Consider the following 60948-nt stretch of genomic DNA (forward strand, 5'->3'; position numbering starts at 1 on the left):
GGGGGAAGGGTAAGCTGGGACGAAGTGAGAGAGTGGCATGGACATATATACACTACCAAATGTAAAATAGATAGCTAGTGGGAAGCAGCTGCATAGCACAGGGAGATCAGCTCGGTGCTTTGTGTCCATCTAGAGGGGTGGGATAGGGAGGGTGGGAGGGAGGAGATATGGGTATATGTGAATATGTATAGCTGATTCACTTTGTTATAAAGCAGAAACTAACACACTATTGTAAAGCAATTATACTCCAATAAAGATGTTAAAAAAAAAGAATTTCAGAATTGAGCCCTTCCTTTCATATAAAGACCAAATGGTCTTGCATAGGTAATTGTAAGTTCAGTCATCGTCTTGATTTCCTGAATTATTTGACAATTATGGTTGAATCTTATTCTGTATATTGTGGGGAGCTAGGACTGAAGTTTGGGAGCAGATCAGAACAGCTGTGAGAAGAAATGTGAGAAAAATGAGATCCTTGTAAGAAATGACTCAAATCCAATGTGTTTTTCTCCCAGTGGGCCTTTCATGGAACTGTTAAGAGGTAGACAGAGGGCCCAGACTCTTGTTCTGTTATGGGAAAATTGACTGTTCAACCTGTATTCATATAGTACTTTTTTGGACTCCAAAAGTTATCTCCTCTACATCAGTAGAATGGTATAGGATGGTGTGAACAACAGAGGCCCAAAACAAAAAGCAGTGTTTACGTTTTCTACAGGTGGAAAGAACTTCTGTGTGACAAAAAAGAATTCTCAAGAACAGCCGTGGCTGTTTCTTGTAAGTTAAGCTGTCAACAGAACTGCACTAAGGGTAAATACCAGCCCATTATTGCCACAATGACCCCAGAAGACGTAGACTTTAAAATATGGCCCTAGGGCTTCCCTGGTGGTGCAGTGGTTGGGAGTCCGCCTGCTGATGCAGGGGACGCAGGTTCGTGCCCCGGTCCGGGAAGATCCCACATGCCGTGGAGCGGCTAGGCCCGTGAGCCATGGCCGCTGAACCTGCGCGTCTGGATCCTGTGCTCCACAACAGGAGAGGCCACAACAGTGGGAGGCCCGTGAACCGCAAAAATATATATATATATATATATATATATATATATATATGGTCCTAAATTTATAAATTTGATGAAACCATCATATTTACTTCCTCATATGACGCAATACATCATTTCAGTTGCAAAGGTTAAGTCTTCAAGCAACTTGGTAGAACATATCATAAAACAATATACATTTTTTTTGTCTCCTCTACTAAAATGGTAGCTGCATGAAAAGAGGGTCTTCAACTGCATGTATCCCCAGCACAGAGTAGGTGCTGGATCAAACTTGCTCAGCAAAAAAGAAGACAACACTCCTTTGGGGTTCGTGAAGAAGAGAGAGTGTATGTGTGTATTATACGTAGTTGATTATCCTGATCATATCTTTGCAGAACACTCTTATCAGTGAGTATTTTTAGGAGGTAAAAATGTTACTTTATGGTCACTCTTCCTGTCCACTTCCAGGTAAATGAGTGCTAACCGGCAAGTCATACCTCATTTAGGTCTTGCTTATTCTGCACATCAATTCTCCCTTTAGGAATTCCTGTTTTCCACATTGAACAGAGAGGTTATTTATACACAAAAGAACTTGACTTGGGCATTCTTGGATTTTTTTTTCCATAAAAGTCATTAGAGGTATGTTCTGTTTTATGATGTGATAGGATGTAAAGAAATGTTTTAACTTCAAAAATGATTCAAGTAAAGTGTAAGGCTTTAGAAACCACTATGAATCTCTGAGATTTTCCCTGTAATTGAAGCAAGCAGTACTTCAAAGATACCTCTTGGAGTTTTCAGAGTGAATAGCTTCCATATAAATTGGCAATTTATTTGCAAGTCTGTGATCCTTCACCTATTTTGCATAATTAATATTGCACAATATTAATAATGTTCTTTGATTTTAGAGTTGGAGATGAAAATTTCATTGTTAATGTATCCCACAAATAATCTGATAGTTGATTCTGTAAATGTCATTTTTAAAATAAACTTATTTACGATTTTATATTTATTTTTGGTTGTGTTGGGTCTTCGTTGCTGTGCGCAGGCTTTCTCTAGTTGCAGCGAGTGGGGGCAACTCTTTGTTGCAGTGCACGGGCTTCTCTTTGCAGTGGCTTCTCTTGTTGCGGAGCACGGGCTCTAGGCACGCGGGCTTCAGTAGTTGTGGCACACAGGCTCAGTAGTTGTGGTGCACGGGCTTACCAGCTCCGCGGCATGTGGGATCTTCTCGGACCAGGGTTCGAACCCATGTCTCCTGCATTGGCAGCCAGAGTCTTAAATACTGCGCCAACAGGGAAGTCCCTGTAAATGTCACTTTTAATGTATTTATAACTCTTTCCCAACAACTGCTCTGGCAATAAGCCACACTATGCAACAAATGCTTTATTTTCCCTTTTTTTTTTTTTTTTTTTTGCGGTACGCGGACCTCTCACTGTTGTGGCCTCTCCTGTTGCGGAGCACAGGCTCCAGACGCGCAGGCTCAGTGGCCATGGCTCACGGGCCCAGCTGCTCCATGGCATGTGGGATCTTCCCGGACCGGGGCACGAACCCGTGTCCCCTGCATCGGCAGGCGGACTCTCAACCACTGCGCCACCAGGGAAGCCCGCTTTATTTTCTTGAATTAAATAACACAGTATCATTACCTTCATCTTTGTTTGGTTTTTACTTCTTGTGACTCATTTTTTGCCAGCTCTGAATTTTAAAAATAAACAGTAGATTTCTGTTCACCATTTGTTTTCTCACCATATTTGAAAACAAAAACAAAAAAAAGATACATACAAACAAAATAAGAATATAAAGTGCCTCTAGGGCTTCCTTGGTGGCGCAGTGGTTGAGAATCCGCCTGCCAATGCAGGGGACATGGGTTTGATCCCTGGTCCGGGAAGATCCCACATACCACGGAGCAACTAAGCCCGTGCACCACAACTACTGAGCCTGTGCTCTGGAGCCTGCGAGCCACAGCTACTGAGCCTGTGTGCCACAACTACTGAAGCCCGCGAACCTAGAGCCCGTGCTCTGCAACAAGAGAAGCCACTGCAATGAGCAGCCCGTGCACCACAACGAAGAGTAGCCCCCACTCGCCACAACTAGAGAAAGCCCGTGCGCAGCAACGAAGACCCAACTCAGCCAAATATAAATAAATTAAATAAATGAATTTATTAAAAATAAATAAAGTGCCTCTAAATAGCCTATTACAACCCAATTCCAGAGGATAGACAACTGTATTTGTTTTTTAGGGCTGCCGTAACAAAGTATTACAAACTAAGTGGCTTAAAACAATGGAAATTTATTGTCTCATAGCTCTGGAAGCTAACAGTCTGATACCAAAGCAGGGCCGTGCTCCCTTTGGAAGCTGTAGGAGAATCCTTCTTCGCCTCTTCCTAGCTTCTGGTGGTTTGTCAGATCATTGGTGCTCCTTGGCTTCTAGATGCAGTCTTCTGTCTTCACATGGCATTCTCCCTGTGTTTCTGTCTTCACATGGCCATCTGCTTACAGGACACCAGTCATATTGGATTAGTATGACCTTACTTAACTGAAGTATGACCTCACTTAACTAATTACACATGCAGCAACCCTATTTCCACTCTGATATACTGGGGTTGGGACTTTAACATATCTTTTTTTTTTGGGGGGGGGACACAATTCAACCTATAACAACTATATTGCTCTTAAAAATTAACTAATATTTGTATAGTGCAGTTAACTCCAATTATATTATTAAAAACATTCCTTAGAAGAAAATTTTGGTCTAGAAGTTTGAGGCAAAAGCTTGAATGTGGTTCAACAACATCCCGTGAAGAGGCAGTATCACGTCAGTCAAGACATAGCAAGAAGAGCTGAGGTTTAGGCAGCAGGTGGGTCATTTTTCTCCTGTCTGTTCATGACCAAGTCATCATCTACAAATATTTGGAAGAAAGCAAAATATGGTACATGTGGGTTTCCTGATTGCTGTGGACTGAATTGTGTCCCACCCAAAATCCACAAGTTGAAGCCCTAACCCCACCATGTGGTAGTATTTGGAGATGGGACCTTTGGAAGGTAATTAGGTTTAGATGAGGTCCTGAGACCTCCTAATCTCCTAGCTATGCTGGCCTGTAGTAAAGTTCTATATCCAAGAATCAAAGCACTAACCTCTAAGCAATAATGCTTTCCTCAGTAATGTGGTTCTTTCTGGTAATGATACAAATACATGCAATGTTTTAGCTAATTCATACCAGAATATTTATACTACTACCAAAAAGAACCACATTACTGAGGAACAGCATTATTGCCTCCAAAGGGCAAAAAATCCTACTTATAACCAGAAATCATCATCATTCAAATAATACTCTGAAGCAGATCCGATTCATGTTTAATTAATTTCCTTATAGCTTCCTTACATTATTGTTTAGACTTGCATGTGTTGTGTAGGGTAAGAACACACCCACTTCACTTTTTTTGAAAAACGGGGGTGGTTAGAAGGGTAATTAAGTTAGAGCTATGTCACAAACACTTGACAAAAGGTGACTGCTGTAAAAGTTGATGCTTTTACGAACAGTTTTGGGCTATTCACAGTAAGCACACATCTCAGGGTGGTTCACATTTTGTTGGTGTAATTGAACAAAGGCTTATTACTGGATGGTATAAAGTCTAAGAATTGGGACTTCCCTGGTGGTGCACTGGATAAGACTCCGAGATCCCAAAGCAGGGGACCCGGGTTCGATCCCTGGTCAGGGAACCAGATCCCATATGCATGCCACAACTGAGGATCCCACGAGCTGCAACTAAGGAGCCCACCTGCCACAACTAAGACTCGGCACAACCAAATAAATAAATATTAAAATAAATAAATAAAGTTTAAGAATTGACAACTGAACCTAACAGAAGCGTGGAATGATAAATTTTTCACAAACACTTTGAAATATAGATACGTAGAAAATTTGCCTTTCTCTTTTCCAATACATTTCACAATGGTTTTATTGTAGTGTACGTGTGTGCTATTAATACTGTTCAACTATTGATGATGTCTCTTTATGTATCAGCTGACGTATTTACATATATGATATATGTGTATATTTATAAATATATATACATGTACATGTGTATGCATGTGTATATACACAGATTTGTAAACACACATACTATGACCATTTGTGTCCCTCTTTGAAGAGCCTGAATTGTGTACACAAGTTCCTGAACTCTTAGGACTATAATATAATTAATAGAGCCCCAAATAACTGGTGAGTGAAGAAGAGCATTTGGTAATACCTTGATATTGCAGTTATGGTTTAAGATGGTATCCTCCTCATGCAGTCAGAGAGCACTCTTGGTTGGCAGGGCTTTCTTTTTTTGTTTTTTTTTTGAGGTAGGTGGACCTCTCACCGCTGCGGCCTCTCCCGCTGCGGAGCACAGGCTCTGGACGCGCAGGTTCAGCGGCCATGGCTCATGGGCCCAGCCGCTCCGCGGCATGTGGGATCTTCCCGGACCGGGGCACGAACCCGTGTCCCCTGTATCGGCAGGCGGGCTCTCAACCACTGCGCCACCAGGGAAGTCCTGGCAGAGCTTTCTTAACAGTGAGCTGTATGATCACTGTCAGGTTACATCATGAGACTGAAGGCTTGACTCACCGTGCTTCTCTTGGCCATAGTTTTCCCATTTGGAAAAGGAGAGGGATTGGGCCAGATGATATTTGAAGACTGTTTTATCTCTAACGTCCTGTGAACTTTATTGTTTTTATAAATTTATTTATTTTATTTATTTATTTTTGGTTGCGTTGGGTCTTCGTTGCTGAACGCAGGCTTTCTCTAGCTGCGGCGAGCGGGGGCTACTCTTCGTTGCGGTGCGTGGGCTTCTCCTTGTGGTGGCTTCTGTTGTTGCAGAGCATGGGTTCTAGGTGCGTGGGCTTCAGTAGTTGTGGCACGTTGGCTCAGCAGTTGTGGCTTGTGGGCTCTAGAGCCCAGGCTCAGTAGTTGTGACACACAGGCTTAGTTGCTCCATAGCATGTGGGATCTTCCTGGACCAGGGCTCGAACCCGTGTCCCCTGCACTGTCAGACGGATTCTTAACAACTGCTCCACCAGGGAAAGCCCTGTCCTGTGAACTTTAAGCATTATTAATTATTGACACTTTTCATGAAAGCAAGTGGTTGAATCCTATTGCATTCTCTTTTCTGTGTTAGTGTGTTTCAACCTTCTGCGATATTTTTATTAGACAAGAAATATATTGGAATATATCGGACTCTCTTTTTCCTAACACAGAGGAATGCAGTGGAGTAAATTACTGGTGGAGTAATTTGTGTCACTCTTGGGGACTTACATAAACTCTTTCACATCGTGGGGCTGCTTCTGAAGACATTAGGCATCTGAAAGAGATAGTAGTAAAACCTAGTTAATGACCAGACCAAGAGAAATTTCCTTTGAATCTACAAAATGAGACACACAGTATTTTAATATTTAAGATTTTTAAACTCACTATAATGGCTATGAATTGTTTTATTATTATCAGGTGTGTCTATATTGAAGTTTAGGGCTCCCAAGAGATCCTTAAAGCCATCTCTTCTGTCGGTGTGAAATGTCTCCAGGATTCCTGCCATTCGGTTAAGAATTCCTCCGCCTTCTCTTTCTGAGACACACACCACAGGCTTCCAGATGGTTAATTTTAGTACAGTGTACCAAGTATTTGTGGACTGCACACTGTATGCCCTGCTCTGTGGTAGGTATTAGGGATATAAACGTATCTGAAATATGGTCCTACCAACATGAATTAACTACAAAGCACTCTTCTTGGTTAAGTGAACACGTTGATCTGCTGCGTAGCTTCTTTTAATACCGAACCCTTAAAAATTAGAGAACCACTAGTTTTGATATTTTTTAAGTCTTTTTTTCACAGTTAATGATGATCCCTTCATCTGGCTGATACTGATTCATGACACCGAAATAACTTCACCAATGTCTACAAGGCCACCCCTATTTACTATTTCAAGAGAGAAAGTAAATGGTTCTTTTCTTTCATCCAAAAGTGATACCAAACTATCAACATATACATTAAAAGAAGTGGTGCTGGGCTTCCCTGGTGGCACAGTGGTTAAGAATCCACCTGCCAATGCAGGGGACACAGGTTCAAGCCCTGGTCAGGGAAGATCCCACATGCCGTGGAGCAAATAATCCCGTGTGCCACACTACTGAGCCTGAGCTCTAGATCTCGGGAGCCACAACTACTGAGCCTGCTAGTCACAACTACTGAAGCCTGCACCTAGAGCCTGTGCTCTGCAACAAGAGAAGCCACCACAATGAGAAGCCCACGTGCCTCAACGAAGAGTAGCCCCCGCTCTCTGCAACTAGAGAAAGCCCACATCCAGCAACGAAGACCCAATGCAGCCTAAAATAAATAAATAAAATAAGTAAATTTATAAAAAAAATAAAAAGAAAAGAAAAGAAGTGGTGCTAAGACACACTGTTTATAACCACAATTGGGTCAGGACAGGAATAAAGACGCAGATGTAGGGAATGGACTTAAGGACATGGGGAGGGGGAAGGGGAAGCTGGGACGAAGTGAGAGAGTGGCATGGACATATATACACTACCAAATGTAAAACAGATAGCTAGTGGGAAGCAACCACATAGCACAGGGAGATTAGCTCAGTGCTTTGTGACCACCTAGAGGTGTGGGATAGGGAGGGTGGGAGGGAGATGCAAGAGGGAGGGGATATGGTGATACATGTATACGTATAGCTGATTCACTTTGTTATACAGCAGAAACTAACATAACAATGTAAAACAATTGTTTTATACTCCAATACTCCAATAAATACATTAAAAAAAATAACGTGGTCGGATACAGAAGGCCAACAGGTACGTGAAAAGATGCTCAACGTCACTAATTATTAGAGAAATTCAAATCAAAGCTATGATGAGATATCACCTCACACTGGTCAGAATGGCCATCATCAAAAAGTCTACAAATAATAAATGCTGGAGCAGGTGTAGAGAAAAGGCAACCTTCCTACACTGTTGGTGGGAATGTAAATTGGTGCAGCCACTATGGAGAACAGTATGGAGGTTCCTTAAAAATCAAAAATAGAGTCACCATATGACCCAGCAATCCCACTACTGGGCATATACCCAGAGAAAACCATAATTTGAAAAGATATATTCACTGTAATGTTCATAGCAGCATTATGTACAATATCCAAGTCATGGAAACCACCTAAATGGCCATCAGCAGAGGAATGGATAAAGAAGATGTGGTGTATATATATAATGGAATATTACTCAGCTATGAAAAAGAATGAAATAATGCCATTCGCAGCATCACGAATGGATCTAGAGATTATCACGCTAAGTGAAGTAAGTCAGACAGAGAAAGACAAATATATGATATCATTTATATGTGGAATCTAAAAGAAGATACAAATGAACTTATTTACAAAGCAGAAATAGACTCACAGACATAGAAAACAAACTTATGGTTACCAAAGAGAAAAAGGGGGGGCAGGGGTAGAAGAATAAATTAGGAATTTGGGATTGACAGATACACACTGCTATATATAAAATAGATAAGCAACAATGACTAACTATAGTACAGGGAATTATATTCAATATCTTGTAATAACTTATAGTGGAAAAGAATATGAAAAAATATATATATATATACGTGTGTCTGTGTGTATATATGCATAACTGAATTAGTTTGCTGACATCTGAAACATTGCAAGTCAACCATACTTCAAAAAAATATATTTTTAGGGCTTCCCTGGTGGCGCAGTGGTTGAGAGTCCGCCTGCTGATGCAGGGGACACGGGTTCGTGCCCCAGTCTGGGAAGATCCCACATGCCGTGGAGTGGCTGAGCCCGTGAGCCATGGCCGCTGAGCCTGCGCGTCCGGAACCTATGCTCTGCAACGGGAGAGGCCACAACAGTGAGAGGCCCGTGTACCACAAAAAATAAAATAAAATAAAATAAAAAATATATATATATTTTAAATAACTTGTTCTGTCAAGAGGCCATTCCTATCCACCCTAGTTCTGTAGATGATATTAAAAGGTAGATTTGACAGGAATATTAATTAAGAAATCCATGTCAAGTTCACACATTCTTGGGCCAGCTGACTCCTGGTCAATGGCTGATGAAAGGTCAATAAAAGTTGGGAGAAAGTTTTAATTTGTTTTGATATATTTCTTCATGAAGTAAAAGAGGATATAGCTAAGTACTAAAGAGTAAAATAATTATATCTAAAATCTGCTTGCTTTTTCTGAAAGGTATTAAACCTGCATTTTAGGGGAATTTCCTGGCGGTCCAGTGGTTAGAACTTGGCACTTTCACTGCCTGGCCAGGTTCAGTCCCTGGTAGGGGAAATAAGATCCTGCAAGCAGCATGGCATGACAAAAACAAAAGCAAAAAAATCCCCTGCATTTTACAAAGAAGGATGTTGACCTCTAGCTCCCAGGGTCTATCTAGTCACTAATCAGTCTCTTTCTATGAGCGCACACAGAGATTGTATTGTCTAGACCTGCGCTATCTCTATGGTAGTCACTAGCACTTGAAATGTGGCTAGTCCAAACTAAGATGTGCTCTACGTGTGCTCTAACACACACCAGATTTTGAAGACTTATGTGAGAAAGAGAATGTGAAATATCTCATTAATATTTTGTTATACTGATTACATGATAAAATGATAACATTTTGGATATAGTGGTTAAATAAAATATATTAAAACTAATTTCACGTGTCACTTTTTACTTCAGCAGATTTTTTTAAAATTTTATCTATTTATTTATTTTTGGCTGTGTTGGGTCTTTGTTGCCGCGCAGGGGCTTTCTCTAGCTGTGGCGAGCAGGGGCTACTCTTCCTTGTGGTGCACAGGCTTCTCATTGCGGTGACTTCTCTTGTCACGGAGCACGGGCTGTAGGCACGTGGGCTTCAGTAGTTGTGGCACGTGGGCTTCAGTAGTTGTGGCACGTGGGCTCAGTAGTTGCGGCTCACGGGCTCTATAGTGCAGGCTCAGTAGTTGTGGTGCCCGGGCTTAGTTGCTCCGCGGCATGTGGGATCTTCCCGGACCAGGGCTCGATCCCATGTACTCTGCATTGGCAGGCAGATTCTTAACCACTGTGCCACCAGGGAGGCCCTAGCAGAATATTTTAAATTATATACATGGCTTGCATTATATTTCTGTTGGACCGTTCTGATCTATAACCTACTTTAAAGTACTTCAGTAAAGACAACAGGATTACACGTGTGTTTATTAGTTTTAATGACACCCTACAAATGGATATTTGAAAGCCAACATTCTAGAGATGTATCTTACAAACATTTCAAATATCTTTATCTCTAATCAACCCCTGAGGGCTTATGAGGTAGACTGTATTATTGTGTCAAATATGTACAACCCTGTTTGGAGTCCTTCACTATTGGAGAACTCTAGCTCCCACCCGATTAGCTTCAGGCTTGGTCATGTGACTTGCCTCAACCAATAAAATGTGAGTGGCAATGACATATACCACTCTGAGCAGGTGCTTTGAAAGCCATCTCATGATCTATCAATTCTCTTTTCCCTGTGCTACAAGATCACACGCTCCTGCAGCCTGAGTGCCAGAATGATGACAACACAGAACAGAGCCACAGCGCTCCCTTGAGGGACATGTAACCTGAATGAGAAGAAAATTTTCCCCCAGAAGGTGGCCAAAAACTAGGGATAGATTTCCCTCCTGCCCCAGAACCGAGTTTAATCTCCTCCAATTTGGCAGGTGAGGGCCAGAAGTTGATGCAGCTCTTCAGGAGAGATGCTGTGAAACTCTAGGTAGAAATTCTATGTGGCAACCTGTGTCTGATTTTCTCACTGCTTGTGTTCTCAGCAACAAACAGCATCTGACACATAGTAGGTATTCTACAAATATTTGTTGCATAAATGAATGAAGACCAGGTTTTGAGGGACCTGAAGCATATACATATTTAGGGACATTCTCTAAGGAAAAAACCCCACATTACTAATATAAAGTTAAGTTACACAGGGACTTCCCTGGTGGTCCAGTGGTTGGGAGTCTGCCTTCCAATGCAGGGGATGCGAGTTCGATCCCTCATTGGGGAACTGGGATCCCACCTGCTGCAGGGCAGCTGGGCCCACGCACCACAATTAGAAAGCCCAAGTGCCGCAACTAGAGAATCCCACACGCCACAACGAAAGATCCCACATCTGCATGTTGCAATGAAGATCCCACTTGCCACAACTGAGACCTGACGCAACCAAATAAATAAATAAATATTAACAAAATAATAAAGTTAGGTTACGCAAATGAAAATTTATTTAGAATGTGAAAAAAAATCTCAAAATATTACAAGACTTTAGGACTAACAAATACCACAAGTATCATAAAAAATCTAGGGAAATAACATAATATGCTTTTTAATTAATTACCTCATACACCTTTCTAATAATTTTTTCCATACATGTTTTGACTGTAAAACCTCTGATCTCCTCTTCACAAGAAAGCAGGGTTTATTTTGTTTTTTTTTGCGGTACGTGGGCCTCTCACTGCTGTGGCCTCTCCCGTTGCGGAGCACAGGCTCCGGATGCGCAGGCCCAGCAGCCATGGCTCACGGGCCCAGCCGCTCCGCGGCATGTGGGATCCTCCCGGACCGGGGCACGAACCCGTGTCCCCTGCATCGGCAGGCGGACTCCCAACCACTGCGCCACCAGGGAAGCCCCAAGAAAGCAGTTTTGCAATCTTATTTTCTGCAGCGAGATCAGAAAGATCTTTCCTTTAGCATGATTGATTGAAAAAAATTGTTACTGATAATTTAGGAGATTTCCTTTCAGATTCATATGACATTCCTGGTAATTAAATTTTTAGAATTATGGTCAAATCTGAGAAAACTGCAATCAAGTTTCTTTCATGTATGAACTATAAGAATATATGAAGGCCTTTGAAATAAGTGTTCTTATGTAGTGAGTCCATGATCCTTGAATCAAGGAAACTCAAGGTAGTTGGACATTATTGAAACCGTGCGACTCAGATTGGGACTTGAACCCTCGGTCTTTTCATTGAGATCACACACCTGGTCTCAGGACTTAATGAAGCTCAGGTTCTTGATGTCTCATCGCAGGAAGAATTCAGTGAGAGACAAAGTGATAGGTAAGAAGTGGAATTATTTAGAGAGAAACACACTCCACAGACAGAGTATAGGCCATCTCAGAAGGCAAGAGGCCCCAACATATAGGGTGGTTAGTTTTTATGGACTGGGTAATTTCATAAGCTAATGAGTGGGAGGATTATTCCAACTATTTTGGGGAAGGGGTGGAGATTTCCAGGAACTGGGCTACTGCCCACTTTTTGATCTTTGATGGCTGGCCTTGGAACTGTCCTGGCGCTGGTGGGTGTGTCGTTTAGCATGCTAATGGATTACAATGAGTGTATAACGAGGCTCAAGGTCTACTGGAAGTTGACTCGTCTGCCATCTTGAACCTAGTTGATTGTAACCAGTTTTTGTCATGTCCTATGGCCATGTCATTCTTTTAAAGGTTGTGCCCTGCCCCCTTCCCTCCTGTTTCATTATGAGTTTTGTGTTATCTTCATTGACAGCAGTATTGCACGTCCAAATAGCAAGAAATTTAAATTTAAATATTTTTCCAAAGTATCCATATGATTTACTCCTCTTCATTAATTAGCTTATTAAGTAATCTGTGGTGGCACATTTTTAATTGCATTAGCTGCATTATCAAGTGTGCTGCTGACAGGAGAGAAATTCCATTTCAACTAAGTCTTGATGAAAACCCAATCATTCACTTACAATTTTGCATGTCAGATGATCGGAAGAATTTTCCATGGAACAACAGAGAATAGTTCTGAAACTATGAGCCTCAGTATATGCTCACTGTAACACATCAGCAAGCTAAATGACACACCCACAGGCTCCGGTGACAGTTCCAAGGCCGACCATAAAGGTCAAAAAGTCGTCGGTGGCCCAATTTCTGGAAACCCCTCCCCCTTCCTGAAATAGCTGGAATACTCCTCCCACTCATTAGCCTATGAAATTACCCACCCCTATAAAAACTGACAACCCCATACCCTGGTGCCTTTCTCCTCTTCTGAGATGGCTCACACTCTGTCTGTGGAGTGTTTTTCTCTCTAAATAAATCCACTTCTTACCTATCACTTTGTCTCTCACTGAATTCTTTCTACAATGAGACATCAAGAACCTGAGCTTCATTAAGTCCTGAAACCAGGTGTGTGATCTCGGAAGACAGTGGGTTTTGGCTGGGTTCAAGACCCAGCCACATGGGTTCAAGTCCCAATCTGAGGTGCACGGTTTCAGTTCCACATATTTTAGCCTTTCTTTTACTGCAAGATGCTGTAAGTCATGTTCAGATCACCTCTACTCTTGCACCTTCATATCACAGCACTAGTAAGTCCACGCAGTGGTACGAATATTCTTGGAAGCCATTCCTAAGCCTGAATGTCTTAACATAACTAAATACCTATACATCAAGGTGACTAGGGACCACCTAACTATATCCCACTAAACCTAAACTAAGTGTGTTTGCAAGTCAACTTTCCTTTTGCTAGATTCTCAAAATTCCTGCAGCCACTAGGGCCCTTTGACACAAGGGAGATAAGAAGCTAGAATAGAAAGAGATAGTACTCTTAACTGTAAACACAACGCAGGGTCTTGGAAAGAGCCCACACAAATAAAGGAAACTGAAGCGTAAGCTTCTTTAACTTCACAGTAAATCCACTTCTGATGAAGACAGAGCTGCTTTGCAAAACTCAATGACCACATGTATTCCAAAGCAGGCCCTTTTCCCCACCGCTGTTCACGACAGAGTACTGGCATGTGAGCACTGGAAGGCTGGGAAGGACTGGAGGCTTAGCTGGACAATGCCCTTTGGCATGGACATTGAAGTTTGCACTAGGTACAGTGCCCAAGGCAGAGCTTTGCCAAAGAGGCTTTCAGGCAGAGGATTAGGATTACGGCAGCTGCTGTAAGGCAGAAATTCAGCCATGTGATGACTGAAGCTGATAGACTGGTTTGATAATAATGCTAATGATAATAGATAGATAGTGTTTGTTTTTACTTTCCCCAACTTGGCAAACAAGGAAACTCAGTTCTAAAAAGGGAATTACTGGGACTTCCCTGGTGGCGCAGTGGTTAAGACTCTGTGCTCCCAACCCAGAGGGCCCGGGTTTGCTCCCTGGTCAGGGAACTAGATCCCACATGCATGCCGCAACTAAGAGTTCACATGCCATAACTAAGGACCCTGCCTGCCACAACCAAGATCTGGTGCAACCAAAGAAATAAGTAAATAAATATTTTTTAAAAAGGGAATTCCCTGGCAGTCCAATGGTTAGGACTCGGCCCTGTCACTGCCAGGGGAACTAAGATCTCACAAGATGTGCACTGTGACCAAAATAAATAAATAAACAAATAAAATGGATAAAAGGTTTTTTCAAGTATAAGTGAGGTGTCCTTGGAGGACTTCCAGGCAGAACTAGTGAACATATTAAAAGCAAGAGTTTTAGTATACATGTGATACCTGTGCACAGAATAAAATTCTGGGACTATCTCTAGATAGGTTATGGTACCTCTTTTTTTTTTTTTTTTGGTCACTCCGTGTGGCTTGCAAGATGTCAGTTCCCCAATCAGGGACTGAACTCGGGCCACGGCATTGAAAGCCTAGAATCCTAACCACTGGGCCACCAGGGAACTCCCTATGGTAGCTTTTAATAATTATTATTGCTTATCTATTATGCTGAAATATTTTGCAAACAAAATGTATCTCTTTTGTAGATTACTTTCAGAAACATGCCAATTGTTGTACATCTAAAAAGAAATGCATGGGTTTTCTCCCAAAATATTAGGTAGTGCCTGTGGAAAGCTGAACTGGGAGATGTACCCAGAAATATCAGTGTGTGGGAAGATCCAGACCAAAGACCTAGAATCTGCCCCTCATTTACAGAAGTGGAAAACCATTTATGCCTTGTTAAGGCAATGCTGTCAGGTTTCAGCCTCCGTGGCAGCTCAACTAGAATACAGGAGCATTATCAGGACGTGCTGCTAAACCAGCTTGGGGCCAGAGTAAGCCAATATGATTGGCCCTTCCCTAGCTTACTGTGGGACAAGGTGAGACTATGGATAACAGGAATTTACCCGTGGCATAACGCCTAATACTTATAGGTTTCCTTATTAGTCTACAAGCTGTGCAGAAAAATAGATTTCCCAGGTTTGGTTAACAGCCCAGAAAGGTAACCTGGAACCCTTGCAGTAGGGATGTCTTGGATTTAATTAACCATTTTCTGGTTTGTTCTCTCTCCCATGCATGCATTTGGCTTGTCTTTGGGCTTTTTGTTTTTTTAATTTATTTTTGACTGCGTTGGGTCTTTGTTGCTGCATGTGAGCTTTCTCTGGTTATGGTGAGCAGGAGTTACTCTTCGTTGCGGTGAGTGGGCTTTTCATTGCAGTGGCTTCTCTTGTTGCGGAGCACACGCTCTAGGCACGTGGGCTTCAGTAGTTGTGGCACGCGGGCTCAGAAGTTGTTGCACACGGGCTCTAGAGCACAGGCTCAGTAGTTGTGCCACATGGCCTTAGTTGCTCCACGGCATGTAGGATCTTCCCAGACCGGGGCTCGACCTGTGTCCCCTAGCATTGGCAGGCGGATTCTTAACCACTGAGCCACCAGGGAAGCCCTGTCTTTTGTGCTTTAATTCTTGCTGTTCTTTTACACATATTCCACACATCAGCCAACCACTAGTTCCCGTGCATGCTCACAATATGCCCTCAGCCTGGAATGCCCACCTACCCAATCTCTGTAAGTTCAAATCTAAATATCTCTCAAGTGCTTGCTCAAATGTCATCCATGAAATCCTCCCTGAGCTGTCATTCCTATGAAACTTCCAAAAGCACTCGATTGGTAATTTTTTATAGCACATGTTCCTTTCTTATTTGCATTAGTTTCTGTAACACACATTGCCTACTAAAAACAAAGTTTAGCATTTTTTGTTAAATACCTAATTCTGTAAATAGATTAGGTGCTCAACAAATAACTTTTAAGGCTCAAAGACCTAAGTGTAAGAGCTAAAATTGTTAGAAGAAAAACTCTTAGAAGAAAACATAGGGGGAAAGCTTCATGACATTGGATTTGGTAATGATTTCTTAGATATGACATCAAAAGCACACAGAACAAAAGAAAAAATAGATAAATTGGACTTCATTAAAATTAAAAACTTTTGTGCATCAAAGGATACTATCAACAGAGTGAAAAGGCAACCCACTGAATGGGAGAAAAATGTTTGCAAATCATGTATCTAATAAGAGATTAATATGTAGGATACATAAAAAAACTCTGACAACTCAAAAACAAATAATCAAACAACCCAATTTTAAAAATGGACAAAGGATTTATATATTAATTTGCCAGAGCTGCCATAACAAATACCACAGGCTAGGAAGCTTAAACAACAGAAATTTATTTTCTCACAGTGCTGGAGGCTGGAAGTCCAGGATCAAGGTGTCTGCAGGGTTGGTTTCTCCCAAGCCCTCTCTCTTTGGTTTGCAGATGGCACCTCCTCCCTGTGTTCTATTCTCTGTGCACAAACGTCCCTGATATCTACCTGGTGTCTTCAAACCTCCGCTTCTTATAACCAGTCAGATTGGATTAGGGCCCACTCTAATGGCTTCGTTTTAACCTAGTTACCTTTTTAAAGGCTCTATTTACAAATACAGTCACATTCTTAGGAGGTGAGGGTTAGGGTTTCGACATGAATTTTTTTTTTTTGGTGGCAGGGACACACTTCAGGCCATAACAGACTTGACTAGACGTTTTTCCAAAGAAGATATATAACTGGCCAATAAGCACATGAAAAGATGCTTGACACCACTAATCATTAAGAAAATGTAAATCAAAGCCAAAATGAGATACCACTTCACATCCGTTAGGATGTTTGCTATTAAAAACAAAACAAAACAGAAAACAACAAGTGTTGTAAAGGATAGGGGGAAATTGGAACCCATATGCACTGCTGGTGGGAATGAAAAATGGTGCAGCCACTATGTAAAATAGTATGACATTTCCTCAAAAAATTAAACATAGAATTACTGTGTAATCCTACAATTTCATTTCCGGGTATATATCTGAAAGAATATAAAGCAGGGACTCAAACAGATATTTGTACACCACTGTTCATGGTGGTGTCATTCACCATAGCCAAAAGATTGACACAGCCCAAATGTCCATCGATGGGTGAATAGATAAAATGGGGTATATATATGCAATGCAATATATAGCCTTAAAAAGGAATGAAATTCTGATACATGCTACAACATGGATGAACCTTGAAGCATTATGCTAAATGAAACATACCAGATACAAAAGGACAAATAGTGTATTATTCCTTTTATTTTTTTATTAAATTTTTGGGGATCCGTATTTTTTTGTTGTCGTTTTACAATGTTGTGTTAGTTTCTGCTGTACAGCAAAGTGAATCAGTTACACATATAAATATATCCACTCTTTTTTAGATTCCTTTCCCATTTAGGTCACCACAGAGCATTGAGTAGAGTTCCCTGTGCTATACAGTAGGTTCTCATTAGTTACCTATTTTATATATAGTAGTGTATATATGTCAGTCCCAATCTCCCAATTCATCCCACCCTCCTCCCCCTTGGTAACTATAAGTTTGTTTTCTACATCTGTGACTCTATTTCTGTTTTGCAAATAAGTTCATCTGTACCATTTTTCAAGATTCCACATATAAGCGATGTTATATGATATTTGTCTTTCTCCTTCTGACTTAATCACTCTGTGTGACAATCTCTAGGTCCATCTGTGTCCCTGCAAATGGTGTTATTTCGTTCCTTTTTATGGCTGAGTAATATTCCACTGTAAATATGTACCACATATTCTTTATCCATTCCTCTATCAATGGACATTTAGGTTGCTTCCATGTCCTGGCTATTGTAAATAGTGCTGCAATGAACATTGGGGTGCATGCATCTTTTCAAATTATGGTTTTCTCTGGATATATGTCCTCGAGCGGGATTGCTGGATTATATGGTAGCTCTACTTTTAGTTTTTTAAGGAACCTCCATACTGTTCTCCATAGTGGCTGTACCAATAGGATTCCTTTTATATAAGGTACATAGAATAGTCAAATTCATAGAGACAGAAAGAAGAATGATGGTTGCCAGTGGCTGAAGAGGAGGAATAGGGAGTTATTGTTTAGTGGGTACAGAGTTTCAATTTGGGAAGGTGAAGAATTTCTGGAGATGGATGGTGGTAATGGTTACACAACAATGTGAATGTATTTAATGCCACTGAAATGTACACTTAAAAATGGTAAATTTGGGACTTCCCTGGTGGTGCAGTGGTTAAGAATCTGCCTGCCAATGCAGGGGACATGGGTTCAAGCCCTGGTCCGGGAAGATCCCACATGCCACGGAGCAACTAAGCCCGTGTGCCACAACTACTGAGCCTGAGCTCTAGAGGCTGTGAGCCACAACTACTGAAGCCCACACGCCTAGAGCCTGTGCTCCTCAGCAAGAGAAGCCACTGCAACGAGAAGCCCGCGCACCGCAACAAAGAGTAGCCACAGCTTGCCGCAACTAGAGAAAGCCCGCACGCAGCAACGAAGACCGAACGCAGCCAAAAAACATAGATAAATAAATTTATTTTTAAAAAAGGTCAATTTTATGTCATGTATATTTTACCACCGTAAAAAATTTTTTTTTGATTAGAGAGAATCATGAAGACAGGGCCTTGGATAGAGCCTCTCTGATTCACAGTCCTCACCTTCAGGGGGAGTAAACTTGAGCAATCCTTAAAAACCAGGATTTATCTGGTTCATGAAAATTTGCCAGATGAGCATTTGTTGCCTTTGTTAACCCAGGATATTCTTCTAGAGAGCTAACTTGAATTCTTCACAAATAGTTTCGTTTATTTCCTCTTTCCTTTTCCTTCCTTTCAAAAGGTATTTACTGAGGACCTCTCCTGTGTATGGCACTATTTGGGAGATATGGAGAAAGAATGGCAGTTTAGATAGTAAATACACAGACTCTGGATTTAAATGCCAGTTTTGCCCCCCCCATTATCTAATGGGCACATTACTGTGGGTACCTCAGTTCCCACATCTGTAAAATGGGCACAATAATACTACCCATTTCATAGGGTTTGTGTTGAATATCTTCTGTTTGTCCCTCCAGATCCACTCTCTACCTTTCTCTGCTCAGTTCTTAGCCCTGGGAAGCTGATTACATGAGCTGCATCAATGGTCACCCTTGCTCTTTAGCTGCAATTTGGATTTGGGCAATGCGGATCCCTGGTAGGAGATCAGAGGGAGGTAGGAACAGAGTTGTTTTGTTTTGTTTTGTTTTTAATCCCTGGCTTTCTCCCTGTGGGGTTGCTGCAGAATGGCTGCCTCTTAGACCAAAGGTTATAGCTTTGACCAAGACAGCCCTCTCCACATGGCTTTCTTTTCCTGAGCTTCCATAAACATTCCCTCCCTTTACAACGTCAAGTCTAGTAGGAGTGGTCATGTTCATATTAACTAGCTACCACAGAGGACATGAGTGCCAAGAGAGGGGCAGTGCCTTTTGAGTAACTCAGCACAGTGTTCTGGTTCTTCATCATTAGCAGCCAAATCCCAGAGGGCATTGAATATGTCATAATAAATAGTTTGAAGACGACCCAGCCAGCCCTAGAATGAAAGCTGTAAGAGGACACGGCCTTCATCTCTTTTATTAACTATCCTCTCTCCAGTGTCTGGTACCTAGTTAGTGATCCTTCAATAGTTAATGAATAAATGAATGTTGAAAAAACAGCTCTGAATAAAATGGAAGGAACTAGCGCTTAAAACTGACTTCCATTTTATGTTTGTATTATATGCTCAGTGCCTACTTTTACAAGCTGCTCTTACTAAGCTTATGGTCAGTGATCAATATATGTCTCTTGTTATACAATATGGGTAACAATGATACTGATGTCAAGGAAAAGGAGAATTTCTTATTGTCTTTAAAACTGTAGTTGAATTCATGGACAAATAGTCTAGTGATTTGCATTGAGTTTTAAAGGTTTTTTTTTTTATTTTTTGGCTGCACTGGGTCTTTGTTGCTGTGCACGGGCTTTCTCTAGTTGTGGCGAGCAGGGGCTACTCTTCATTGCAGTGTGCGGGATTCTCATTGTGGTGGCTTCTCTTGTTGCGGAGCACGGGCTCTAGGTGCTCGGGCTTCAGTAGTTGTGGCACACAGTCTTAGTAGTTGTGGCTTAAAGCCTCTAGAGTGCAAGCTCAGTAGTTGTGGCGCCCAGGTTTAAGTTGCTCCGCGGCATGTGGGATCTTCCCGACCAGGGCTCGAACCCATGTCCCCTGCATTGGCAGGCAGATTCTTAACCACTGCACCACCAGGGAAGTCCCTGTTTGTTTGTTTTGTTTTTAAGGTTCTATTGCAGAATTTTTCAATAAAAAAAATCTGAATTTTATATTTTGAAAATGTTAACTACAGAATTTTGTTCTTCTTATATGAATTATTTAATTATCAAGCAGTAATAAAAAATGAATAAATATCTTTTAAGCCACCATAACAGTCAAATTCCTATTATAGCCATAAAGATAATAAATATAACAATATTACTTAAACTATGGAATACCTAGCTGGTGAAATACTAGGTAGCCAATAAAACTTAAGTAACAATGACATAGGATTGCTTATTGTATTATGTGAAAAGAGTAATATAAAAAAATTTTTATATGGATGAATATTACAATGTAAGAGAAAAGTCCAACAAACACTTAGGCATTAATAAAAGCTAATGGTTGTCTGGATGGCTGTACTGTAAATAACTTTTCCTCTTACTTTAAAATTTTTTTTCCAAATTTTCTAATATAAGCATATATTATTTTCATAGTGAAAAAATATTAAAGCATAGTAAGTCTATCATCTAAAATACAAATTATTTTCGTTACTAATGGAGAGAAGATATACAAATTAAAAAGAAATAAAAATTATTCCTTTCAACTCTGATGAAAAGGATAAATACACTTAAATACCATTTAGAACACAAACTGACTTTTTCAGGTTTCTAACAAGCCTGCAAATTCCATTATGTGATACTCATTTTACTATTATTATTATCATCATAATTTATTACTCATTTTTATTTTACTGAAATTTTGTTATAATTAAAGCACAGATGGGTAGGACAATCTTAATCTATAGAGCTACTGTCCAGTTCCTCTGTGTCAAAGTAGCAAATGAAAAGGATTTGGATTGGTAATGTTAGCCTAAAACAATAAAACAGCCAGTTATTTGACCAGCAAAACAGGTTTATGCAGGAGCAGGAAAAAATTGTTATTTGGGACATGCAAGTATGGTGAACTACATGCGAGCCCTTTAAAATAAAGGAGGGGAAACTCATAGAAGAGAAGGGGAAGTTAGGATAAGCTGTTATAAACAAAAAGTACATTACAGGAATTTGGGAGTTCGAGGTACAGTGGCCTTTCACTGGCTGAGTTGTGACAGTCCGTCACTGGATGAGCTCTTGCCAGGCAAGGAGAATATCTTTCTTCCTCTGGCTGATGGTGGTAAAGTAGTGTCACTTTCTGCTGGAGATGCGAAGTACATCTCTTCCTATTGGGATCAGTATTGATGTTGAGTGGTGTGTGCATGAGAGCTCCCCCTTCTGGCCTCCTGACTCCATTTTAGTGAGCTTTCCCTTTATTAATTTTCACACTAATAAGGTTACGTCGAGTTTATTGCCTCGTATTTTCCTTGCTTCTTCTAGACTACTGGAAATTTTGATCTACTGTGATGTTGTGTTTCAATAGGTAGGGTAAAGTAAGTTACTCTGTCAGGGTGAGTTTAGGTGCCTGAGATGAAAGAAAATAGAGCTAGGGTAATTGCTACTCATCAGAACAGAGAACTCTCCGACATCCTTGTGAAGAGTAACTGGACTTTACCAGTTTAAATTTTTACCCAGAAACGTTTAAAGTTTTTATTTAACCTTGCTGAAACACTATTTGTCAGTCAATGACTAGAGGTAGGGTGAAAGCTAATTGTCAGCTTTAAGATGTAGATTTTAAAACTTCTGGGATCCAGGTAGAGTAACGAACAGATGATTTGAAACAATTCCCTTGAATTGATTGTTATACAAACATGAGTTTCTTTCAGCATTAAATTAAATATGATCTTATTTTGTGCCTCAAAAAAAACAAAAAAACGTTTCACATGTCGGGGGAAGTAACCTGATCTTTGACTTTCAACCAGTAGGCAGTACAGTCCCAGCCAGGTCCATCTCCTGCCCATGTTGAAATTATAGGAAGATAGAAGAGGTGGTGGATATCCTCGTTTTCTGAAGCCCTAGAAAACATCTCTAGTGTGTATATATATGATCAGGCCACCCAAGATGGCTGTTCTCTTGCTCTCTGTCCATCCCCTGCTCGACCAGTGCCTGCTTCACCCTACTCACCTGACCGACCTTCCTACGTACTTGCCCCAGGCCCCAGCTAAAGATTGTTCTAACTTTAGCCACCAAGGTAGCATATCAAAGGGGTGGTGAGGGGCATACCCCTCTGCTAGTTTCCCTGGTAAACGATGAGCCAACCTGATGTCAGCTCCCCCATAACTGGTAACCCCCAATCCCCTCCACGGTCCGCACCTCCAACCCCCCCCACCTAGAACACTACTGCCACGTCCTACCCGTTATCCACGGTAGGGGTGTCACTCCAGGACCTTGCTTCAGACATGTAAATCCCCCTGTCCATTAAACCACTGAAGTCTCTGTTGCTGACTCCATGCTCTTTCTTCTGTCTTAAAGCTGGGCAAGTGCAGGGCTTCCGAGCCTGTGGGGTGTAGCCCAACATATATATATATATATATATATATATATATATATATATATAAAATTTCTATCTCTAGTAGCTAAGTGTCTGATATATTTTCAAAACAAGGTAAAACTATTACATATTATAAATGTATAATATTTATAAAATAAGAAATTATGTCAAAGATTTTATGTCAAACATATGTCAAAGATTTTCTGTAGCTCATTAAGTGATGAGAGAACTGGGAAATTTCTTAAAAGTGGTTCAAAGGAGAAGTCAAATTTATATGGAGTAAAGAAATGTTGAATGAATTTACAAATGGAAGCAAAACTGGATTTTTCTACAGGAGTGGGTGGGTAGGGAAGTCAATCTCACCTCCATCCAGGCAGAATTTTTTACATGTCTGAGGATGTTAAAGGCAGAATAGTCCTTGCCTCCCCCTACCTTCAAGATGTCCACATTCTCATCCTTAGAACCTGTAAATATGTTAGGTTACATGGCGAAGGGGAATTAAGTTTGCAGATAGAATTAAGATGGCTAATCAGCTGACCTTAGTACAGAGAGAGTATCCTGGATTATCCAGGCGAGCCCAACACACACACACACATACACACACACACACACAAATTAAGACCTCACACTATAACCGCAGAGCTTATGGAGCTTACTTTGGGGCAGCAAATAAAAGAAGGAATGTATTCCTAATGAGATGAGTGACTCAGCACTTAGCAATTGCAAAAATGCTCTATCCAACCACAGGATCATTAATCACTGATGGAAGCAGAAATGAGCAAATTGATGACTTGATGGTTCAGTAGAATTCCCCTTGAAAACTGGGAAGAGCCAAATCATCAATAACTCTGGAATCAATTCTTGCTCCATCAGCCAATTTCTAGCCAAATGGAGTAATGGCCTCTTGGTAGCCAACTGCTCCAGCTACAGGGTTTGTGTTACAGCAGAATTTTCTTTCTTTCAATTAAAATAAGCTGGGTAAAACTTAGAACTTGACTCTCATCCTATGGAAACTCTTATCAAGTAGAAACTGACTGACAGGCACTGAAAAAAAAAGCAAAAATATAAAAAGCATGAGCTAAAAAAATGATGATTGAAGTGGAATTATATTGTTTTTGCTTTCCTGGCATTCATACCTCATTCTTTTCATAGCAACACACTCAGAGTTTCAGATGAGGCTGATGCCACACGTATTCCTCTTACTACTCCATTTAAACAAAGGTGGGTGAATGACCCAAGCCTGGCCCTTCTGTCTCACCGATTGGTTTAAGAATTTATAGGACCAGACTTGACCCACTGAGAATCAAGCTTGGACCATTATTTGAAAGCACCAGGCAAGAAGCACTTTCTATGGGCTGGTCTTGCTAACCTGGTGGAATATGAATTGGAGTTAAGGGAGGATCAGCTTGACAATGAAGTCAACTCAGAAGTAAGCAGAAACCAGAACACAGATTCCTTTGATATCATTTGTACTCTTAGGCCCAGTCATGCCTGTTACAAGATCGTTTAACTCTGGTCTCTTCAAAGTAGCCAATTATCAGTATTTTGTACCTTTTCCCACTTAAGTCCATTTGGGCCTAATTTCTGTAACTTGCAATCAAGAAAGTCCTGACTAAGATGACCATGTAGATTTGGGAAGTTATCTCAGTACTGTTAAAAGATAAACTGAGGTATATTAAAAATGTTAAGAGTTTATTTCAGCAAAAATCAACTCTAATCCAGCATCGCCAAACCAGAAGTACTTAGAAGCTCCACTGACAGGAACTAGGGGAAAGACTTTTATAGAAGAAGGGCAGAAGCAAAGCAAGGAAACAGCTTAAATGTTTGCCTTATTTGGAAAAGCTTAGTTGGCTGTTTGCAATTGGTTGTCCTTAGGTTTTGATTTCTTAACCTTGAGGTATGAACAGGCTTAGGTTTTGGTTTGCTTAGTAGGCTGATAAGGTATTAGAACCACCTTGGTCTAATGGTCTCCTTATTTAATTAACACTACCAAACAGATGGATCGAAAAAGAAAGTAAAGAAATACACTAGGGGAAAAAAAGACAAATTCCAAGTGTTGAAAAACAAAGAAGGGGGTTAAATATCATTCATACATTAAACATAACACAAATCACAAAACTATTCACAATACTTCCCACAGAAGAGAAATGATACATGTCATGGCATTCAATAGTCAACATTAACAGCGAAAGCTCTTACAGAACCAAATGTCTTGGCAAAGTGGTTTCAACTTCTCCCACTATGACCTCAGTATATTTTATGCTGTCCCTAAATTTCCTGAAACACTGTCCTGGGATCTATATCAGCATCTATAGTTTTGTTTGAAGTCTGGGGGAATGACGCAGAAATGGAGAAAATACAGTCTGACTTTGAGAGCCTTAAGCTCCAGGGAAAGACAATAGAAAAAGAAAATCTGTCACTAAAAGTGAGCACCATTTGTAAGAATGGTAGTTATCCCCTTATTTTTATCCATTCAAAAGAAATTATTTCTTCTTTGAAATCTTTCTAGAACCCCCATTGTAGGCTGTACATGTAGATGTAGATCTGTGGTCCTTTTTAGTGTATTTTCAGCACATCTGAGAATGCAGAAGAGGCAAAGAGAATGAAATCAAAATAACTCAATTGTTAGAATAATATGATTAAGTTGATTCAGTCAGGAAAACAAAGTCAAACTATTAAAAAGAGTTTTGATGGGGAATATCATCTTTCATAAATCAGCAAGATTTGGAAAGCAACCTTGTTTGTGCCCTCTTTTCATTTATCTTAATTTAGCAGCTTCATGGAGCCAGGCCTGGAGGTTTCTAGTTCAGCTTGGGGTCTAAGGTTGTGGGACAGATTGTTCCTCCATCCATCCCCCATGTATTCACTTAGTATTTTGATTCAGCTTTGAAAGGGAAAGGAAATTTTCCAACTCATAACAAAGGACTAGTATCAAAACATAATTTTAACATTTAAACATAAATTTTTAAAACTCCAACAAATAATAATGGATAATAATAATAAAAGACAAACAACACAATAGAAAAGAAGAAGAGAAAAAAAAAGAGAAAACCTAAATGGCCAATAAAGTTGTGAAAAGATGCTCAACCTCATTGCTACTTAGGAAGATGCAAATTAAAACAATGATATGCCATTTCATACACATAAGATTGGTGAGAACTAAAAATAACAAGTGTTGGCAGGGATTAGGGATATTCTCATACACTAAGTACAACCACTCAGAGGAGTAAATTTGCAATTATTTTTATATGCAAGGTTGAAGATACCCTATGGCTTACCCATTCCACTTCAAATATTTACTCTAGGGCTTCCCTGGTGGCGCAGTGGTTGAGAGTCCGCCTGCCAATGCAGGGGAGACGGGTTCATGCCCCGGTCCGGGAAGATCCCACATGCCATGGAGCGGCTGGGTCCGTGAGCCATGGCCGCTAAGCCTGCGCGTCCGGAGCCTGTGCTCCGCAACGGGAGAGGCCACAACAGTGAGAGGCCTGCGTACCGCCAAAAAAAAAAAAAAAATTGTAGAAGGATACAAAACTGTACTGTATTTTATTCTCCATGTACCTAGGTAATAAATACATATGCAAGACAACTATAAAAACATGAACAGAAAGTTCAGTGAAGAGGTAGCTCTGGATAGTTAGGATAATGGAATGGGGATGGGTTTCAACTGTATATGTATTGTTTTATAAAAAAAGAAACAATATAAAGTAAATATGGCAAATGATTAACTTCTGTGACACATGTACCCCTGAGACTACAAAAAGGTTTTCTAAAAGATATACTGGCACTGATAGTTTTAATGGAATGGACCAAACCATAACTTCCATGTACTTGTTTTCCTAAAAGTTATCTTTCTAAGAACTTGTCACACTGGTTCTTTCTGACCTCCTTTTCACATTTTGAAAGGCATCTTACTCAATCTTCTGAGTCTCAGTAGCTGTCAAATTTTCTAGAGCACTGAACAAAGGGACAATTTAAAATATCAGGTTAGATACTGAGAAAAAAATTGACTCAGTAACCATGTAAACAAATCCTTTTGCAATCTGGGTGACTTTTGCATGGGAGGAAAAAAATCTTTTCCCTCTACCCTTCCTAGTTTCATTGGCTGGGGTCTTATAAATTAGACTGACAAAAGAGTAACAAGAAAAACAAACTGAAGTTTCTTAACATGATTCATACACATGGGAGTAACTCAAAGGAGTGGTTAGAACTTGGGCTTATATAGCATCTCAACAAGAGACTGACAAAATAAAGGAAAAGGACTTTTGAGTTTCTAGGGTGGCAAATTGTGGGAAGGCAAATATATATGGGAACTAATGGAAAATAAGGGTTAGTTAGTAAAGTTTGTTATGTACAAGAGATTGCTTTGGTGCCGTGTCTGGGCTGGTAAGGGTAACTTTTGTCCTTCCTGGTAGAGAGAGGAGGGGGAAGAACTTTACAAATTTATGTTCTGTTTTTAGACAAATGGAGGAGAGGGCAGAGAGCTTGTACCTGCTACTTCTCAATTTCCTTCAGCTTAAAATAACCCTTATAGCAAAGTGGCATATTCTGCTGCTGTTCACTTTCAATTACTTGTTTTCAATACCAGTGGAGGACCAAATTGAGTTGTCAGTTGATTGATCGTTATATACAATACCTGATAATAAATTACTGTATGATTTTTGGCATATTAAAACTCAGAAGTCATTATATTGCTATAACAAAATACCTTCTGTTCTCTTCTAAACTTTTTTTTTTTTTTTTTTTTTTTGGTCCTCGTCGTTGCGCACACCTTCTCCAGTTGCTGCGAGCGGGGCCACTCTTCGTTGCAGTGCACGGGCCTCCCATTGTGGTGGCCCCTTCCGTTGCAGAGCATGGGCTCTAGTCGCACGGGCCTCAGTAGTTGTGGCGTGTAGGCTCAGCAGTCATGGTGCACCGGCTCAGTTGCTCTGCGGCATGTGGGATCTTCAGGGACCAGGACTCAAACCCATGTCCCCTGCATTGGCAGGTGGACTCTTAACCACTGTGCAACAAGGAAAGTCCCTTCTAAACTTTTTAATATGGAAAATCTGAACACAGAGATGAAATCAGAGAATAAGAATGAATACTCATATCTTCCACCTTGATTGAACAATTGTTAACATTTTGCTACATTTGCTTTTGTTCTATCTGTCCATCCATCTACCTAGTTTTTTTTTTCTGAAACTTTTGAATACAAGTTGCAGACATCCAGAAACTTTACCTGTAAATCACACACCCCTCAAAAATAATTAACAATAATCACATAATGTCATCTAATATCCATTCCATAATCAAATGTATATAATTGTCCCCAAATTCCTTTTATTGCTAGTTCCCAATCTAGAATCTAGACAATCAAACCACGCACTTGGCTATTATGACTTTGTACATGCTTTTAATTTGGAATAACTCTCCCACCTTTTATAATGATACTTACTTTTTAAAAAAGTTTTATTGGAGTATAAATGTTGTGTTAGTTTCTGCTGTACAGCAAAGTGAATCAGTTACACATTATACATATATGTACTCTTTTTTAGATTCTTTTCCCATATAGGCCATTACAGAGTATTGAGTAGACTTCCCTGTGCTATACAGTAGGTCCTTACAGTTATCTATTTTATTTATAGTAGTCTGTATATGTCAATCCCAATTTATCCCTCCCACCCTTTCCCCTCTGGTAACCATAACTTTGTTTTCTACATCTGTGACTCTATTTCTGTTTTGTAAATAAGTTCATTTGTACCATTTTTTTAGATTCCACATATAAGCGATATCATATGATATTTGTCTTTCTCTGTCTGACTTACTTCACTCAGTATGACAATCTCTAGGTCTATCCATGTTGCTGCAAATGGCATTATTTTGTTCTTTTTCATGGCTGACTAATATTCCATTGTACATATGTACCACATCTTCTTTATCCATTCCTCTGTTGATGGACGTTTAGGTTGCTTCCTGATACTTACTTTTTGAAGGGTTCAGGCCAGTTATTCTGTAGAAGGTACTTCATTTTGATTTTTATCTCATGGTGTTGTTTAACTTGTTACTCTCTTTACATTTTCTGTAAACTAAAAGTTAGGTCTAGATGGGCTGTATTTGATTTGGAGTAGATAATCTGTCAAGAATTTCTTTAGAAAATGTTGTGAATATTATGTCACATCAGGAGACAGTGTCAAGATAACCCACTACATTCATGGTGCTAAATTTAATCTCTTGATTAAGGTTTAACTGCCATGTTGCTCCATGGAAAAGATTCAATTTTTTTTTTTAACTAAGGAAAATTCTAATACCTAAAGGAAATGGGAGGAAAGGGCTGAGGGAATGTCATAAACAAAGATACATAGTGGTATGTAGGACCCAGCTCATACTGGCTTGCAAAAGCTGACTGTCAAGTTCTTAAGAACTGGTGAGCTGGCTTCTATGCACAGCTGCTATTAAAATTTTTAACTGTATACATTTACAATAAGTTATATTAAAAATAGATACTATTCAAAACTCAGTTCCTAATTATTTTTACTACAGCACTATATTGTACACCATTATCAATGTCAGATATTTTATTTATTTCTATAGTATCTACACAATGGAAATATTATATAATGGGGTGTAATGTTCGTCTCTTCCCAACTACATGTTCAGTGACATTATGTTGACCGTTTGAAATTGATCATGGTGGGAGCATTTACATCATGGAAATATCAGCAAACACCATAAATCAGGGGTTGATTTATTGTTTTGTTGATAGTCTAGACTTAAAAGTGATGAAGATAATGTTAATAATATAGATTAAACTTAAAAATGTGTTATGTCTGTAGCTGTTACACTGTGAATAGCATTAAAAAACTGAGTAAGCAGTCTTCCAATATTCAGAAACTATTATTCAAGTCAGCAAAGAAGCTGATCACATTATTTTTGAAAGAGTAAAGTTTCAATATATGTCACTTTCATCTTACTGCTTAAAAAAATATCAAGCAACGTTCATGGAACTACACTGGTTCATCAATTGCAACCATATGTTGCTATGTCTACAAGAGTTCAGCAAAAATCAACAGTATTCTGTGAGAATCAATTGGCTATATGGAATTTACAATAGAACACACTTATATTTTAGTATTTTTATAATAAGAGGATCCTTTAAATCAGTAAAACATATATATGGACTGAACTGTGTCCCTCCAAAATTCATATGTTGAAGCCCTAACCCATAATGTGACTATATTTGGAGATAGATTTTTAGGAGGTAATTAAGGGTAAGTGAGGTAATAAGGGTGGACCCCTAGTTTGATGGGACAGGGTGGCCTTATTAAAAAAGGAAGAGATCTCCCTCTCTCTCCGTCTCTCTTTCCCTCCCTCCCTCCCTCTCCTTACACATGCACCCACCTGGAAGGTCATGTGAGCACATAGTGAAAGGGCAGCCACTTACCAGTTAAGAGAAGAGGCCTCAGAATGAATCCGACCTGCCAGCACCTTGATCTCGGACTTATCAGCTTCCAGAACTGTGAGAAATAAATTTCTGTTGTTTAACCCACCCAGCCTGATGTTTTGTTAGGGCAGATCAAGCTTAGAGGCACACACATATATACACACACACACACATACACATGCACTCCTGGTAGGTACACAAATAATTATAAGAAATGTTAGAGAGTGATAACAATAGGGATGGAATAGGATAGTTATACAGGTAGTTGTAGAAGTCCCACTAGGGGATTCCAGATAGGGAAACCCAGGGAACTTTGGGAGACCACTGTAAGTTAATAATCGTTCAAGAAACATTGTGGGGACTTCCCTGGTGGCACAGTGGTTAAGAATCCGCCTGCCATGACATAAATCAAGGCAAGATCCTTTTTGACCCACTTCCTAGAGAAATGGAAATAAAAACAAAAATAAACAAGTGGGACCTAATGAAACTTCAAAGCTTTTGCACAGCAAAGGAAATCATAAACAAGACCAAAAGACAACCCTCAGAATGGGAGAAAATATTTGCAAATGAAGCAACTGACAAAGGATTAATCTCCAAAATTTACAAGAAGCTCATGCAGCTCAATAACAAAAAAAACCAGGGGCTTCCCTGGTGGCGCAGTGGTTAAGAATCCACCTGCCAATGCAGGGGACATGGGTTCGAGCCCTGGTCCGGGAAGATCCCACATGCCGTGGGGCAACTAAGCCTGTGTGCCATAACTACTGAACCTGTGCTCTAGAGCCCACGAGCCACAACTACTGAGCCCATGTGCCACAACTACTGAAGCCTGTGTGCCTAAACCTGTCCTCCACAACAAGAGAAGCCACTGCAATGAGAAGCCCGTGCACCACAACAAAGAGTAGCCCCCACTCACCACAACTAGGGAAAGCCCACGTGCAGCAACGAATACCCAATGCAGCCAAAAATAAATTTAAAAAATTAAATTAAAAAAAATAATAAATAACAAAAAAACAAACAACCCAATTCAAAATTGGGCAGAAGACCTAAATAGACATTTCTCTAAAGAAGATATACAGATTGCCAACAAACACATGAAAGGGTACTCAACATCACTAATCATTAGAGAAATGCAAATCAAAACTACAATGAGATTTCATCTCACACCAGTCAGAATGGCCATCATCAAAAAATCTAGAAACAATAAATGCTAGAGAGGGTGCGGAGAAAAGGGAACACTCTTGCACTGCTGGTGGGAATGTGAATTGGTTCAGCCACTATGGAGAACAGTATGGAGGTTCCTTAAAAAACTACAAATAGAACTACCATATGACCCAGCAATCCCACTACTGGGCATATACCCTGAGAAAACCAAAATTCAAAAAGAGTCATGTACCAAAATGTTCATTGCAGCTCTATTTACAATAGCCCGGAGATGGAAACAACCTAAGTGCCCATCATCGGATGAATGGAGAAAGAAGATGTGGCACATATATACAATGGAATATTACTCGGCCATAAAAAGAAATGAAATTGAGCTATTTGTAATGAGGTGGATAGACCTAGAGTCTGTCATACAGAGTGAAGTAAGTCAGAAAGAAAAAGACAAATACCGTATGCTAACACATATATATGGAATTTAAGAAAAAAAATGTCATGAAGAACTTAGGGGTAAAGCAGGAATAAAGACGCAGACCTCCTAGAGAACGGACTTGAGGTTATGGGGAGGGGGAAGGGTGAGCTGTGACAGGGCGAGAGAGAGCCATGGGCATATACACACTAACAAACGTAGTAAGGTAGATAGCTAGTGGGAAGCAGCCGCATGGCACAGGGATATTGGCTCGGTGCTTTGTGACAGCCTGGAGGGGTGGGATAGGGAGGGTGGGAGGGAGGGAGATGCAAGAGGGAAGACATATGGGAACATATGTTTATGTATGACTGATTCACTTTGTTATAAAGCAGAAACTAACACACCATTGTAAAGCAATTATACCCCAATAAAGATGTTAAAAAAAAAAATCTAGAAACAATAAATGCTGGAGAGGGTGTGGAGAAAAGGGAACCCTCTTGCACTGTTGGTGGGAATGTAAATTGATACAGCCACTATGGAGAACAGTATGGAGGTTCCTTAAAAATCTACAAATAGAACTACCATACAACCCAGCAATCCCACTACTGGGCATATACCCTGAGAAAACCATAATTCAAAAAGAGTCATGTACCGGGCTTCCCTGGTGGCGCAGTGGTTGAGAGTCCGCCTGCCGATGCAGGGGACACGGGTTCGCGCCCCAGTCTGGGAAAATCCCACATGCCGCGGAGCGGCTGGGCCCGTGAGCCATGGCCGCTGAGCCTGTGCGTCCGGAGCCTGTGCTCCGCAACGGGAGAGGCCACAGCAGTGAGAGACCCGCATACCACACACACACACACACAAAAGAGTTATGTACCAAAATGTTCATTGCAGCTCTATTTACAATAGCCAGGACATGGAAGCAACCTAAGGGCCCATCAACAGATGAATGGATAAAGAAGATGTGGCACATATATACAATGGAATATTACTCAGCCATAAAAAGAAACGAAATTGAGTTATTTGTAGTGAGGTGAATGGACCTAGAGTCTGTCATACAGAGTGAAGTAAGTCAGAAAGAGAAAAACAAATACCGTATGCTAACACATATATATGGAATCTAAGAAAAAAAAAAGTCATGAAGAACCTAGGGGTAAGATGGGAATAAAGACAGACCTAGTAGAGAATGGACTTGAGGATATGGGGAGGGGGAAGGGTAAGCTGTGACAAAGTGAGAGAGTGGCATGGACATATATACACTACCAAACATAAAATAGATAGCTAGTGGGAAGTAGCTGCATAGCACAGGGAGATCAGCTAGGTGGTTTGTGACCAGCTAGAGGGGTGGGATAGGGAGGGTGGGAGGGAGGGAGATGCAAGAGGGAAGAGATATAGGAACATATGTATATGTATAACTGATTCACTTTGTTATAAAGCAGAAACTAACACACCATTGTAAAGCAATATTACTCGAATAAAGATGTTAAAAAAAAAAAAAAGAATCCACCTGCCAATGCAGGGGACACGGGTTCGAACCCTGGTCCGGGAAGATCCCACATGCTGTGGAGCAACTAAGCCTGTACACCACAACTACTGAGCCTGCGCTCTAGAGCCCGCGAGCCACAACTACTGAGCCCGTGTGCCACAACTACTGAAGCCCGTGGGCCTAGAGCTCGTGCTCCACAACAGGAGAGGCCACTGCAATGAGAAGCCCGCGCACCGCAATGAAGAGTGGCCCCCGCTCGCCACAGCTAGAGAAAGCCCGTGCGCAGCAACAAAGACCCAATGCTGACAAAAATAAATAAATAAAATAAATTTTTAAAAAAAGAAGAGAAAGAAACGTCATGGAATGAAGCAGGCTTGCTTAACTATAAAGCAGGAGATATGCCCCAGGTCATTAAGTAAAATAAAAATGTTACCACCCTTCTGCTGATTTGAATAAACGCTTATGACAGTCCTAGTTTGACCCTGAACTTGGGTTCAAGTCCCAATCAAAGGTGAACGGTTTCAATAAGTGCTATAAAAATATGGAGTAAATGATATGTGAGGAGTGCAGAAGATGTGGCATTTTACCTTAGATGGATAATCCAGGCTGAAGATACTGAGGACTTGAACTTGGGCAGTGGCCTTAGAAAAACAGAAGTTTACTGTAGTTTCTTTTTTAAATATATATATTTATTTATTTATTTATCTTTGGCTGCGTTGGGTCTTTGCTGCTGTGCATGGGCTTTCTCTAGTTGCGGTGAGCAGGGGCTACTCTTCGTTGCGGTGTGTGGGTTTCTCATTGCGGTGGCTTCTCTTGTTGCTGAGCACGGGTTCTAGGCGCACGGGCTTCAGTAGTTGTGGCATGCAGGCTCAGTGGTTGTGGCTCACGGGCTCTAGAGCGTAGGCTCAGTAATTGTGGTGCACGGGCTTGGTAGCTCCGTGGCATGTGGGACCTTCCCGGACCCGGGCTCGAACCCATGTCCCCTGCATTGGCAGGCGGATTCTTAACCACTGCGCCACCTGGAAAGCCCCTACTTTGATTTCAAGATGGCACCATTTGATTTGTCAGCTACAGCAGACTAGCTCCTAAACTACTCATGGCTACTGGTGGAAATCTACACATCTAAGAGAAGTCAGAGTATTACAGAGTCATGGTTTTCAAGTGGGGTACCAGCTGCCTGTATATCTCTAGTCAGCTTCCTGCCCCCAAACCCCTCAGATTTTATTCTCAATGTCCTGCTCTTCTAAGTCTTCCTTCTCTACAGCTCTTCTCTAGGTCTCAAAAGATGACCTTCCGGGCTTCCCTGGTGGCGCAGTCGTTGAGAGTCCGCCTGCCGATGCAGGGGACACAGGTTCGTGCCCCAGTCCGGGTAGATCCCACACGCCACGGAGGGGCTGGGCCCGTGAGCCATGGCCGCTGAGCCTGCGCGTCCAGAGCCTGTGCTCCACAACGGGAGAGGCCACAAGAGTGAGAGGCCCGCGTACCACAAAAAAAAAAAAAAAAGATGACCTTCCTTCTCCAGCACACCCATATCTAGTCAGTCATCAAATCTTGGATGGCCTCTCCAAGTCATCTTTCCTCTTCTCTTCCCCCATAACACTGCCTGGTTCAGAATCCCATCACTTCTCTGCTATATATATGCAATGGCCTCCCTATTAAGCACCAGGCTTTTGATTTGCCTCTGTGATCATCCTCTTATCCTGCTTCCAGAGTGATCTTTTTATGTCTCACAATGTCACACTTCTTAAAATTGTACCATGGTTCTCTGAATTTCGGGTCAAGTTCAGATCCTCTCTTTAGCACACCTGCTGGCCTCTCTAACCCAGATCTTGCACAATGCACATCCTCCCCGGAACACACGCACACACACAAACACACCTCCCGCGCCCATCCCCGCCTCCACTGGCATGTTCATTGTGGTTATACTGAACAAGTTCTCTGTCCTGTTGCTTCACGCGCTTTCTGTTGCCGTCTGCAATACCCTCCCCCATGTAGCTACCTTCTCCTTGAACTACCTCAGAAGCTAGGGCCAGAATTAGATTTTCCAGGAACCCTTCCCAGACCCCTCTGATTAGGGCCTCCTGTGATTAACTCGGCCTCTCTGCATAGGACACAAGCAGTGTGCCGTGATTTCATCTTGCCTATCTCTCCCGCAGTCTGTGTCACAACCATCTTTTTATCCTCCTTGCCAAGTATGGAGCCTGTCACACAGCAAGCCTCAGGAAGTGCTTGCTGAAAGAACTAATGTTAGAAGTAGCACCACAGGGCCATGCGAGCCCCTGGAACAAAACAGCAAAGAAGACATTTCTGAGGCTTCTATATCAGGGAATAGAGAGCCTTCGTGGTTTGCCATGGGCAGGCAGGGCCATCTTTGAGCTGTAACGATGAGACAAAAGCTGCTTGGCCAGCCCCGCTTCTTAGCTTACCGAGCAACTGGCGTGCACGACACGGAAAGCCGAAGCCAGAAAAACGACACTTCCCGTCATGCCTCAGGGCACTGCTGCGGGTTTCCCCTCTGCGTCACCGCCTCTTCCCCACGGAAGTGAAAGGAGCACTTCCGGGTTCGGCAAGAACCTGGAGCCGGCGCCCTTACCTCGGCTCTGTAGGGGCTTGTTCCGAAGCTCCGCCTTCTCTCCGCTCTTTCTAGAAACCCAGCTTTGCTCTTGGCGGTGCCGGACAGGTATTTCCTGGCCGCTGCGGGTACCCGTGGGACAGTCCGTTGCACTGAAGCGGTGAGTCCTTTGCTCTGAGGAGGCTCGGAAGCTCCCGCCGGGAGCAGGAAAGCCAGTTCCCGGAGTCGCGGACCCGGCGCTGACCTTCCTTCGCTCTTTTCCCTTTCCGATTGCAGCGTCCCAGACGCGTGTGTTAGACCCCCATGGCGGATACGGCCCCGAACGGCCCCCGAGGGGCGGGCGCAGTGGTAAGTGACCGGGCAGGGCCGCGTGGCTTGATTTGCAAGTTAGGAATGAGCAGGAAGTGTTGGAAGTCGGGTCCGAGGCGTTGCAGAGGCGCCTTGCTTTCAGGACTGGGATTACTGGTGCGGGTGGGGGTGGGGAGAGGGCCCATCGTGAGCGAAGACGTTAGAGGGAGCTACAGGTTTCTGTTTCTGAAGCGACACCAGGCCGGCCTGGAGCAGGTGGCGCTCACCTGCATGCCCACCTGTATGCCGCGGAGATTGGGTCTTCTTGCTTCTTCCCACCCCTCGGTCCCTGTCCTGTGTCCTAAGGTTGAAGATGCCACCTGAGGTCGAGGCGTGACACACGCCTTGTTCCGCACACGCGTGTTGGCCCAGAACCGTTGTGCCCGTTTTTAAGCAGAAAGAGGGGAGCGGTCGTTCTCTTTTCCTTTCGTCGTTTTACGAAGAGAAATGTTACTATGCTTTTGTAACTTTTTTATTTTTAAAATGCAGGCCTGCTGCTTACTAGTTTCTTGTAACAGAAGCATAATTGTTCTCTGATTTTAAACACTAAGTATGTGAACTGAGCCGAGTGACTTTTTTCTTTTCAGACATTTGCAACGTCTGTTTATATGCACACTTTTTCTTTTTTTCTTCCCTTAATTTTGCTGAACCATTTGAGAGTTGCTTACATCATGATCATTAACCCATAAGTACTTCAGTATTCTTCTACGTGACCACAGTGCAGTTATCACAGCAATTTTTGCAGTTAAATTGGGGAAATTTAACGTTGATACGTGTTATCAACCTAATACACAATTTATATTCAGATTTCCTCAGTTGTCCTTTAAAGCTTCTTCCTCCTTATCTAGACTCAATCAGGAAGTGTGCATTGTGTTTCCTGGCCTTTGGTCCCTTTTAGTCTGGAACAGTTTCCTTGTCCTCCCATTTTTGTCTTTCGAGAGTTGAGACCTGTTGTTTTGCAGAACGCTTCTCAAATTGGAGTTGTCTGATTCCCACCCCCCCTCCCCCTACAGATGACTAGATCCAGGTTAAACATTTTGGTAGGAATATTAAATAAGTGATATTCCGTTCTTCTCAGGGCATTATATATATTAGGAAACATTTTATGTTGATTTATCTCATCATTGGAGATAAGTTTGATCGTTTGGTTAAGGTGGTGTCCACCAGAGTTTCTGTTGTAAAGATAACTTGTTTCCCTTTATAAATAAAAAGTGTTCTATGTCATGATACTTTAAGATTGTGTGAATAATTTTTCACCTCAATAGTTTTTTCACCCAAAGATGCATTATATTTTTTGCCTGAATTATTTGTAACATGGTCAGTCAGTTCACTCTTAAAATGTAAACCAATACGCTTTTTTAAACCTTTTTTAAATTGTGTAGTAAAATGCACATGCATAAAAGTGTACAAGATGAAATGCACAGTTTAGTGATTTATCACCAAATGAACACCGTAAACAAATAGGTTTTAAAGAAAATGTTCTAAAATTAAATTTCAAACTATCACGTAGAATCTGAATATTTGTAGAGAAACTGAGCACTGTAAGCTGGATTCATCCTTCCTTCATCACCACTACTGGTGATCATTTAAATTTAGAAGAGTAACAGTAGTAGGATTGGGTAGAATAAAGTGGAGGCATATATCTGAAATTACCTGCATACTGTTAGAAAGCATGCAATAAAATTAAATAAAAAGCATCCTTGAATTTTAAAAGATACTTGCATTTTTCCCCAAAACTTTTTTTATATCTTCTTTCAAATGATAAATAAGTTAGATTGCTTTGAGCAGTGTTTAAGACTCCAGGTTAAGACCAATTAGTGAGATTTGAAATCCTTTTCATGGAAACACTGTTTATAAAACATTAAATAGAATACAAAATACCAAAATTTATCACACATAGTAAAGATAAATATTGTTTTTGTGAGATTTTTGTTTATTTTATATACTCACATATGTCTGTATTGGGTCTTGATGTATAAATTGTGTAGGTTCTATCAAAAAATGTAAAAGCCACTTTAGAATTTGAATACACAATACAGTTTGAATGAGAAAACTGATTTTAAGTTATTGCATTCGTGATGATGGACACATCTGTTGGCAAAATGAAGCAAAAGAAAAGATAGAATGAGGAAAAAATGGAGAAGAAAGTGATATATGGAAGTTTAATCCAGGGCCGCAGAAACCAGGCTAAGACTTGTCAGGGAGCTTCAAGAGGATGAAGAAAGTCATAAAATCGGAGGTGAGAATAATGACACAATGTCACGTGCCATTAACACCTGACAGCCATATTTTGAGCCCCTACAGTATGCCAGGCTTTTGTGTACGTTGGCAAATCATCCAGAGGCTAAGTGACTATTACCATGGTTTTACATTTCTCCTTTGTAAGGTTGATATAGTCCAAATTGGCTTTGTGTGATGCCTTTTTACTCAGACCTGAGACTTGCCTGTTTGAATTTGAGATTTTTTTCTAAGAATAGGCATTATGGTTCTCTTGAGAGCAATTAATTCTTATTTAATGTTCTTTTAAAGTAGGTGAAGCCAGTATTACAAGTGTTGAAGGAATACAGACAATTGTAGTTAAATTTTTCTTGCCTAATTAGTCTTTTTTTTTTAATGTCAACTGGTATTTTTCTGTTAAGTACTTCCTATGCTTTCCATATCGAAACTATAAGGAGGGGACTTCCCTGGTGGCTCAGTGGTTCAGAATCTGCCTGCCAGCGCAGGGGACACAGGTTCGAGCTCTGGCGCTGGAAGATCCCACATGCCGCGGAGCAACTAAGCCTGTGTGCCACAACTACTGAGCCTGCGCTCTAGAGCCCACGAGCCACAACTACTGAGCCCACGTGCCACAACTACTGAAGCCTGTGCACCTAGAGCCCATGCTTCACAGCAACGAAGCCACCACAAACAAACAAACTTATAAAAAAAAAAAAACTATAGGGAGTTTGGCTTTGTTACTGAGCATATACATGAAACAGTTGCCCTAAGAGTTTACACTTAATGATCTTAAAAAAACAATTGCTACAGGGGCATTGAGACATTTTGAATAGGAATAAAACTACATAATATTCATCCTTAAAAACATAATTTGCAAGCTTAATTTACTACAGTATTTTTCTTTTTACATTCAGCAATTCTTGATGGCCAATAAACTGGACACGGCAATGTGGCTTTCTCGCTTGTTCACAGTTTACTGCTCTGCTTTGTTTGTTCTGCCTCTTCTTGGGTATGTATTATACATGTTTCTGCCTTTGGTATTCACTTGTTCACTTTTTCTGGAATACCTTTTAGGTGTCATACTTGTTAAACTGCAAGGGGTTCAGGGACAACTAAGACACAGGTCTCATCCTTAAGGCACTAATATTCTAGTAATACCAACTGGAGGTATATTTTATATCATGTGCTTTGTGAAAAGTAACATCACATTGAAAATTGAGAGAAAATGGATGTGGGGATGAGATAAGTTCATGGTTTTTTTGCATTTTTGATTGTTAAAAGGAAGAATGACTGCTTTATAAAATTCAGTTGGGTATTGTACATCAACTATGCTTCAATAGAAATAAATAAAAATTCAGTTGGGTATATATATAAAGTGATGCTTCTAAAAAGGTATAGTAGGGTCAAGCAATTTTTTTTTCTATTGAGAAGTAATAAATTTAGGTATTGTGCAATTATGATGCAATTCACAAAGGAGGAAGAGACACAGTAGTTGTTTACATCTCATGATAACCTCTCCCCTGGTAATTTGCAGGTTGCATGAAGCAGCAAGCTTTTACCAACGTGCTTTGCTGGCAAATGCTCTGACTAGTGCTCTGAGACTGCACCAAAGATTACCACACTTCCAGTTAAGCAGAGCATTCCTGGCCCAGGCTTTGTTAGAGGACAGCTGCCACTACCTGTTGTATTCACTCATCTTTGTCAATTCCTACCCTGTTACAAGTATCCTTTTGTACCTTTTTGACAGTGAAATTGCCTACTGAGTGTATAGGAGATCTCTTCTTATTATTTTTTGCTACAGGAAGGATTCAGCAATGAGGGTGTTCCGTGAAGCCTGGGTTGGTTGGTTTGTTGGTGCTTCATTTGAATGAAGATACATTAAGTGTAAGAATTTCTGACTCTGCAATGTGAAGTCCAAATTTTGAAGAGCTGATTGGGAATTTTAAACTTTGTATCTTTGATCTTGCCTCTTGTAAGCTTCTTTATTAGCAATGGGTATTTTAAAATTCAGATTCAAAGCACAAGCCTATGGAGGACTTATTTTAATATATGTTTCTTTCATTTAATTCACACATTCTTTGGGAAAATGCCCAGATGCCTTGCCTTAAGAAAAGAGAAGTCATCAGCTCTTTCTTTCAACTCCCAGTGAGCTAGAAACAAATGGAAATTAATCAAGAAATAACTTACTTAAGCTGAGAATGGGATAATTAATAAAATAAATAGAAATTAGTATTTGCTATGGATAGAGTAGAATATAAGGACACATGGATACTCTCTGGAGCCAATGAGAATTAAATAACTCATTTGGAATTTGTATGTTTATACATTTCAAAAATATGTTGTGGGATAAAAGTAGGTATTCTTAAAAAGGAGGGGAAGGGATTCTGCAGTTTGGTATGTTTGGGAAGCAATAGGTTAAACATTGTTAAATAGACTTCTTTACTGTAGGACCTTTGATATGGTAGTGTGCATTGTGAGACATAAGAGTTATCAGTGTTCCCTAAACTTAATCATTTTAATAGGTTGTCCACCCCCCACCCCTGCCTCCCTATGAATCATCCCTCAGGGGAGTATTCTGTACTTTCAAAAGTACTGTTCTTAAGTGTTCTTGAATAATTATGATACAACTGTACATAATGGAAAGCACAATAAAATATATCTCTAACACTAAATACTGCCTATTTAGATAATATTTTCTATGTTCATGAAGTATCAAATTTTAAATAGATTGTTTATAAGTTTTAAGGAAAAGAGAATAGGAGGAAAGTGACATTTTTTTGAGCACCTATTTTGCCAGTATATACAGACTTGACATACTTAATCCTTGCAACACTCTGAAAAAAATTATGGTGAGCATTATATTATTGATAAGGCTACTGAGGCTCAAAGAGTTTAAAGTAACTTGCCTGGCATCACATTGGCAAGTGAGTAGTAATGTAGGTAAAACTCACTAGGTAATTGTTGTACTACAACTGTAAATGATAAGCACATTTGTTTGGCATATCATCGGGTTGACCTGCTTTTGTCAGCCACATTCATTGAGGTCCTTTATAATCACCAATATTAAAATTCTTGCTTTTCTGAGATATAATGGGAAATTATATAGAGGTTCATATTTCTGCCCTTATTAGCTTAAAATTTCTTTGAAAAGAAAAACAAATGATAGAAGCTGTGTTTTCTAGATAATTAATGTAGAGCAAATTGAATACATCAATACTGACCTCTGGGACAGTTTTATTGAGTGAATCCTGAGACTGTGCCAAATGACTCATGACAGTGAAGACAACCTCTCTGCCTTGTCTATCCAATTAGTTATTTGCTAGGCCATCTCTAGGGAATGTTGGAGATTAAGGATTTAATGTTCTTTAAATTCTTACAGGGAGGGGAGCGGGGAGTATGCAGTGGGAATAACATAAACTATTAATTGGCAAGAAATACTAATCTGATTGCTAAAATAGTTGGGTATTATGTTAATAAAGGTGATCCCAAAGTCATGTTGTGATCTTTGCTCTTAGAAAGGTATTGTATTGTCCTTTTTCTATTGTACACTCTTCACCCCTTGTGTTTTCTAAATAGTTTAAATGTAACAATGAATGCTAAGGTTATGAATCTCTTATCAAGGATTTGTGAACTATAGAATGTTAGAGATGTAAGACTCATTAGAAATCCCTAGGTTTGATCGCTGCAAATTCATATGACAGAAGATGGAACTTGGCCTAGGGAAATGAAGTTAGTGTCAGAGCCAAGAGTGCAACCCAGATATCTTGACTCTGAATTAAGGATTCTGTTAAAAGTGTAAAACTCTGTGTGTGTGTGTGTATGATCTCTACTCAGGAGATTGGCATTTTACTTAAATTTTATGAATGGCACAGAAGAATTATTGAGGATATTAATCGGAGAACATTTATATTAGAGAGTTAGGATTTTTATAATACTTGGCTATAGGTCATTGTTTACTAGCCACCTGGAACTTAGGAACCTTTGGGTCTTAAATGATGAGTTGTGGTTATAATGAATTTGATACTCAGGTTATGCTGTAGTGGTCATTTCCCTCACACCAAGCTTTCAGTTGGTGTAGAAAAATATAATGGTTTATTTCTTAGAAATTGCTACTATTTTAGGACAAGTATTTTTGCCCTTCATAATTAACTGTCTATATCATTTCATGGAAATAACTTGGACAAGTGGGGTTTTTTTGTTATCAACCTAGCAGAAATTGGTGTAAAGTCTTTTGAGCAATTTCCATTTTTCAGAAAGCTGAATGAAAATTGTATATTTTATCTATGACATAAAGCCAAACAGTGAAACTCAAATATAAGGATTCTTTGCTCACATCTGTAATTAAACTGATGAGACTCTCAGTTGACTATATACAAAACCAAATATACACTGTCTTTTTTATTTGTACAAATTGAGAACACATTAACTGTAAAAGCTTGATTGGAACAGTATCTCAAAATAATGGGGTCCTTGTAGGAAAGAAAGAATTGAACATCTTTAGTTGAGGAAAATTTGAGAACTACTCTTTAAACCACCACTCTATACTCTTTCCTAAGCAACTGAGTTGATGAAAGCAGTACAAAAGACTATTTTGGTATCTGAAGGCTAAGTTATTCTGTCCAGGATGACCATTGTAGGGTTAAAAGCTGTATTACTTAACGCTTTGAGATGGCCTAGATTTCAACTTAATTTAGCCAATGTTCGCAATATTTTATCCAATAGGAATAGGTGAAAAAGCTTTTTTCACTATTCATAAAAAGAACTATGAGGTTTAAAAAATGCAAGTTGACTTTCTTCTTTACAGATTAAAAAAACCTTCATTTTATAAAGTGTATCAGTAGACCAAAAGCCATCACTGAACTCATTTTAGCAGATGCCATTTTAGATCTGTATATTTGAACATAATACATAGCCTGTTTTGCAGAGTGCTTGATGAATTTTTAATGTTTTCCTTAATTATTTTCTTCAGTGAGTATTTTCCCAGTCTTGCTATTTTCTTTACTTCATGCTGCCACATACACGAAAAAGGTCCTTGATGTAAGTAAAATTGTGCTGGCTTTGTTTTTTGTTTTTGACTCCTGGATTTACAGATAGTTAACACAAATTTGAGTTTTAAGACATTTGGGCATTTGTCACAAAAAGGTCCTGTATTCCGTACAAACTTGCTCTAAATTCATGATTTGAAAGTTTTGGTATTTTTTACTGTTTAAGTTTCGATAAAATAGTACATTTTGTAGATAAGGGGTTGTATTCAAGTTTACCCCCCAGTTCCTGGAGTAATTTCTGAAGTTTGAAATAGATCTTTTTATTTAAAAAAAAATCATATATTTTTGATTTGATAAGTTGTCAGAGATCTCTTGTTCTGTCAGTAATTTTAACATACCGTGTGTGTAGAGTGTACCAAATTTCTTTTACACTGACGTTCAGAACTGCTACTTTCCTAGAATTTTTTTCTTATTACTGGGTTGGATCATTAAGCCTAATAACTGCAGTGTGCCAGGCAGATTGACTGCATGTGCACTGAAATTTGAATTAAAATATCCAGAATTGTGCCTTGTGTTGGCCGCCTTATTTATCCCTATAGTTCTTGGATCACAGCAGTAATTGGACTCTGTAATTTCTACCTTTAATCAACTAAGGAGTCACAGATACTTTAACTGTATTTCTGGGTAGCCAGGTTTTGTTATGGTTGGAGAGAAATAACCACCACTTTTCTTGAAATAAGGAAGATAAAGTGTCTATGAATGAAAAGGACTTTTATTGAAGTTGTTTCTCTATTTAACTCTACAAATATAGAAAATACAATAAAGCAGGAAAATACGTTAACTGTTGTCCCTAAATAATTTGTACATTTTTATATCATCATTTTCAAATAATTGTCTTTTGGTTGTATTGGATATGCAATTTATCTAAAGAAAGAAAATAATTGAGTGATCGAAAATGCTTTTGTTATTTCTAATGTTTGTTTTCTTATGTTTTAGGCAAAGGGTTCAAATAGTTTACCTCTGCTGAGATCTCTCTTGGATAAATTAAGCACTAATCAACAGAATATTCTGAAATTCATTGCTTGTAATGAAATATTCTTGATGCCTGCTACAGTTTTTATGCTTTTTAGGTAAGAATAAAAATATACTTATTTTAGGAGGCTGGTGTCTAAGTGAACATAATAAATGTATCAACTCAAATTTTATCCTGCTTACATCTGTTGAAGTGCATACTGAGATTCAGAGCTTAAGATGGATTTTAGCAATCATCTTTTCAGATGATAGTAGAGAACCTGAGAGTATAGTAAACTCCTGTAGTTTACTATGATAAACCTAGGCATTTGTCTTCTTTATTATTCCTTGTGATTTATCATTTAACAATTTGAAAATTAATTTCAGAATAACTACTTTTGAAAGAATCTTAGGAAGGCTAGTTTAGTCCATTCTAACATTATTGAGATGATTTTTCCCATACTAGAGAAAAATCTGAAAAATTAAGGTCTGGTATTATTAGTTGCTTACTACCACCTCCATATTTTGTTCGTATGTTAATTATAGAAGGAATGCATGAATAAAGAAAGCCTTCCTTTTATTTTTCTTTTTTTTTTTTTTTGTGGTACGCGGGCCTCTCACCGTTGGGGCCTCTCCCGTTGCGGAGCACAGGCTCCGGACACGCAGGCTCCTTTTAAAAATAGAACTTTAGGATAGTATTGACCTACCTATATTCTTGCATTTAAGTTTTAAAACCACATTTCTGCCCAGATTATTGCTTTTTCAATTTTCAGTTTCTCAAATAATAGGACGTTACAAATAAAAGCTAAAATACCATTTGACTGTGAATCCTAGTTGGGTTCTGTCCTCTCCTTCCCAGAGTTAAAGAGTTTGATATGGGTACATGTATGTAGTTCTTTTAAAGTACTTACACAGATGGATAGAAAATATATATTATTATTTTATGGGTACGGGGCTTTGTTTAGTTTTTTGGGTTTTTTTTTTTTTTGCGGTACGCGGGCCTCTCACTGTTGTGGCCTCTCCCGTTGCGGAGCACAGGCTCCGGACGCGCAGGTCCTGCGGCCATGGCTCACGGGCCCAGCCGCTCCGTGGCATGTGGGATCCTCCCAGACCGGGGCACGAACCCGTGTCCCCTGCATCGGCAGGCGGACTCTCAACCGCTGCACCACCAGGGAAGCCCTTTTGGGTTTTTTTTAATAAATTTATTTTATTTTTGGCTGCATTGGGTCTTCGTTGCTGCGCGCAGGCTTCCTCTAGTTGAGGCGAGCGGGGGCTACTCTTCGTTGCGGTGTGCTGGCTTCTCATTGCAGTGGCTTCTTTTGTTGCAGAGCACGGGCTCTAGGTGTGCAGGCTTCAGTAGTTGCAGCACGTGGGCTCAGTAGTTGTGGCACACAGGCTTAGTTGCTCCGTGGCATGTGGGATCTTCCTGGATCAGGGCTCAAACCCATGTCCCCTGCATTGGCAGGTGGATTCTTAAGCACTGCGCCACCTGGGAAGTCCCTTTGTTTAGTTTTTATTTTATATCAAAGGCATCAGTTGTCTGCATCTTGCTTTTTTTGTTCATACAGTATGTTTTCATGACCTATTTATATGACATTCATATTTCTGGTTTGTTTCACTTAATGGCTGTACAGTGTTCCATCATATTATTATGCTATATTTTATTACCCATTCCCCTGTTGATGGCCATTTGTTTCCAGATTTTTACTTTTCCAAATGTTGATGCAGTAAACATTTTTTTTACCTGTCTGCTTATACTTTTGTGCGAGTCTGTACTTTTGCTGAGTGTAAGCTAGGTGCATTTTATATTTAATAGACCATACCAAATTGTCTTCTAATAGGTCTGTATTACCTGTTTTCCATAATCTCATTAATTTGTAACAAACTTGTTTTTGTCTATGAAATATTTCATTTTAATGTTCATTGCCTTGGTTAACTAGTAAGGTTTTTATATACCTGACAGTTACTCCTTTCTTTAGCATTCTTTCTTTAAGCTGGTAATAGAGTTTTCTAGATTTCCTCATAAATGCATCTGTACCATTCTTATAAATAACATCTTTCTCTGAAAACTCCAGGATCACCACATGTTGCTTAAGTTGTGGGGTTCAAAACTAGATAATATACTCTAAATAGGGTCCTGGAATGATACAATGGGAAGACTTCTTATTGGGTGTTTGGGAGCTGGATTCTAGTTGATTTGACCACTAACTTAGCCTTCTGGGCCTTGATTTTCTACACTTAAAAAATTAGTAGTAGTTGAAATAAGTAATTGCCAAAACTCCTTCTAGTTGTAACGTACCATGAATGTTGGGTATAGAATTTGATGCAACTGTATTTGTCGATTATTCCACTCTGAAATTTTCACCCTAGAAGTTAGTTCATCTCTTTTTTGTGATCCTGATGATACACGTAAACATTTTAATTGGTAAAAGGAACCTTTTGCCCTCTTACTTTCTTGCTCATTTTTCTTTTTCTTGGGTCATCTGGTCTTGAGTCACATGAGGTTCTGTGATTTGTTTCATGTACCTGGGTGAAAGAAAATGTAGCTACCAAAACGAACTCTTTATGTGGAGGTAATTGGTGACTATATCTGAAACCGCCACATTCTGGTTAATAAACAAAATAATTTGTTCTCCTTTTAGGTAAGCTTAAGAGAATTATAATGAAATGCTGAGATGCCAGGCACACTTAAACAAAAACCTCATTTTTGGGACTTCCCTGGTGGTGCAGTGGTTAAGACTCTGCCTGCCAATGCAGGGGACACAGGTTCGATCCCTGGTGTGGGAAGATCCCACGGGCCGTGGAGCAGCTAAGCCCGTGCGCCACAGCTACTGAGCCTGCACTCTAGAGCCCGTGAGCCACAACTTAAAAGCCCACACACCACAACAAAGAGTAGCCCCGCTCGCTGCAACTACAGAAAGCCTGTGCGCAGCAGTGAAGACCCAACACAGCCCTCCCCCACAAAAAAAAAAGCCTCATTTTTGGAACTGCAGTGAATTTTTTGTTGGAGCACCAAGTTTTGACTATACTGGTATATTAAGTCAATTGTGCTACTTAATCTTTTATTTAAACACTTACTATGTACAAGTTGATTTTAATTTTTAAGATTGTAAAGGAAATGAGAATTTACCAAAAATATTTAAATAGGGGAATCACTTTGTTATTCTAAAAAATTAAAATTAAGTAATAAAGTTTTATTCAATCCCTAATAAGAAAAGCTATTCATGTTTCAAGTGTGTCACTTGACTACAACGCAAACTGTAAAATTAAAAACAATTTTAAGTCATTATTCCTTAAATGCTACCTTTCATGGTAGAAACACAGTCTGATATTAGAAGGCTTTATTAAGTTAAACTTGTAGCAGTAATGCATAAAGCTCTGTATTTAAAAGTGAACATTCTATGAGTTTTCTTATACATGTAGTGTATGAGTTTATCTTACATATACACACACACATGTGCAAAGACAAGTAAAAGGATGATCGTTGTAGTTTTATTCATTAGTAGAGAGCTTGTTACATAATAGTACATGCATAAGATGGAATATTTGAAGCTGTGAAAAGAATGAGGTAATTTATGTGTTGTGATAGGGGATGATCTCCAAGATATAATAAGTTTAAAAGTGGTTGAGAACTGTGTAGGGTATTCCCCATTTATATTTTGGGGTGTGTGTGTTTAAAGACATGTATATTTCTTTCTGCCTCAGTTTCTTCATCTTTAAAATCAGAATGATAATACCACTTCCCTCCTAGAGTTAAATGGATTCAGTGCATTACAAAATGAGCACTGTGTGTTAGTCATTATATACACTTGTTTATGTAAATTTCTGGAAGGATGCTATGACTTTGAGGAAGGAACTAACTTGGCTCATGGAAAATTTGTTTTTCATTGAATATTCTTTTCTACTTAACGTTTTCTGTAATATGTGAATTTCTCAATTTAAAGAGTTAAAGTTTTATATGATTTATTGGGGAAGGTGGATATTACATTTAGTTATAAGTTTGTAATCATGTAAACTTTTATTATGACAGTAATATCACATAGTTTAGGGAAAAAAAGGCTGAAAAAGGGAATTCCCTGGCGGTCCAGTGGTTGGGACTCCACGCTTCCACTGCAGGGGCCCAGGTTTGATCCCTGGTTGGGGAACTAAGATCCCGCAAGTCTCATGGTGTGGCCAGAAATAAAAAAGGGGTGGGGGGTGAGGGGTGGGACTAAAAAAATTAACCTGAAAAACAAACCATATTTAGCATCTTAGTGCATTTATTCCCCCAAAAAGTTTTAAAATATAGTTGTAGCAATATGTATAGCTTTATATTCTGCTTTCTTCAGAGTTACTGTGTAGTTTTCATAGTCAAGATTTTAAGTAGTTGCATACCAAGTCCATGAAACATATGATTTACTTAGCCCTGCTACCTAACTATGCATGTTAGTTTGTTGCTGCATTTTATCTGTAGTTATTTTAGTGAATATCTTAAGATAGTTTTTCCTAGGAAAGTATTCCAGACTTAGAATTTCATAAACATATATATGACTGTTGAGGTATTGTCATTGTTTTTTAAACGAAGAAAAATAGTGTAGGCTATGTAAATTTACTAGTGACCCTGTGTGGTTTTATTAGTTTTCTTATTTGCTTATATAAAATAAATTACTTTTCGTTTTAAATATTTTATAAAGTTTTAAAACTTTATTATCAGTTATTAGTGGTAATTGTTGAAGCATTTATTTAATACTTGCTGGTTTATTTAAAAGCTTTTAAAAATTTAAAAAAGTAATACCTACATAAATACATGAATAACTTGGATTTAGATATGATAGATAATACTGTGACCATTTGGTGAATGAAGACACACACATTCTCCAATTAAATTGCCTTTAAATTTTGAGAGTATACATATGAATTGATGATGTGTATTTATTGCCCTTGTATTTGTTTATTTCAGTGGTCAAGGAAGTTTGCTCCAGCCTTTTATATACTATAGATTCCTTACTCTTCGATACTCCTCTCGAAGAAATCCCTATTGTCGGTAAGCTGGTGACTAGTTTAAACCTGTTTTATTTATTAAGAGTATTGTGAAATACAGTATTTGTAACTTTTAAGAGTTGTTTAACTTTTATATTAGAATTTATAAGCAAGCAGTGTTTTTGTGAATTTAAGTTTTGGCCTTAGAACTACCTAGGATTGATGAGGAGGTGGTTGTACTTCTTTTCAGACACTGAGACTAGACTTTTCTTGACCACTTCTAAAACAGTGCTAAAGCTTAAGGAGTTTTAAAATGTGTAGGACATAAGTCCCACTCTCAAGGCACTTTCCTAGTTGAAGAAACAAAAAACACATGTCAAATAATAAGAAAGGAAGCAGTAGTTTAGGATATGGTATTCACGTGTCAATCTATGATGAATTGTCATGTTTATTCTACTATATCAGTACTATAGTCCACAACAGGGGAGAGATCATTGAGCCAGAAGAGAGAAGAGCCCAGGAAAGTTTCACAAAATAGAGATTTTAATTTGTTCTAGAAGGATTAAAGCCTTTGAATAGACAGAATAAGGAAAAGCATTTTAGGTAGGAAAACAGAACAAGTTCAGAGGCAAGAAGACAAAAGCAGAGTTTAAGGGGCATTGAGTAGACCTATTTGACTATAAGGGAAATTCTGAATGGTGAGTGCTTGGAGCAAAGATTTAAAAGGTATATTGGAGCCATATCATAAAACTTCTTGAGTTTCAGGGTAAGAAGTTTAGAACTTACTTTTTGGATGTATAGGAATGATGGTTTTGACAGGATCATAATAGTTTTCTGATAGCCTGTGCAGAATTGTTTTGAGTGGAAAAATGAAGCAGAGAAATATTTTAGTAAATTATCATAATATTGAGGAACGGAGGCTTAAATTAATGTACAATAAATTGTGCCTTCTGATCTCAAAAATTAGAAGAAAACAAAAATGAATAGCTTTTCTTTTTTTAAAAATATATTTATTTATTTATTTTGGTGGGCTTTTCATCATGGTGGCTTCTCTTGCAGAGCACGGGCTCTAGGCGCGTGGGCTCAATAGTTGTGGCTCACAGGCTCTAGAGCGCGTGCTCAGTAGTTGTGGTACACGGGCTTAGTTGCTCTGCCGCATGTGGGATCTTCCCGGACCAGGGCTCAAATCCATGTCCCCTGCATTGGCAGGCAGATTCTTTAAACACTGTGCCACCAGGGAAGTCCCTGAATAGCTGTTTTTAATGGCTTCTTAAATATGTTACTCAGGTACTAATGTTAACATAGTTTTTGTTTTCACGTTTAAAATAAATTCATCATGTAGTAGAATTCAGCCAGAAATCCAGTGAGTGTGTTAGCATGATCTCTATTATATTTTCACAAGCAAAGTAAAAACTGAATTTGAATGCTGGTCCATCATTTGCCAGGTCCATCATTATGACTTCAGGCGAGTTACTTAAATTTTAATTTCTTCACTGACAGAGAGAAAAACCTCCTTCTGGAGGTGAAATGAAGTAGTGTTTTTAAAAGTGCTTAGATTCTATTAGGTTCTTAATAGTTTATTTTCCTTTTTTTATGCTTCTTATTCTCCTTTGAAGGGGTTTTTATGTTCTCACAGACAATGTCTTTTTCACAGTACTTCCTAAAATAGAGCTTATTTTCTTTAGACATAGGTTCTTAATGACTTCTTGGTAAAAAATAAACCTTTAATTTTACTTGCTTCCATGAGTTTTTCCCTTTTGCTTTCTGGTTCTTGTATTCATTTTAGACATCATATTCTGGTTCCCTACCCTGGCATCCAGTTTTCATCAGTAGATTTGTTTTTCTCTGCTTCTTTATATCCTCTTCTTCTCTACTCCTGTTTTCTCCACATATCCTTAAATCATATCATTACCTATAAAAATGTAGAAGTATTCAGTGGAATAGAAAAGAAAGGATAGCAGTGCTATAAGATAACACAAATATGTGCTAATAAACATCTCGCATTAGTACACATTTTAATCAAAACAGTGGAAAGGTAATGAAAAATATTTGGGCTTATAAATATTGATAAGCAGGCTATAAACTACATTTTCTACACTATACTTTTTTTTTGTTAAGGGTTATGAGACAGTCTATATAGCCAGTTTGTACCATGTTCACTTATCATGATATTTATTCTCAAGTTAGTCATATGAGTCCTTTGTTCATGTCTAGTGTAGATTGTGCAGAGCTGTGCTAATAGAACAGCCACCAGCCACATTTGACCATTTAAATTTAAATTAATTAAAATTCATAAAATTTAAAACTCAGTTCCTGAGTCAACACTAACCATATTGTTAAGTGCTCAGAAGCCATGCGTGGCTGATGGCCGCTGCATTGGACAAACAGACATTTTCATCACCACTGAAAGTGCTGTTGTTTATGCCAGGGATAGAACCATGAATACGAGAACGAGGCATGCCTCATCGGTAACCTGAAGGGGTTTAACTAGAGTGTTTTCAGGATGCCCTCTAACTTGATTCATTAGCGTCATTTATTCTGAAGACAGTGATTGTGTGTTGATGATAACAAGTTTAATGTGGGATTGAAATACCTGCTTTCTAGGGACTTAGAGCTGAGTGAATTAGATAGCTACATAAGTCAGTATGATGATGAAGGTGCTGTGAAGGCACACAGTGCAGAGGGAGACAGATGAGAATTCACGGAGGAGGTGGTAATAGAAGGCCAAGCCTTTTGAAGTCTGAGTTCTGGCATGTGGGTGCCTGAATGCGCTTGGCATGCCAGTAGTTGTCACTTGAGTTGAGGAGGTATATAGGGAAGTAGTGAAGATCTGTGCCCAGAAAGGGAGACAGGAACTAGATCATGTGGAAGGGTTTGGACTTTATTCTAAGGTAGGAAGAGCATTTGAAGTTTGTAATGTGGAGGGGTTGAGAACACGATAAGGTCTGATTTAGAAATACGATTCCAGAAGATGGATTTCAGGCTCACCAAAAGGACAAAAAGACCAATTTGGAAACTGTTAGAGAAGTCCAGAGCCTGAACTAATTCAGTGGTAAAAAAGGGATAAATTTGAAAGCTATTTAGGAGGGTTGGAACTTGGGGCTTAGGGAAGAAGAATAATATAAAGAAGACCTCCAGGTTTCTGGCCTGGGAACCTTGGAGAGTCATGAGTAATGCGGCTGTCACAAAGGTAGGAGATACAAGAAGAAGGTCAGGTTTTTAGATAAATGTGCATCTTTCCAAATTTCCTTCCTGTTTTTGTGTGAGAGTGTATTACATCCTTTTAAAAAACAGATTATTGCCTTCTCCTAACCATAAAAATAACACAGAGCATACAAAAAGGTAGAAGTTGTATCTTTATGTAGGATGAGTCAGCACATAAAAATATGAACAGCCAAAATTATCCTTCATGATTCTTTAAAGCACTTATAAATTACAGTACAGTATACATGATTTTGTGTCTGCTAACCTGTACAATATGTGTGATGTGTGTGTGATTACAGTATGTAATAAAGAGTACTTCGTAGGCAAGTGGCACAGTTAAGGCAAAGTCGTGATCCACAGCCAGCCTAGGCTCAAAACAGGCAGCGTAACATGGGCATCGTGGCAGAGAGTGGTAGGAGATGAAGCAGGAAAATTCAACTGAGACAAGATTGCAGAAGGCACGGGATGTTGAGGAGGTGGGATTTAGTCTGAAGGCAAACAAGAGCTTATTTGATCAATGGAATGATCCAGTTGGGAGGTAACATTTATTGAGCATCTTCCGTGTTGTCTCATTTAAACTTCACTGTGACTCCAATAAGTACGTAGCCCCATTTTTCAGATGAGGAAAGCTCTAAGAGGCAGTACGTTCTTTTAAGGAAATAGTAGGTGGGATTGCTCATATTATATAATTTTCACTTTCTTGGTCTCTTTTTTAGAACTAGTTGAATTTGCCTAAGTCAAATATGAAAATTATGTGACTCAACTGTAAAGAAGATACAGATCATCCCTAATCTCAGCCCTCAGAGAGAGCCATTTATTAAATGCTTTTGTTAAATGATTTTTTTCCCCGAGAAAGGAAACAGGTGATTTGGGGAATTTTATTTTGTATGTTCCCTACAGTGCATCCTGGTTACTTTTACTTCAAATTCTTTAATGGCTGTGGGAAAGTCCTTCATTAGCATTTGCTCTTGCGTTACGTTGCTTTTTCATTGGGTTCCTGAAAGAAAACTGTTTTATGTTGCAGGACCTTGTTTAATGAACTGAGGATTGTTGTTGAACATCTAATAATGAAACCTGCTTGCCCACTGTTTGTGAGAAGACTTTGTCTCCAGAGCATTGCCTTTATAAGCAGACTGGCACCAACAGTTGCATAGTTTAACATCCAGCTAAGTTATATATAATATAAATACGCATTGTTAGCTGCTGTTACTTCTGCTATGGATGGTTAATTCCAGGTGTAAAACTGACCTCAATGCAATTTACATAATTTACATAAATGCATCTCGAAAGAAAAATGATCATTTTCCTGGCATGTTAAATCAAGCCTTTTAAACACTTTCTGAGAAACTTTATTGTAATGTATTGTTAATAGTTAGGGAAGTTTGAATCTTGTGATAAATGTATCAAAAATTCTTTAGATGCTGCTGTGCCTTTATCATGAAGTACATTTATTTCTCTGGTAAAAATAGCTCTAAAATGTGTTTTCATCTAATTGGTAACCTGAATTTATATCTGGCATGAGTTCATTATAGTAACATTAACATGTAAATTCAGTATATTTTGAGACAGTATTCTTTTGCCATTCAGTAATTTTGGTTGATGATTTTAACAAAAACACTTCCCACTGTATTTAATTTCAAATTGCTTTTAAATTGATTTTGTGCTGCTTTGTTAGGACAGATTTATTTTAGATGTACGATTATAATAGGAATTCTATATGTATCTTATACTATGACCTTCCAAAATTTTATTTTCATAATTATTTCTGTGGCTTTGAATATTTTTTTTTAAAAAGGCCCAACTGAAAGCTTGTTAACCAATTGGGTAAATATTTGTGGTCACCTAAGCGTTTTACATCAGAGAGCAATACAGTAGTCGGACAGTTTTCCTTTCACAGACCCATTGAGTAACATTTCTCAAATAGGAAATCCTTCTTTTAGAAATGTGGATACATAGGTTTTAGTATTACTGTAGTTTATACAATTACTTAGATCAGATTCTTGACTGTGAGTTTTCTCGGTTTCTTAGGCTTGATTTTCATAGACAGTTGCAGCAATTCAGATGCCTTTTGAAAGGAATGTAACTGAAGATTGAGCGCATGATTAAACTTTGTATCTGTTCTGAAATAATAACGAAGATTATACATACTTACCCATCAAATCTGACTTAAAAGGTTAAATAGAAAGATTTATAGGAAAGGTTATTGCCTGGGAATGGAGGCAGGGGAGGAATTGTGGGGGAAATAGTACACGTTTCGGTGGTATAACGCACAGCTGTATTTGGGGGGGTTGGATGTATTATGCAACTGTGATTTGAGTTGTATAATATGTTAAATGTGTTCGTTGAGCTTCCATTAACTCCTTTTTAAAATTCATTCTGATCTTTATTGTTGCATGATTGGAAATGTTTAAAACCTTGCAAAATGTAAATACAGAGTAATGTAACGGTTTTTTGTGACCAGTTTTCTTCTATGTGCATGTAACTTGGATTTCTCCAGTATACTCTGACTTATCAGTAACATCAGTTTTCTTTTTCAACTTTTTGATCTATAGAAATGTGATACCTACTTGATAGCTCAACTGTCACCAGCTACTTTTGTAATTTTGTAATATTTATCTACTAAGTTAGAGAAGCCTCGTAGTATACAGCTGATTGTAGGGGTGGGGCAGTCTCACTATCACTATCTGATGGTTTTAAAAACTAAACTTTCTAGAGCAATAAAGTAATTATAAGGTTAAGTAAACAATATATTATTGATTTCTAATGACGTTTTTAAAAATTTGAATTGTATCAAGAAATTTTGGCAGCTGAAGGCATACTTTTAAGTTACTAGGTGTTTTTGTTTGCTTTTACAATTTTTTTTAATCTTGAGATAATTTTAGATTTGTAGAAGAGTTGTAAAAAATAGTAAAGAGAGTTCCTATATACCCTTTACTCAGCTTCTTGTGTTAACAGCGTCCATAACTATACAACATTTATTAAAACTAAGAAATTAACCCTGGAGCAATGCTATTAACTATTAAGGTACAGAACTTATTCACATTTCACCAGTTTTTCCATTTATTAATTTTCTTTTTGTGTGCTCTTGTTTCTACCATGATGATGTTTCTTCGAATGATCTATAAGTATGCCTCTGTTTTTAGTTTTTCCTCTTTATGTTGAAAATTACTATTGGTCAAAAGGATTTTCCTAAAGGAAATAATTCATGTTTAACAAAAAGAATATAACATTAATACTATTACAATTTAAAACCCTCTGTGCTTCAAAAGTCAATGCTTTTATCACATAATGGAGTTATATTTCTGATATGCTCATGTTCTTTAAAGGAAGGCTTGATTTATAAACAAAATACTACTAAACTCATGAAAAAATAAATCTTACAATTTGAGCATTACTAGATGTTTAGTTAGCATGAACATGTAGTTAGGAATTTTGCAGTATGAATACATACAACTAGCTAATTTGACATCTGAAATTATAGGGTAACTTGCATATCTATCAAATTAAAATTAAGGAAATAGAGTATATAGAATGAATGTACTAGGAGAAGTTATAGCTGCATAGGTGAATTTATTTTTACTTACAGGTTTAAAAAAAAGTTGATTTAACATCCAGAATATTCTTTAGGAAGTGGTATAATGCTGCTGTTCTTCTAGTACTTTTAGATATTAAACCTTCTTGGACAGGTGGAACAAAATCTACTTTATTTCTAACAAAGATTCTATATTCCATTTGTATACTTGATTCCTCATGAATTTTAACTATTTAACATCAGTCTAAAGAGAAATTTCATAAATAACAATTAGTATTTAAATTATCTTGGCGTAAAATTCACGAAGGTAGATGCTCCTAGAAGAAGTAAGCAAGAAAAAAAGCTAACCTTTTTTTCCCCCCCGGAACGCCAGCCCCTCACTGCTGCGGCCTCTCCCGTTGCGGAGCACAGGCTCCGGACGCGCAGGCCCGGCGGCCACGGCTCACTGGACCCAGCCGCTCTGCGGCATGTGGGATCCTCCTGGACCGGGGCACGAACCCACATCCCCTGCATCGGCAGGCGGCCTCTCAACCACTGCATCACCAGGGAAGCCCAAAAGCTAACCTTTTTAAAAAAAAAAAAAATGAATTTAGTTATTTAGGAACCTCCCTTACGGGGAAAATCAAGGCATGCTTAACATTAAACCAGAAGTTGTGAAGGATTTATGGTCTGTTATATAACTAAGAATTGTAAAGCTATCAAAATACTTCTTTTCCTCCCCAAAATCAGGATCAAAAGTCAGTTTAGGTTTGTGAGTTTAGGACATGAATATTATTCATCCGAAAAAGGAAAATAAGTGTGTATATAATGCTACGAGCAGAACTGAAGAGTTTTTGTTCTTTTTAAGTTTGAGATAAGAATAAAATTAATTTTGAGGGATTGTGGTAAAAATCCTTATCTAATGCTAAGGAATCTGTTTTAATTAATATAGTTCTGAAGCTCCCATCCACCCATCTACCCAAATCCCCTTTTGATCTGCTACCCTCAATGCAGACACCCATATTGAGACTGATTTTTATTCTGTAATGAAAACCTCAAGGGAGAAAGTAACCACAGTTATGCTTATGAGCAGTAGGTGGCACTCTTTCCTCAAGTAGTCCTCAGCTGTTTTATGGGCCATGTTGGAAGGTTAAATGCCACTAAATCCTGAGTCAGCATAAAACTAAGGACCTGAATTCCATGACTCTTTAATATGTAATTATTCAGTATTCAGTAAATATTTAGTAAGCATTTACTATGAGTACATTTTAAAAATATTGAAATGTTCAAAAGCTGGAAGAAGTACCCTGTTAATATCTGCTTCCTAGGTAAATAGTAGAATAGGCCACAATTATTGGTGTTATTCAGATCATGGTCTCTCTGCGTTTTTTTGTTTTCATAAGTGCCTAAATTACCTAAACACATCAATTATAAAATTGCTCTTTCTCCTTCATTTCAGGTATGTAGAAAAATGCTACTTAAAATTTGTTCATGGTCATTTTGTAGGTGTACAAGGTGTAACTAGTTCCATCTCTTAAAATTTAGACTTTTCACAATAATACAAAAGCATATTGAAATTTTTGGATATTAGGAAGGGTACCTAGATTTGTAAATTCAGTTTGAGTTGCAGAGACAACTATTGATAGTTTCACTTATCATCTCGTTGGAATTTCTCTAGAGTTAAGAGAATTCTACATAGGTTATATGATAGTGTAGCTCAACAGATAATATACCAAAGGCATATACGTTTTATAAATCCAGGAGTTATTTCCAGAGATTGTTGTAATGAGCAGGCCTGTTATAATATTCTGGATGGAAAGTTGTGACTGGATCTGATACTAAGGATAAGAAAGGAGCTGCTAAAAGTTTGGGAGGTTTCCTGGTAGTAATTACTCTATGACGTGTTTATCTTCAGAGGTGGTATTTGGGAGGGTTCTTAGAAAGGAACACATCCCTGTGTGAGGGATTAACTATAGAGTAGTCTCTCTCCTGTTGTGCAGCGCAAATAGGAAAACTGACCTGCACTGAATTTGAGTTGATGTGACAAGAGATAAAGTACAGTATTTTTTTAGTCTAAAACAGATTCTTTTTCTTAGAAAATGATAGAGAAAAATTATTATTGGGTATCTTTGCTGGAATCTAAAAATTAGCTCACATTCCAGAGGAAGGAAAGGCCCAAGAATCATTTCACCTTTTCCATCATAGTTTTCCCGAGCTACTTTTTTGATATGCTCAGTACTTTTAAACTAACCATTTTTTTTCTTGGTTCATGACAGTTTAGTTCCAACCTAGACTATTTTCTTTTGTAACTTTAAAATAAGACAAATGCTTTTGATACGAATTTTTGCTTGCGTATGTACCTGTAAGTTGAGACCAAATGGGCAAAGTCTTGGGCAGATAACATTTGTGATATGTATATATTGAAACAAATGTAAAAGGGTCACAAGGATTAGAAAGAGAGTCATAAAAAACTGCTTGATATATAAATGCATTACTTCTGGTTCTCTATATAACGGGATATATTGAACTAAAAAATCTGTATACACAGTATGTCAGCATTTCTTAGTAACTTCTTTTGAATCCATTTTTAATATCTAATATTATACAGGTTGGGGAGTTACATACTCTTCAGGCCAATACTATCCAGACTGTATAAATTTATAAAATAAATTGAAAAATTCATCATTCCCCTGTATTCAAGATCAAAGCACATAAATGCTAATGTAGGGCTCAGAGGGGACATAATATTGCTCCTGAATATTTGAGAAAATGTGAACTCCTTTCAAGAAAATCTAATAAACATAATAATCCTAGCCTGCTGACACTTAGGAAAAAGGACCTCATTCACTCTTTCTTTTATGCAGTGATTTACTGGTCCCTACTGATTCTCAAATTGAATCACCATACTAAATTATCTGTGCTGGTACCTGTGAAAGTAAGCCGTGGGATCCATATTTGTTTTGTGTTCTGCTTAAATCAGCAAGAATGATAAATTTGATGGTGTGAAATTGGAAGTGTCAAGGGCTTTCTTTGGTGATTGAGCAAAATAATGTCTCCACTTGTAATTTATTGTGACCCTTTTTCACTGTATTTGTTTTGTATATCTAATATTTATTTCAATACAAATTAAATTGTTGTTCCCTCATCTGTATTGTTATATCTAAGATTTTATTGATGTAAAAATCAAATTGCATAATAAAAAAAATTTTCTCTGGATTTAAGCTGATTTGAAAATGTTATGTTGCAAAAAAACATTTAGAATTTAGCTTTCCATTGCTCTTCCTTGCCTTATTGTTAGAATAAGGTGAATTTGAACTTCTTTTTTTGTCTTCAGCTCATCACAAACAATAGAACTGGTGTAATTTTGTGATCTAGTATGAAACTGGAAAAAAAAATGTGGGCTAAGGTGAAACTGGAAAGAAAAGAAAAATTGTAGTGCATCTCTCGGCTGTTCACTTGCTTGCTCTCCTGTACTTGTTTGTCTAGTGAAATTTACAGCCTAGTGGATGAGTTATTTGTAACCCTAAAATGATTCACAATACACAGTATATTCAGAGTCATAAATCAACACAGGATAACATAGAGGAATATATTTCCCTTCCAGATGTTTAGAGCTGGCAGATATTTTGTGTGGCAATTTTAATAACTGGTACTAAGCAAAACACTGAAGAAGCAAGTTAAATCCTTGTCCACTTAGAGATTGTAGTCTAAGAGGCATTATGGAAATCAGTTGTATAAAGGCAATTTTGAGAGGTGAATAAATATTGAATTCGTAAATGAGTTGTCCTTGTAAGGGGAAAAATGTTTGATAGCTCAATAAATTGAGTGTTAGAATTGATTTCCTAAAGATTCAGTGGTATAGGCTCTTAGGAACATATATTGTTAATTCATAATGCTCTTTCCCTGAGCATATGGGGATATTTGAAGCTGTTTAGGAAATAATTCTGAGCTTTGGGGAGGGAAAGGTCATGTCATTCCCTAAGCCTGGTTGAATGGAGTGACTCCTCAAGGAAGCAGTCAGCCATTGCTTATCGGGGAAGGAGAGTTTCGAAAGCAGAAAAAAGGAGGAGCAGTCAAGAAACAATAGTGCAGCTGTGGGGCAGGGTCCTGGTTCCTCCTTAAGGAATATAACAATATCTTTGAGTTCTGTAGGAACTATGGCCCCCACTTGGGTGGAGAATGGTAACTTAAGGCCGAGCACAAGATTCCTTGAACACGGCTCTGTTACCTCACCATAGACCAATCAGAAGAAAGTGCACACGGGAAGTCAGATCCCTCTTCCCCAAATGATTCTCCCTTAAAAAACTTTCATAGTCAAGCAGAATCTTCAAAGTTGATTTTTGGATACCAGTCCATCTTCTCCCCAGATTGCTTCCTGAATAAAGCAACTTTTCCTTTCCAACCAGCACTCTCATCTCTTGAGTATTGGCATTCCAGCGGCGAGCAGCAGAACCTGAGTTCGGTAACACCACCACCTTCCTCCTGGGAGAAGAAGCTGGAGATTGAGTTAATAATTGATCATGCCTATATAATGAAGCCTCCATGAAAATCCCTGAACTGTGGGCTTTGGAGAGCTGCCAGACTGGTGAACATACCCGTGCTGGGAGGGTGGCGCAACCCAAATCCATGGGGACAGAACCTCCTACACTTGGAACCCTTCTGGACTTCCATGATGTCTCTTCATCTAGCTGTTCATCCACATCCTTTATTATATGATAAACGTAAACACATTTCCCTGAGTTCTGTGAGCTGTTCTAGCAAAGTATTAAACCTGAGGTGGTGATTGTGGGAATGCTGAATTATAGTCAGCCAGTCAGAAGAGTAGGTGACAACCTGGGACTTGCAATTGGCGTCTG

The 60948-nt window shown here is 39.0% G+C and overlaps 1 protein-coding gene across 2 annotated transcripts; it reads left to right on the forward strand.

The window, feature by feature from the left end:
• The first annotated feature begins 35796 nt into the window (after positions 1-35796).
• Positions 35797-59302, forward strand: TMEM33 (transmembrane protein 33). Of its 2 annotated transcripts, none has more exons than XM_079920060.1 (8): positions 35797-35965; positions 36134-36205; positions 39337-39431; positions 39957-40144; positions 43392-43459; positions 44404-44537; positions 49358-49441; positions 53606-59302. In XM_079920060.1, exons 2-8 carry the CDS (start codon positions 36161-36163, stop codon positions 53733-53735), a joined length of 744 nt encoding a protein of 247 aa, XP_079776186.1. In that variant the 5' UTR covers positions 35797-35965; positions 36134-36160; the 3' UTR covers positions 53736-59302. The 2 variants fall into 2 exon arrangements, with proteins under 2 accessions (XP_079776186.1, XP_079776185.1); XM_079920059.1 differs by having other exon boundaries at positions 35800-36017.
• Positions 59303-60948: the final 1646 nt, after the last annotated feature.

The sequence above is a fragment of the Stenella coeruleoalba genome (assembly GCF_951394435.1).
Source record: "Stenella coeruleoalba genome assembly, chromosome: 4".
NCBI classification, from domain to species: domain Eukaryota; kingdom Metazoa; phylum Chordata; class Mammalia; order Artiodactyla; family Delphinidae; genus Stenella; species Stenella coeruleoalba.

Coding starts and splice junctions, on each gene's coding strand:
- TMEM33 (XM_079920060.1), top strand. CDS start 36,161: ATGGCGGATACGGCCCCGAACGGCCCCCGAGGGGCGGGCGCAGTG. Junction 43,460..44,403: donor ACACGAAAAAGGTCCTTGAT/GTAAGTAAAATT, acceptor CTTATGTTTTAG/GCAAAGGGTTCAAATAGTTT. Junction 44,538..49,357: donor ACAGTTTTTATGCTTTTTAG/GTAAGAATAAAA, acceptor TGTTTATTTCAG/TGGTCAAGGAAGTTTGCTCC.